Genomic DNA, 71,351 nt, shown 5'->3' on the forward strand with positions numbered 1-71,351 from the left:
TTACCACCCTTACCAGACTTATAAATTCTAGAAACACAGTTCACATGGGGGGGGGGGGGGAGAGGAATAATTTAAGATTACTCTATTTCCTTCTAAGAGGAATGTTTGAACGAATTTTACAGGTAGTTAATTCTTGTTCACATTGGGCACACATCAAATCTAGCATTATGGGAGTTTTATTTATTTGGAAGTGAACTTTTAACTATCAATACAAATGCCAAAATACTACACAAAACATCCACAGGAACTTTTTTTCATCGTTTTTTGAATTGTTCACAAACATTTCCTACATAATCCAACATACAACAGAGAAATGGTACATCTTTTTCCTTCAATTTGCATACAATGGAAAAAAACAAGAATATATATATATATTACAAAGTTTAACTAATAGACACTAGCAGGCTGACAGTTTGTCTATAGGTGAGAAATCATCTAATAAAAAATAATAAGAATTTATTTAGCATCAGTCACTTCCATAACCAAGTATTATTCTGATTAATAAAACTTGCTGCCATTAGGCTTCTGGCATATACTTATACCATTACTCAATTTGTAGTATTGCTCCCCACCTTGGTTCTCCTTTATAATTACTAACATAGAAAACTGCTGCAGAGTAGGGGCAAGCATTTGCAAACAAACAAACAAACAAAATCCCCAGAGCTTATTATAAGCATAAATGTGTATGATGGAATTTCTTCCCAAGCAATGGACTTTCAAATCAAGAAATCACCAGAATGGAATTGGCCAAGATATTATGCCTATTTCCAAGAGATACATTTATTTATATCCAACAGAGGAGCTGAAAATCAAACTTAGTGTTTAGTTTGGGGTGGGTTGAAGATCCAGCCATTTGAAAAATGACTGTCTTAAAAAAAAAAAAAAAAAAAAAATGACCACCAAAAATAGGTTCACTAAATTTATTTTAAAAATCATAAAACGTTTCTTACAAAAGAGCATTACATTCTGCACACTGCTCTGAATAGATGCCAGGGACAAATGGACTATTGTTACTTTTCCTCCCTGTCCCACCCCCCAAAATGTTACAGTGACCACAAAGCAAAGTGTTCACAATAATTACATGGGGGGAATTTTTTCTTTTAAACCACCAACAATGAACAAAAATTAAAATTCACTCACTCTGCTGCTGTTTCAAAATTTCAATGTTAGTTTTTGCACGCCCTTCCCCCCCCCACCCTGTTTTTAAGGAACTAAAACATTACATCTGGTGAACAGCAAAGATTTCACTACACCTCAAATGCAGAACACCTATGAAGCAGAGGAATGTTGGCTTTTTAAACAGAAGCAGATAAAAAAAAAAAGATGCAGGACTCCTTCAGTTCTTCACTAGTCTTAGAAAAACTTTCCAGAATACTGCTTCACACTATAAAAAAGAAAAAATATCTTGCATTAGAATCCTTCAACATCTGCATACTGCTTCACACTATAAAAGAAAAGAAAAAAAAGTACGAATTAGAATTTTTGTTCGTAACATCTTAATCAACATTAAGACAATTTCAATGCTAAATTCAAATGATAAACATGTCCATTACAATTAGAAATAAGAATTAAAACATTAGCAATTAAAAAATTAGAGCAATGTAAAATTCCAGAAAAATGATTAATAGTAAATCAGACATTAGTAGAGCAGAATTAGGAAAATGAAATTAAAAGTTGTTAATACTTGGTAGAAAAGACAAAGAAATGCCAGTAAGGTGTGAAATGCTGCATTTTACAGCACCAATCATTTGTCCTGTAGAGGCATGGCCTGTGCCATATGGCAGACTGTGATTTGTTGTCGATTTAGTTATCTAAAAACAACAAAATCACTAGTCTTCCACACAGAACTAGACCAACATCCACTGAATCTTCTATATTTTCTACAGGCTCTGTATAATTTATAACAAGTGGTTTTGGCAGCAGTTTTCACCAGAGAAATGAGAAGTTTGCTTGGTTAAGGCTTCTTCCAGCAAGATTAGTATTGAATGTCTTCATTTTTAGTAAGAAAGCAGAAGAAAATTAAAGCAAAGCTATTAGGATGTTTAGAAGTTAGGTCCCCAAAAGGTTGAGACACCATGGCTTCTAAAAGAAAAATCAATTGAGAAGAAAAGCTTTTTAAAGTTTTAGTATGGGTATGCTAACATAAAGCTAAACTCAAACTGACCTGTTCTGCAGCAAATACTGTGCATTCTGTATCTGGTCCTGTGTTCCTGTAATGGTAATGATCCGATCTTCAGACCCTTCTAGAGGTTCATCAATTTTGATCGAAGCTCCTGACTCATGACGGATTTGTTTAATCCGCTGACCACCTTTGCCAATAATAGATCCAGCCAACTGAAAGATTTTTAAAAACAAGTGTTTATGATATACTTTAAAAATAACCGCATTACTGGTATTTTCAGTGAATATCAAGTATTAACAATACATAGTCCATTCTAGGATTAAAGACCTCCAACCCATCAAGGTTTGAATTAAAATAATTCAATAATTTATGCTGCACATCCAGGTTTTCTTTAATAAGCAAATCAGGGGCTCAGAACCCTCTGCTTCAAAAATTGTACAAGAGTCAAACCAGAGAAAGACACCTCACTGAAGTCTGTAAAACACAATTTTAATCCTAACATAAAATTTTAAGACCTTTTAGTTAAGTGTCAGGGAATTTAAAGAAAATGATTCATTAAACATTCCTTGTAACATTGCAAGAATGTAAAAATTTAAAGAATACTTACATCTTTGGGAATAGTTACTTGTGTAGTAATAATAGGTCCACCAAGATCACCATATGAGCCACGACCCCCTGCATAGGAATAATCTGATTTAAATAATGAGCATTAAGTTCATTTAGAAAGCATGAAATAATGTTTTCATTTTACAAAGGAAAAAACTTACCATATCCAGAGCCACCCTAAAAACAGAAAGAAAAAATAAAAAATTACTTTGCCTTCAAAACTATTCTCTAGGTCTTTTAATATTCCTAAAGTCTTAGTTTAGGAAACTAAAGTCCTCCCACATTCTCCCTAGTACGTTTTGGAAGACAATCCTTAAGGGAAGAAAACCCTTCAGGTACATAGCACAGAAGCAAGAACATTACATGAAGGGAAGTCAACACTTACTGGCAAGTAGGGAAGCATTTGTTACTGATATGAATACAAAAACACCCGTGATACTCAACCTGTGGTTCATAAGCCATCTGCCATTCTGATGGGCTCCATGTATCTATTGCAGAGTCCCAAGTTTCATCCGCACTGAAACCAACCTGTGTCAAAGATAGAACTATTAACATAACCCGCACTGTTTTGGCCACTGAGCTACTGATTTTTCTATGTCTGATTTCTACTTTCCATCATTAAAATATTGGCAGAAATCAAATATTCTCCAAAAACAAACAAAAAAAGGGCTAAATGAAGTCTTAATATTCCAACTAACAACTGAAATGACTTAACTAGCTGTCTGCGAAATTCATTTGTAAAGCAAACATTCCAATTAATAATCATCTTCAACAAAATGTCAGCTATGTGACATTAGACTCCTAGAAGCTTTCATGTATACACTGATAAATGAAATGTTCTTACCATGCCGTCGTAGCGGTCTCCGGGTCTTCCTCTTCTGTCATAGGCCATTAGATCTCTGCAAGCATAGTACTTGTTGTAATCTCAGTTTGCTTACATGTCACACACACCTAATAAAAACCTACTCTAACTACCCATAAAGTGAAGCCTCTTATAGATCAGCAATGTGTGTCAATGGAACAAACTTACCCTCCTCTAGGTGGTGGTGGTGGAGGAAGAGGAAGATTCCGAGCTCTGCTACCACCCCGGCCACCTCGTCCAGGAGGAGGTGGTGGAGGTCCCCGACGAGGGCTCATATCGTCATAATCTCTTCTAGATGGAGGCATAGGACGCCCACCCCGGCCAGGAGGCATTCTGTCAAAACCACCTCTTCCCCGCATGGGAAATCCCACAGGGCGCCCACGGCGGTCATCAAACATCATTGTAAAACCACCATAATCGTAGGTTTCATCGTAAAAATTGGGATCATAAGGCTGTGCACGTCCTTTGATGGGAGACTAAAACAAAAATATAACAATGTTACAGACTGAAGGAAAAGAGCCTTGTTTCATATCAAGATAACAAGCCAAACATTTCAAGTCCTGTATTTCTCCTGGGAGGTACTTATGTCAGGAAACGGAATGCAGGCAAAGGTTAATAGTAGGAAGAAAAGAATTTTTAAAAATGCATTATTTTTGCTGAGTCCCAAACAAAGTTTTAGCAGCCTGCTTTTACTGTTCCATCTCAAGAGACTAGAAACGCCGTTCACACATTTCACAATGGGGTCTATAAAGAATTTTCCCCATCTCAAGGACTGGAGCTATCACTATCTTATGTAAGCATATAACTCATACTGAAGCATATCCGTTGGGAAGCTGTGCAATGTGGTACTATAGAAAAACTACAAAACTTCATTTGAAGGATCAAAGGCTATTAAAAATCCTCACCAATGATCAAATGACCACTCTCCCAAAGAATTTTTAAATTACAGTGATAACTAAACAACTAGCTAAGGACAAATAAAAACCATGTCTCAACATCGTGAAACTAAGTTAAAATAAAATATTTGTCTGTTTCATGGAATTAAAATAATAAGTATAATATTCCAAAGGTACCTCTGATATAAGATCAAGGATGATCTTGATGCACTCTACAACCCTATCAGGTTTTCCTCCAATAAGCACGACTCTGTCAGTGGAATGAGGACAGCATTCCTGGAAAAGCTTGATTGTTGTCTGTGTGTTCTGTGGTAAGTTATGAAAAAGAGAAGCATTAATCAGAAGGGAAAAAACAAAGTTTCCTGGTTCACATTCAGAAACCTGCCCCCACTCCCAACATAAAAACCCTATTAGGAACTCCAGGACTTTACCATGGTAGGTTAGGTCAAGGTCGAACTTGTCCTAACATGCCCAGGCCTTTCTGTTATATTTTAAAAGTGAACTAGATAAATATAAGTGATTAAGATTTTAGGGAAAGAACTCAAAAAGGGGGAATGAGAACACCACTGACCCAGCTCTATAGGAAACACTACTGTCTAGTAATATAGCAAACAAAACAAAACAAAAAACTGCCTTTACCTCTCGAAGTTCTTTGATTTTAGCACCTTTGACCCCAATAATTCCTCCTGCCAGACTCTGATGAATCAGCAGTCTCAACTCGCAGTCAAAGTCACTTCCTTTATAGTGTTGGTACTGCAGAGGGAGAATTATAAAATTTTAGTTCCGTATCAAGGAATCCCCAATAATACACTTATCTGCTATAAGCATGACAATATACTGTTGCAGTGAGCAACCTGAATTTATATTTCAATAACTTTACCAGTTATGTGCTTATTATCCTCAATAGCCAGGCCCAAAAAGGACATTCTGCACCACCTTAAAAAACTATTTTATTTTCAGGTCCTGCAACACCATACCCACACTGCAGCCATTTAGCATGTCGCTGTTACCACAAAATTATTAATAACATTCAAATAACACCATAATAAAAATGACTGCAAAGCACTTTGCAAATGTAGTTAATTCCCACTGCAGCATGGAGCAGGGTCAACAGTGAGTTGTAAGACCATTCACTTATCATGTTTTTAAGCCTTTTTCTATAGAGACGGGAAAAGTACACTATGTTAAAAATAAAATTGATCCTATGGGCCAGGCTCCATACTTCAGTGGGGTTCAATGGCACTATGACATACATTTAAGCATTCCACAGCATCAGATTCGAGCGGGAGCTGGCTGGTTGCAGTGGGTGATGGCAACTGCAGGCCCTGAAAGTAGAAAAATAAGAGTAATAGGTTAAGTGTCTAGTGTGATCAGGCTATTGTCGCATATATTGGTAAAGCTACTACAACATATTTCATTATCTATATCTATACCATAAAACGGAAAACTACTTATCTACTCTTAAGAATCAACACGTAACCTTTTCCTATATACCCAGTAAATACAGGATTACACAGAATTAAAACAATCCTTGAACTAGATCATAGTCCTCTCCAACACAGCCCCACAACCAATATTCTAATAATAAAAAAAACCCCCACACCCCCATAAAACAGAAAAACAAAAAAACCCCCAAACCCTCCCCTGTAACCACAGCCCATAAAATACCTGCTAAACCCATGTGCATGACCACAGAGATAGTTCAGATTTACTCTGGAGTGGCCAGGCTACATTAAAAAAACTTTTTTAAAAAAAAATATGTTTTAAAACAAATGATGGAATTGTAACCATGCACATTATGTAGTGCAAGATGTTGCTGCTACAAACTGTTACAGTCACTGTCTCTCCACCATCCCCATATTAAGCCCAATAAAACACTTCCAACCATCCCCCTCAATTGCCAAATACGTTAAGAACAAAAAGAGAGCCTACCTCTTCCAAGGTAGGGATGATTTTCTTCAGAATTTCTCCAATTGTTTCAATATCAGCACTGATACTCAATATGCTGTCAAACATCACAAATACCAGATAGTACAAAAAAGGTGGAAAAGAAAAATGAGTTTTGCGTGCATCATTAGTCATACAAACTTTTACAGAGAAGTAACATACAATTATTTAATCTCCCCATTTAAAGTAGCCTATTTATAGATTTTTCACATGCATTTTGTTTTATGCCCAATACAGACATGGTAACAGTATTAGGAGACTTGCAGAGAGACAGAGAGAATGGGCTCTTGGAAGGGCTCAGATTAAGTGGGCAATAAATTGACCAGAACTGAAGCAGAGTTGAATATTTATGTTCCCCGCCACCACTAAGTTAATTAAGGATACCCTCGCTGTTACATTGGTAAAACTGGCACACCTTCTCTTAGGCAAAAGTGGGGGAATATGCAAGTGGTGAACATTATATCTGGAGTAAGGTTATGGATACCAGTTAGAAATTAGATCACTAATGGGCTCTGCAAGAAAACAAATACAAATGCGAGACAAAACAAAGACAACACAAATGAGAAGTGAAAGAAAGTGAACCAGAGTTAGCATTTCATCAGAAAAAATTATGAACAGGCAATGTTGGGAAGCAAGGTGGGCCACAAAGACAGAGCGAGAGACTATTTTGGTAACAATCTGATTTACAATGCAGCAAATATGCAACACTTGAAGCTGTGCTCCTTCCATCGAAATAAAATTAGTGGATCGTTTGGGTGGGCAACTCACGGTAAAAGTTCAGTGACAAAAAGACTTAATGGGGAAAATAAGACAGAAACTTGAAAAACAATACACCGTCTAAAGGGGATACTATTTAATTATATAAAAGGCAGGTAATAAAATACATTTCTCTCTTTCTAATCAGGCAGTGAGGCATAAACTGTTGGGACATACCGCTCGGGGCCACTGCTGTCTGGGACTGAAACACTGGCATTGTACTGCATTGGTCATTGGCGTTCGTGGATGTTGGCATTGGGCATGGGCATTCAATCAGAAGTTGTCAAGTATGGTACCCGTTTGGCAACGAGCACATTTTTGGGCATAGCCAACCAGGGTTTTCACATGGGCGTTCAGGGGCGGATGGGCCAACGTCATGGTGGGCAACGCAGGGGTAAGTCGATCCAGTACATGGGCAACGGAGATATATGGCCAAAAAAACAAGGAGAGGGAAAAGGGGGAAAAGCAATAAATTTTAATTTAATACAAACTATACTCATACTCTCAATTAATGAAACAAGCTTAAGTTGTTCTGAAGACTAACACAATAATGGACTTCTCTATATCTGACTGTGGCTTAACATTTAAGGACCTTAAAATGATGGTACTAGCTATTTTTTTTTTTTAAACAAACGATGTTTCAGTAGCAGGCTGGCTCATGAGGGTAGACACAAAACCTGTCATGACTCAGTTTACTGAAATTCTTGAGGAAATGGGGAAATTAATAACCCAGATAATTATATAAAACATCTGGATTAAGAGGAGAGAGGTTTATAAAAGACAAAACAAAAATTCCCACACCACCAAAAACCCTAACTCTTAAAAAAGACCAGTTTGGTTTCTTGGAGGTTTAAAACGCATTCCTAGATCCTAGCAAGGCAAGTAAAATTTTAAACAAAATTTCAAGTTCAGTTTACAAGAGGAACATACAAAGATCTGCGACCAAGAGAGAAATGAAATACTATCAAATAAGTATTCAACACAAAGTTATTATTTGCCTCAACTTCAGCAAGGAAACATTAAAAGAGTGTACACTATGAGAAAAAAAAAATTTAGGAATTTGGGTGTAGCCAAGTCCTAGAAATATGCTCACTTCTGGTGATACCAACATTTAGTGTGTCTAATCACAAGAGTCAACCCACTATAAAATATGAAGACTCAAATCATTGGCATTGACAAATGGTTTCCCATGTCTACTCTATTCTTTACCCATATTTAAATCATGCAACCTCAACATTAATCTGTGTTCCATGTGCAAGCTGTTAAACAGATGGACGGATTAAAAAAAGAAAATAAAAATTTGAGTTTAATCAGCCACCTGCAATGTTTTTGATATACTGTAATCGACTCACACACAGTAAATGGTGCTATTAAGGGTTTTTACACTGTTATTTTCTAATTAAAATGTTATCTTGAAGTGAATAATTTGGTGGAAAGTTATCAGAAAGTGAAGAGGTTTAATACAGACCCTTCCCTCCCCAAACTCAATCTGGGCTTTGTTAAATCAGAATGGCAAACCTTGAAATCATCTATGTAACCGAATATTACAAATGGCTCGTATCTAGGCTATTAAATGATTTCTATGACACAAAATCTTTAAATTTCTACACACACATAAACTGAAGCTGCTCCAGTAGTAGTTTAAACTCGTTAATACTTACGTCTGTACGGAGAGCCTTAATATTCTTGCCTCCTTTTCCAATCACTGCCCCAGCATTCTGGAGGAGAGAAAAAGACAATAAGCTTACCTTCCCCTTTCCCTATATTAAATGTCTTCCTACGAGCTCAAACCGTAGCAAAAAACCAAAACAAAACAAAAAAAACCCCTAACCTAAAAACGAAAACCCCTAACCTCTCTTTTTTGGGTCATAAAGCTAAAGATCAGAAATGATAAACTCAAAAAACCATCAGGTCAAAAAAAAAAAAAAAAAAAAAAAAGGAAAGAAAGAAAAGAAAAACCAGGGAATTTGTGCTTTGGGGATTAAACATTTAAGATTGCTTTGGGATATTCAGCATGGGAAGAAGTGCATGGAGCATGAAAGTTAAGCACTGATTAAATTTATAGTTTCCTTCTGAGAAATAACTTAAAACCTATCAGTTATCTTTACAAGGTGACATGTGATGGGATCCATCAAGTAAGCAGCCAACTAGATGTTTTCCCCACAATGCAATCAAGGTATAAACTTTTATCCATCAATGCTTTAAACATTACCTACACCCTCTCTGCTACTTTGACCTGCAATGACTCACTGTATTAAGTACTTTCATTTGATCAAAACAACCTGGCCTACAAATCTGTTTTGAAAGAGCCACACAAACCTTTTTTAACTCTTCAACCTGTAAGACTTAGAATGCTTCCCAGAGGGCCAAATCAGAACTCACTTTAATTTCTACCTTAGTTAAGAACCCCTTTTAAATTTTCAAGAATAAAATTTATACCTTGCTCTGAAGCAAAATGCGTAATTCAACCATCTCATCAGTGTTTCTAGATCTTTTAAAAGCTTGTTCCTCTTCCATATCTTCTGCAGGGCGTTTACCTAGAAATTAACAGTTCAGATTTCAGAGCAAGCACCCGTTAACAAGAAAAAACACCTTTAATTAAATTACATTTTAGTTTCAACCCTTAGGTCAGAGGAAGTTAACTGTTGTTTAGAGATTTGTTGCTAAGTCAATTAGAGCATGTTCTCTTCCAATAATACTTTCTAAACACAAAACAATGTGACAAGATGCTTGCAAGGATTGAACTTATTAAAATGCAAAGAAACAATATATTTACTGTCAAGATATCTTAAGTTTAGAGTCACCAATGCAAATTAGTTATCTCTAGTTCATAAATGAAAGTAGAGAAAGCTGACAGGGATGTCAGACTAAACAGTTCCAAACAACGAAAGTAACAAAACGGAAAATCCAGAAATTGTTAAAATTAAAATGTCTTCTCACCAAATTCACCATTGGTTTCGGTGTTGGGGAAGGTTTCCTCTGGCTGTTCAGTTTCCATTTTCTTGTATTAAATAGACACACCAATCTGTTGAAAGATAAAGAGACTAGTACATTTGGTTTACTGGAAAGTAAGCTTTGTGTCTTGCTAATTAAAAAAAAAAAAAAAAAAAAAGAAAAGAAAGAAAGAAAAAAAAGGAAAATGACTCTGCTTCTAGAACGTACCAGGTATTATATATCCTTGCAGAGCAGAACTGAAGTTCTGGGCGGGACCAACTGACACCCTAGTGTTGCAGTAGCCTATAAAAACCAACATAAATTGAGTTTTGCTTTTTGGTTGCTTATTACTGAATAGTAATTTAACAGTGATGTAAATACAAACTAAACATCTCTAAAACTGGGTCTTACACTCTCAAAAGACTGCTTTAGGAAAAACAAAAAAGGAAAGGACCTATCTGATTTTTTGCAAAAAGAAAACCATGCAGTTTTTAGCCACTGGACGGAGTGCCCACCATGATAACTAATTGTTTTCTACAATACAGTACAGATCAAAGGTCTGTAAAACATACATATGCCCCAAAGCCTTCAATTTTGTCCTTAAAGGTACACATTTATAGATGTATAAAATTATACTGATTTTTAAATTGCGTGTGGGCTTCCTGCCGTTGGACTTGAAATGCCATTCTCTGAAATCTCTAGAAAGTTTACAAACATGAAGACAAATTCAAGCTATATACAACAATAAGGTCAATGTACTTAAGATTAAATCGTAAAACCTCATACAGGAGCAGACCCCAACTGCCAATCATACCCGATTATTCCAACAGAGCTAATGAAGCCCTAGAATGCTAATACTGCCACCAAAAGAATATTTTAAGTTAGAAGTCTATAACCTAACAATTATACCTTTAACGCCGGAGTAATGGGACTGCAAACAGCCTTTCACCAGCCCTTACAGGTCTAGCAGAAAGAGCAGACAAGTGGCTTTGGTAGGCAGATGACGGAGAGCTACACAGCCCAGAGCTACCTTTATGGCCCCCGTTCTTCCGTAACGTCTGTCGATAAACCTTTTAACGACTAACTGAAACGCTACCTCACCGCCCATCACTCAGCTAAACGATTCAGGTAAATAACTTGAAGACAGCGGGCTCGGCTTTTAAGGAAAACGTTGCCGCGGTTCCCCGTTCAGGTCCTTTGGTCACCATTCCTCAAATCGCTAAATATGGGAGAGCAGCGGAACGCACACATGCCTCACCCCCCCACCCCCCGCCACGGTACCAGGGCTCAGCAACAGCCGAATAACAAGAGCGGAAAAGCCGAAGGAGAGAGCAGAAGCGCCGCGCCGCTCCTCACCCGGACCCGACAGGAAATGGCGGCCCGCGTAATGGCGACTACGTGCTACTAGGCGGAGCCGAGCGCGGACCCCCCCTCCCCCACCCACCACGCGGTCCCGAGATCTCATCCCCCGCACCCTCCCCCCACCGCGGGAGAGACAAAGCAACGGAGGCAGCCTCGACCATTCCATCTGCTCCGCTCTACCTCCGCTCCCGGGCCGGGAGGCCCCAAGTGCAGCGGGACCCAAACAAAGAGAGCGGCGGCGTTCTCCGCTGCCCTCGGGTCCCGCCCGCCGGCCGCTTCTCCTTCGTACACCAGGCGTCTAGTTCTGAAGACTACAGAACTACTGATCATCCTACAGTCCCACACCTCGCAATTACCCGAAGCCTCTAGCACCACAACGCGGACTGCGGATATACGCTCAGGGAAATGGCGGAGGTGGGGGGAGGGGAAACCGGGCAACGTTCCCTGAGAATCCGCCAACCACCAAGCAGCCCCCAAACGCCTCCCTCAAGCGGCAAACTTCGTCTCTGACCCTCGCCCCCACGCGCCGTTCATCCAGCCCCACTCCTCACCCCGCGAATCCGCCGTCCCCGTGCCGCCGCGCCGCCTCAGCCGGTCACAGCTAGACAGAGAACGAGCGCAGGCCCCCGCCGCCTTCCCCCGCCTCCCCGCACTCTCCTACCCCGCCGCCGAGCCCAATTGGTTGCCCGGGGTTTAGCGGTGGCGCGAGGGCAAAGCGATTGGCCCAAGGCCGCGTCAATCAAAGCGCCGAAGGAGGCGACGCCACGCCTCGCGCCGGCGCCTCCCTTCAGATTGTGAGGCCGCTAAGGGCCTGAGAAAAGCCGGGCTTGATAGAAGTCAAGGCAGCCTTTAGGGAGGCCAAACCCATGCCTGAATCTATAGTATCCTAGCGCCAAAAACCCCAATTACCTATAGGCCGCAAGAAAGCGGGACGTAGGTAAGACGTCGAGGTTGCAGCAGCAGAGAAACAGAGGATAATGGCGTCTGCAGCTCTTTCGCCTGAAGCGCCCTCCTCCTTTCTCGTTCGCGCACTCACTAGCGGCAGAGGGGAGGGAGGGGAAAAACCTCTCGCGAGAACTGAAGGCTACCCCGTTCACGCGCACGGGGAGGGGGCGGGGAAGGGGCGTTTTCAGGGCCGAGAGAGTCCTTTAGGTTAGGTTTGGAGGAGGGGCGTCAGCGCGCGGGAAATCGGGCGGGAAGAGGCAAAAAAAAAAAAAAAAAAAGGATTAGGGCGCGCAGCGGGGCGGTTCCCGTTCTTACAGTCGCGTGGCCCAGGAACCGCTGTTGCGCGAGGGAAGGCGGGACGCCCAGGTTGGTGCTAGGTCCAAAGGAATACCCCGTTTCCTCAGTCCACAACTCGCGTCTCCCTCTCGCCCCACCTCGCTTCCCGCCGGGCCTGCGGGGCGAGCTGCGCGTCGGTGAGTGCAGCCCGGCGGGGAAACCCGCTGTTTGTAACGGGTGGCGGCGCCCATCAGGCGCGGCCCGGGTTCGGGGCGCAGCTGGCAATTTGCAGCCCGCCATCCTCCGTCGGCTCGGGCAGGATCCTGGGAAACGCGGGCCGGTCCGCTGGCCTGTGGCGGGTCCGTCTCGGAGCCTAGAGAACTGTACCCCTTGTTTCCGACCCTCAGCCGGCGCTTCCTGGAGATCCCAAGCGTCTTCACCGGCGTTCTGAGGCGACTATTCTTTTTTTTTTTTTTTTTTGTTTCCTTTTCTTCTCCCCCCTCCTCACCCCCATTTTTGTTAATGGGGCCTAGGAGAAGAGTGCCTTGTAGTGTTGTCGCTGCATTTTATCTGTGAAAAATTTTCTGAAAGTGTTGCATTCAGTCTCCTCAAATGAATGCAAATCGCACAAGTTGTAGACGTCCGCGTTCTGTTCATTCAGCTGTCTGAAGCTCCGACCGAGTGAGTCGGTATTCGGCAGTGATGAAAACAGACCCAAAACCTCGTCCTCAAATACGTTACTGCTGTAGCGCGTTCAAGTTTGTACTTGCTCTGCGTTCGGTTCCTTCAGAGGCCCTTGTGCCAAGCTTTGATGATTTCTTTTGTTAAGGCCCTTAAGGTCGCTTCGAATCGGTGACAACCCTGGGAAAGCGCCTGGCCTGGTAGTAGCCCGTATCCAGGTCCTTCCTCTTCGACCATCTAGCCTGCGCTCACACCCCCAGATACGTGTTTGAAGCATAAAGATGTTACAATTTACATAGAAAGCGAAGTCCACCATTAGCAAAACACACACACATAATATATCTTGTAATGATGAATTTGTGCTGATTCATCCTATTGTAACTTGAATAATTCGGAAAATGGATGTAACCAGCATCGTTTATTGTATGATTGCGTTCATCCATTATATTTTACTTGCCTAATTAGGAAGAAACTCTTGTTCGAGGGAACTGAAGACTTCAGGAAGCGTGAACATTTACTGCCTAGGAGAGTTAAATACTCGTAGAGCATAGCACCTGGGATTGTGGAGTTTGTAGGTGCCTTTAAGTGATAATGTAATTTTTGGCGAATGTCCCCCTCCATGAAGAGTGTATCTCATCAAGAGTCTTGTTAGGAGGTAAAGCTTAGTTTATGTTTTGGTTCTGTGTTACATGATTCAGGTCTTTATTAAATATTCAACCAAGAATTGATGCCTGTAGGTAAGGAGGAATACTTGGATCATAGAGATTTAATATGCAAGTCCGGATTTGGAACATTTAATTGCTGTTTAAAACACGAGACATTTTACTAACACTAACAGGCACATATGGGATATTGTACTACTACTGCTTTCTTTCAAGCTAGTACTTCTGGTATAGCCATCACTTTCTACCTTGATAAAGGGTAGAGAAGGAATACAAAGTAAACAGCCCTATCTAAGAACTTCCTCCTTCCAGTTTTGCATTCTTCTGACTGGACCTTAACTGATGAAAGCCGTTATGACCTTTTTTAGATGCCAGGGCTGATAGGGTGGTTTTTTCTTTTTCTTTTTCCTTTTTCCATGTGTTTCTTCCTTAACCTGTTTTAATTTACTTTTTTAGGGTTACTCTTTAAATAACAGGAAAGTCTATCTTTTCACCATATTTTTCTTCTGTTGTTTTCAGCTAAACTATCAAATTGCACTTTTGCTTATTCAAGGACTTGCCAACCTGATGAATACATTTAGTGGCTCCTGTCTTGTATAATTAATTTTATGGTCATTTTGAACTCTCAGTGAATTTAGAGCTAGTATTTACTTAACTTTAGATAAGCTAACGTAATTGAGATTGCACACTAGCCAGCTGGATGTTTCAAAATATAACTACTATTTCCTGAGTTCCAAACTATGTGTCCTACCTTGTACTGGCAGTTTAATGCTTATTATAGTTCTGTGAGTAAGTTATGGTTATCTTTGTTTTATGGATAAGAAAATTAAGATTGAGAAGTTAAAGAATGTGTCTGAAGTTACATAGCAGAGGTGGGATTCAAGCTCCTAAACCTTTTTCTGTTTTTTCCTTATAATAGGTTATGGGGGATCCATAAACAGCTCTACTGATAACTTCATTCTAATTTCAGTCATTAAATATAACTTTCCCCTCTAATTTTCAGAAAACTCTGTCTCAGAATTTTGAAGTTATTCTCAATGAGTTACGATACACTTTTTAGATAAAGCTAGTGTGAACATGGAATGATTATGATTTCAATATTTGTTAATGCTTTTAAATCTCAGCTGTTTGTTGAATGCCACATACAATGTCCAAAAGGATGGTACTTTTACCATTTGTTCAGTTTTTTAGAAATGGAATAGGTAAGGCTTATTGAAAACTAACTTACAAATCCACCATGTCTTTGTGTCTTTGTGGTGAATGATAGGATTTTCCTACTTAATTCTTTCCTGGTCGGTTCCTGCAGTCAAGAAATTTAAGTGTAGATTATCTTGTTAATTTTTGTGTGTATAAAATCAGTTTTTTAGAAAACATTTTTTTCATGATTATGAAATTAATGGGGATTAAGATGTGTGTAATTTTGTATCTGGCCTTTTTCCTAACAAAGTAAAATGTGAACATATTTTCATGTTATTAAATAGGGTTTTAGGAATTTTTTTTAAAGACCATAACCTTTCATTTCATGGATCCAATGTAATGTAATCTACCCCCGCCACCGTTGTTGAACATTTAGTTTGTTTCTCTTTTTTTTCCATACTATACATACAAGCAGTGATAAACACTTTGGGTGCATAGATCTTTGTCCTCCTTGTTTTCTTAAGATTCATTTTGGAGAGTAAAAGAAGTGATGGTACGAACATTTCTTAATGTTCAATTTAAAAAACATTTCTATATTTTTTTTCTTTTCTTGGGCAGTGATGTTCATGAGAATCGGGCTGTTCATTTTGTATGAGCAGTTGGGAAATAGTGCTCTCCAGCTCACACCTCCCCTGTAAGTTATTTCTGCCTGCAGTGACTGTGATTGCTCAATTTCTCCAGAAAGAGAGGAAGGAAAACCTTAAGAATTCTCAGGAGTAGATGCAGGTAATACAGTTTATTAAATTATTAAGGGACTTGGTTATTGAAACCCAGTCTTGAACTTCATAATAAATACAGATCTCATGTGATAATACCTTTTCCATTTAATCAAATGTTTATTTATTTTTAAAAAATATTTTATTTATTTATTTGTCAGAGAGAGAAAGAGAGAGTGCACAAGCATGGGGAATGGCAGGCAGAGGGCGAAGCAGGTTCCCTGTTGAGCAAGGAGCCCGATGTGGGACTAGATTTCAGGACCCTGGGATTATGACCAGAACTGAAGGCAGATGCTTAACCGACTGTTAGCACTGACACCACCCAGGTGTCCCTCCATTTGGTTAAATTTTAAAATAAAATTTTCTTTCTAACCTGCAGAAGAAAACCCATTTTATATATATAGAATCATCTTTTTATTCTTCTATTTGTTATAACATGCAGTTGTGGGGGGTATACTCTGCAGTATACTCTGATCAGTATAACCCTACACTTAATTTGCTTTTAAATGAAGAATTTTGTGTAACAATGTTCATTTAGTAGTCCGTTTTTTCCCCCAAAGTTCTTTTTTTTTTTAAGATTTTATTTATTTATTTGACAGAGATCACAGGTAGTCAGAGAGGCAGGCAGATAGAGAGAGAAGGAAGCAGGCTCCCTGCTGAGCAGAGAGCCTTATGCAGGGCTCAATCCCAGGACCCTGGGATCATGACCTGAGCCACCCAGATGCCCCTCCCCCAAAGTTCTTGACTGTTTTGGTAAAATATTTGAAATTAGCTATATTTGAGTGCTTGGCCCAATGTTAAGTATCTTTTATCACATTTACTTGTGTTTTAAATATGTCTTGGTTATCTTTTGGGGTTTTAGTCAGAGTTTTTTCCTTTGCCTACTTATGGTAACATCATAAAATTATACTATCTCAGTTAGCTTGAGAAGTGGAGATTTAAATCCAAGAAGATAGCACTTGGAGAGAATTACTAATTAGGACTGCCAAACATTAATAGAAACAATTTAGTTGTGCTTCACTGAGCAGTGTTTCTCAGAATTTGTCCCAACTGTCATTGGAAAGGAGTTGTTACTTGTCATGTTAACAGCAATAACAAGGAAGTGCATGTTTGAAGTAAAGGGAAAAAAAAAGGATAAATGTTTTAAAATATTTGTTTGTAATTTTTAAAAAATTTGAAATTGTTTTATGTGGTATTTTTGCAGAGTTATAGCAGAGGAAAAGTAGTAATTAACGTGGCACTGTTGTTTTGAAGCTGTTACAGATAGATGCAGTGGGTGATGTTAAGTTTTTCTTTCACTTGACATTGCAAATGAAATAATTTAGAATGCACTAGATGAGCTTATTTAAATGAGATCTGAGAAAAGTCTGTTCATTATAATAGCAGTGTAGTGCTCTTGTAGAATGACTTTTTATGATTGTCTTTTGTATGTAAGTGGGTTTTGTATGTAAATGAGGGACTGGCTATACTTCCTCTTTTCAGAGAAGTTAGCAGGATCTAGCCTAAGGCCTAGGAATGGATATTAGAAGAACTTACGTTCCTTTCCTGGGTCTGTTACTACATATGATCTTTATGTTTTAATCTTCAAACCTTAGTTTTATTATCTTAAATAGATGACAATACTTATTCTTTCATGTTACTATTTTGAGGTTTAGGTGTAATATTACAGATGTACAAGTATTTTGAAAAAAGCTAAAAATCTTACAGATAAAAAGTTTTGTTTTTATTTTCAGCAAACCCTTATCTCCATCTCTGTTTATACAGCTGTACCTGCTGGGATATAGGATGGGTATCTCTGAAACTCATCCTCGTTTATTTCATCTTCTGTCTAGCCTTGACCTTTTCAATTCACAGTTGATCTTTCTTCCTTTCTCATTTGTTCCTTTCTCCTCCTAGAAGTATCCATGGTGTTGTCTCCTAGTATTTAACAGATACAGCTAGAAAGTAACATTTGTATTTATGTGGCTGCATGTCATAATTTTAGGTATATATACTGTATCCAGAGTGATTTATAGTACAGAACATTCTGCAACAACTTAATTGTAATTGTGGCATTTACACTTGATAATTTATTTAAACAGTTTATAATTCAACTGAAAGTACGCTTTGTCCTAATTTCCGTTTACTTAATGACTGTCATTATATTCCTACCACACCTTTGCAAATTATACTAGGTCCATCTGCTAATGGATTTACATTTTAGTGAAGAATATAGGTAACTTATTGAATGAACACACCTAGGAGCCATGGATCTGGCTTAATTTTTGAGATTAAAAAAATGACAACAGGGGCGCCTGGGTGGCTCAGTGGGTTAAGCCGCTGCCTTCGGCTCAGGTCATGATCTCAGGGTCCTGGGATCAAGTCCCGCATCGGGCTCTCTGCTCAGCAGGGAGCCTGCTTCCTCCTCTCTCTCTCTGCCTGCCTCTCTGCCTACTTGTGATCTCTCTCTGTCAAATAAATAAATAAATAAATCTTTAAAAAAAATTATAAAAAAATGACAACAGATGCAGTAAAACAGCACTTTGTAATCTTAGGTTATGAAGTACAATTGACCCTTGAACAGAGCTGGGGTTAGGGATGCTGACCCCACGTTGTTGAAAATCCCCTTATAACTTTTGACTCATGTAACTAATAATAGCTTACTATTTATCAGAAGCTTTGCTGATAACATAAGTAGGCAATTAGCACATATTTTGTGTTACATGTACTACATACTGTATTTTTTTTTTTTTTTTTTTTTTTTACATTTTCTTTATCTGAGATGGAGAGAGAGAGCATGAGGAGAGGTGTAGGTGAGGTGGAGAAGAGGGAGCGGGAGAAGCAGGCACCTCACTGAGTAGGGAGCCTGTCATGGGGCCAGATCCCAGGACCCTGAGATCTTGACCTTAGCCAAAAGCAGACACTTAACTGACAGAGCCACCCAGGCTCCCATATATATTGTATTCTTACAATAAAGGAAGACGGTAAAAATACTAAGAAAATCATAAGAGAAGTACATTTACAGTACTATAATTATTGAAAAAAATCTGCATAAAAGTGGGCCTGTGCAGTTCAAACCTGTGTTTAGGAGTCAACTGTACAGATCTTTTAGTCTTGAGGATAAAATGTCACTAAACTATGGCTTCTTGGAATTTTGCTTGGAAGTTTTAACATGCTTTTAATTAATTTCATATTTGATGTTATTTTTGTTTTAGGTCTATCTTTTAACCATACAGCTGGGTTTGGTTTATTCATTTTGAGAGTATCTCTTAACAGGTGAGTTAATCTATATTCATTATGATTGCTGATCTATTTAGACATGTTTCTACCATTTTATTGTTTCTATTTATAGTAGTTGGCCGTTGCTTTGTGCCTTCTTTTGGGTTGTTTTCTTTATTTGTTTTCCTTAGCTAGTTTGGAAATTATGATATATCTGTTCTTTTGATGTTAACCTTCAGTTTTTTTATTGAGATAAAATTTATATACAGTAACATTCATGGTTTTCTTGGTGTATAGCTCTTTGTGTTTTAGCAAACACAGCTGTGTCACTATTACCACCACCATCATGATATAGAAGAGTTTCATCATCCCCTCCTCCCCAATTTCCTTATGCCCCTGTAGTCAGTCCCTCTTATATTGGCAACCATTGAACTGTTTTTCATTGCTAATTTTGCTTTTTCTAGAATGTCATGTAAATGGAATTTTGCAGTCTTTGTCTTGTCTGGCCTCTTTCACTTCAAATACTACAATTGACATTTGTCTTAGTCTAGTTCAAGCTGCCGTAACAAAATACCATAAGTTGGGTGGCTTAGAAACAACAGAAATTTACTTCATAGAGGCTGGTAAGTCCAAGATCAGGATGTCAGCAGTTTCAGTGTTTGGTGAGGAGGACCTACTTCTGTGTTCGTGGATGGCCATCTTTTCACTGTAATCTCCCAAGGTGAAAGGGGCAAGGTAGCTCTGAGTTGGTGGTGATGATGGTGGTGGGGTTTCTTATAAAAGCCATAATCTCTTTCATCAGAGTTCCCACCTCATCATCTAAGCATATCCCAAAAGTCCTACTCCTAACACCATCATATTGGGCATTAGGATTTCAACATAGGAATTTTGGGAGAGTTATATTCTAGTAGCATTCACCCAGGTTTTTGTTTCTGTTAGTAGTTCATTCATTTTTATTACTAAATGCTGTTCCATTATAATGTAGTACCATAATTTATTTAACCATTCACCAGTTGAAGGACATCTGGCTTGTTTTTGGCGATTATGAGTAAAGCTACTATAAGCATTCATAGAAAAGGTTTTTAATTAGTGTAGGTTTTCATTTCTCTGGAGTAATTGCTTGTTAATGCAATTGTTGGGTTGTTAAATTTATATTTTTCTTTCTAAGAAACTGTGTATCTGTTTTCCAAAGTGGCTGTGCCATTTTGTATTCCTACCAGCAATGTATGAAAATTCTGATATTTGGTGTTCTCAGCTATTTTTTATTTTAGCTATGCTAATAGATGTGTAGTGCCACACTGTGATTTTAATTATGCATTTCCTTAAGGTCTGATAATATTGAGCATCTTTTAATGTATTTATTTGCCATCTGCATATCTTATTTGGTGAAGTGCCTATTCAGATGTTTTATTCATGTTATAATAAGTTTGTTTTCTTATTGAATTTTAAGTATAGATTCTTTGTGTATTCTGGATAGAAGTCTTTTGTCAATTTCTCTCAGTCTGTGGTATGTCTGTGTGTGCGCATGCGCGTCTTTATATTCTTTATAGTGTCTTTAACAGTGCAGAATTTAAAAACTTGTTTAAGTCCAGTTTATTTCTTTCTTTTTGATTATAGTTTTTTTTAAAAGATTTTATTTATTTATTTATTTGACAGAGAGAGAGAGAGAGAGAGAGACATCACAAGTAGGCGGAGAGTCAGGCAGAGAGAGAGAGAGAGAGGAGGAAGCAGGCTCCCCGCAGAGCAGAGAGCCCGATGCGGGGCTTGATCCCAGAACCCTGGGATCATGACCTGAGCTGAAGCAGAGGCTCAACCCACTGAGCCACCCAGGCGCTCCTTGATTATAGTTTTGATGTTGTTCCTAGGAAAACTTTTAAGAAACCAAGGTTACAAAGATTTTTCTCTTAACTTTTCTTACAGCTTTAATATACTGGCAGTTTTCACATTTAGGTCTATGATTCATTTAGAGTTAATTTTTATAAAAGGTATGAGGTATTGGTTCAGGTTCATGTTTTGCAAAAGAATGTCCAGTTGTTTCAGCACCGTTTGTTCAAGACTGTCCTGTTTCCATTGAATTGCAACTTTGTATAAGTTGAATCTGCAACTTTGTAGAAAATCAGTTGGTTATATTATGTGTGGGTCTATTTCTAAGCTGTCTTCTCTTTCCATTGATTTACATGATAATCCTTTTATTTTATTTTTTTAAAGATATGATTTATTTGACAGACAGAGATCACAAGTAGGCAGAGAGACAGGCGGTGGGGGGGGGGGGAAGCAGGTTCCCTGCTGAGTAGAGAGCCCAATGTGGAGCTCGATCCCAGGACCCTAAGACCATGACCCGAGCTGAAGGCAGAGGCTTTAACCCACTGAGCTACCCAGGCACCCCTTATATGTTAATCCTTTTGCCAATACCTCATTCTCCTGATTGTGAAATTTTATTTTTATTTTATTTTATTTTTAAAAAATATTTTATTTATTTGACAGAGGGAGAGATCGCAAGTAGGTAGAGAGGCAGGTAGAGTGATGGGAGAAGCAGGCTCCCGGCTGAGCAGAGAGCCCTATCCCAGGACCCTGAGATCATAACCTGAGCCAAAGAGGCTTAACCCACTGAGCCACTCAGGTGCCCTTGATTGTGAAATTTTATACCAAGTCTTTTTTTTTTTTTTTAAAGATTTTATTTATTTATTTGACAGAGAGAGATCACAAGTAGGCAGAGAGGCAGGCAGAGAGAGAGGAGGAAGCAGGCTCCCCGCTGAGCTGAGAGCCCGATGCGGGACTCGATCCCAGGACCCTGAGATCATGACCCGAGCCGAAGGCAGCGGCCCAACCCATTGAGCCACCCAGGCGCCCTATACCAAGTCTTGAAGTCAGATAGTGTGAGTCCTTTAACTTTGTATTTTGCTTTCGAAATTACTGTGACTATTCCAGTTCCTTTGCCTTTCCTTATAAATTTTATTGTTACTTTATAATTTTTTCCTTATAAATTATTTTTAATCAGCTTGTCATTTTTTATGAGAAACAGATTGCTGGGATTTTGAATGGAATTGCATTAAATCTATATATCAGCTGGGGAGAACTGAAACCTTAAGAGTCTTCAACACAGCAGGTCTCTTTTTTTTTTTTTCCCCTCTTCATTTGTTTCAGTCATCTTTGATTGCTGAGTCTGACTTTTTTTTTTTTTAACGATTTTTATTTATTTATTTGATAGACAGAGATCACAAGTAGGCAGAGAGGCAGGCAGAGAGAGAGGAAGGGAAGCAGGCTCCCTGCTGAGCAGAGAGCCTGATGCGGGGTTCGATCCCAGGACCCTGGGATCATGACCTGAGCCGAAGGCAGAGGCTTAACCCACTGAGCCACCCAGGCGCCCCTCTGAGTCTGACTCTTAACCAACTGAGCCACCCAGGTACCCTTTAATGTTTGTTTTACAAGAGCACCTTTATTTTCCTTACTGGATTATTTACACATTTTTTTACTCTTCACCACCAATAATTCTGAGGACCTGCAGAAGCCTTTGGAATAAACATGTAGTTTTTTCTACTAAATATGGTTGACTGCAAAATTCTAGAGAATAAGTTGAAATTCATCAACCAATTTGCCTGAGGTACACCAACTTGGGATGCTTCTCTTTAAGAGCGAGCCACTGAAAAATGAAGTAATCGGAGACGTAAAACAGAATCTTTCTGGATAGGGATAAATGTTCTACTTTTCATGCTTTCAACATAGATAGTGATTACTTTCTTTATTCCTACTATCCCAAAGAGAAGGGCAGATATGCAGGTAGGAGCACATGTTCCTGGTTCATTACACAACACCAAATCCAGCTTCATTCTGTGAGTCAGCAGAAAGGAGAGCCACATGGAGTACAGGGTGGCAAGCACTATGGAGAGCAAGGACTGCTGAACCTTCTGGCTTCTGGGAATGCAGTGAATGTAGTACTGGGGTCTCTGTCAGCTCGATTTAGTTCAAAAGAATTTATTTTATGGGCACTCATTTCATCAGTATCAGCAATGATAATGTCTAGGAGAGTAAGCAATGGACAGGTTCTCAAGCAGCCTCAGGATCTCAGTGGTGTGCCCACGGGACCCAGCCAACACCAAGAGACTGAGAGACTGATGGGAGTACCAGGACCCAAGAAGCACCAGGAGCACTACCCACAGCTGCAGTGCCAGCAGCACGGCCACCGCAGCTCCTGCTGCTGCTAGGAGGAGGACGCTAGCCCTGCAAAGAAACAAAGCATGTGTACTATCCCCACCCCAGAAACCATCATAGTTCAAGAAGTACAGGCACTGCAGAGATGGAGATGCAGACTCGCAGTGTTTGTCTTTTGTGATTAGCTTGTTTCACTGAGCATAATGTCCTTCAAGTTCTTGCATGTTATAGCATATCATGTGATCCCCCCCTTTATTAGGCCAATTAATATTCCTTCCTACTTATGTACCACATTTTCTTTATCTTTTCATCTGTTGTTGAACAACTAGGTTGCTTCTCTATCTTGTCAATTGTAAATAATGCCACAATGAATATGGGTTTGTAAATACCTCTTGGAGATTCCATTTTCAATTCTTTGGGGTATATACCTAGAACTTGGTTTGCTGGATCATATAGTAGTTCTATTTTTCATTTTTTTGAGGTACCTCCGTACTGTTTTCCGTAGCTGCTGCATCATTTTATAATCCCACCAACAGTGGGTAGGTGTTCCAATTTCTTGACACCTCACCAATACTTGTTATTTTCTTTGGTTTTGGTTTTGCCCATTGTAAGGGGTCTGAAGTGGTATCTCATTATAGGTTTTTTTTGTTTTTGTTTTTGTTTTTAAAGGTTTTATTTATTTATTTGACAGAGAGAGAGAGAGAGATCACAAGTAGGCAGAGAGGCAGGCAGAGAGAGGGGGGAAGCAGGCTTCCTGCTGAGCAGAGAGCCTGATGCGGGGCTCAATCCAAGGACCCTGAGATCATGACCTGAGCCGAAGGCAGAGGCTTAACCCCCTGAGACACCCAGGTGCCCCCTCATTGCATTTTTTTTTAAATATTTAATTTATTTATTTGACAGAGAGAAATCACAAGTAGACGTAGAGGCAGGCAGAGAGAGAGAGAGGGAAGCAGGCTCCCTCCTTAGCAGAGAGCCCGATGTGGGACTTGATCCCAGGACCCTGAGATCATGATCTGACCTGAAGGCAGCAAGCGGCTTAACCCACTGAGCCACCCAGACGCCCCCGTCATTGCAGTTTTGATTTGCATTTGTCATGATGATGATGGTGGGCATCTTTTCTTTTTTTCTTTTTCTTAAAGATTTTATTTGTTTATTTAACAGAGATCACAAGTAAGCAGAGAGGCAGGCAGTGGGGTGGGGCGGAAGCAGGCTCCCTGCCATGCAGAGAGCCCCATGTAGGGCTCAATCCCAGGACTCTGGGATCATGACCTGAGGTGAACGCAGAGGCTTTAACCTGCTGAGCCACCCAGGCACCCCAGTGGTGGGCATCTTTTCATATGCTTATTTGCCATTGGTATATCTTTAGAAAAACATGTGGTTTTTGCCCATTAAAATTTCTTTTATTATTGAGTTGAGTTCGTATATTCTGAATATTAATCCCTTATCAGATAATGGTTTGCAAATGTTTCTCCCATATTCTAGGTTGCTTTTTCACTCTTTTGTTTCCTTTGCTGTCTTTCGTTTTTTACTATCATTTTTAAATTTCTAAGAGTTGTTTTTTATCCTATAAGTATTTCTTGTTATAGAATCCTTTTCTTACTACACAGATATTATTTTTTTACGATAATAATGATAGCTTTTTTGAAGTTCTTGTCTTTCTCCGTAGTTGCTTCATTGCATTTTTTTTGTTGTTGTTGTTTGCTTGCTGTGTCTTATTGTTAGAAGCTTTTCTCATGTATCTTGTTATAGTAAAGAGAGGGGAAATAGAACTAGAAAGCTGGTTGAAACTCTGAGTCTCTGTCTGCAGTCTCAAATGGGCAGTTTAATTGGAGAAACTCTTGGGTTAATAATATCTTTAGGTCTTTTCTGTTAAGGTAGTAAGATTTCTCAGAGAAAGATTTTCTAGTCTTCTTTCTGGGAGAGTATAGGCCTAGTTGTTGGTATTTCGGGGTGCTTTATAGGGGAAGAGAATAGTATTTGTTCAGCATTTAGGAATTAGGAATTTATATGTTCCCCCTATTATCAGTATGTTATCTCCATTTCAGCTGTACTCTGATATCCTTCAGTCCAGAGATTTTTTTTGCCTTCTCTAGAAGCAGTCTCTCGTGATCAATCTTTATGTGGTCAGTTTTCATCACAATGGGCCAGGGACCTTTCCTATCTTTGAAATTTTATATTGTTTTTTGTATATAATCAAAAAACCATATATCTGTATTCTTATTTTTTTCACTCTGAAAATTCAGGAGTTCTGTAATTATAATGACCTTCTTAGCCCCTCCTTTAAAATGTTATTCATGTAAAACTCACAACTATAACTTCTTTAAATTGTAACCATTTGTTAAATTAATATTGTGATCACTTGTTTAGGGTCACAAAGTTTATTAAGTGTGAGACAGTTATACTCTGAACTCCACTAGATTATATACTGGCCCTCCTGTTTTGTTTTGTTTGTTTTGTTTTATTTTTGTGCATAATAGTCTTAACTTTTAAATGATTATCAGTATACCCAGTAATAACATGTAATAACATGTAACCAGTTCTTGAATTCTGTCATCTAGTAATTTTTATTAAGAGGAACTTAAAGCAGCCCAAACAATTATACTAGTATGTATGTATGTATGTATGTATGCATTTTAGAGAGAGAGAGAGAGAGAGCGCATGCATGTGTGCAAGGGCAGAGGGGAGAGGGAGAGAGAGAATCCCAAGCAGGCGCTACACACACATTATGGAGCCCAAGGGGGGCTCAGTCCCGTGACCACAAGATCACCACCTGAGCCAAAATCAAGAGTCAGGTCCTCAACTGACTGAGCCACCCAGATGCCCTTATTGTTCTAACCCACAGCCAGAAAAGACTATTTTAAGGCTGTCTGCTGCTTAACACAGTTTACAAATATTTATTTACTACTTTCTCATAGATAAAGCCACAGAGCCTCAAGAAAGCTTTAGGGGGAATAAAAACCCATTTAATCCCTTTTCTTTTTTCAGAACATTTATTTTATATCTAATAAATAAAAAGTCACTCTTGATATATATGTTGTTGAGTTAAAAGATGGGGAACCCATTAAATTTCTAAGAAATACAAGGTAAAAAAATGAAATCTTTAGGTAGGTTCTTTTTTTTTTGGTGTTATTAAAAAATTGAGGTATAATTGATATATAGCATTCTAATAGTTTCATTGGTTCAACATAGTGATTTGATATTTGTATACATTGTGGAATGATGACCACAAGAAGTCTAGTTAAGGGCGCCTGGGTGGCTCAGTGGGTTAAGCCGCTGCCTTCGGCTCAGGTCGTGATCTCGGGGTCGTGGGATCGAGTCCCGCATCGGGCTCTCTGCTCGGAAGGGAGCCTGCTTCCTCCTCTCTCTCTCTGTCTGCCTCTCTTCCTACTTGTGATCTCTGTCAAATAAATAAATAAAAAATCTTAAAAAAAAAAAAAGAAGTCTAGTTAACATTCATCACCATATATAGTCACAGAATTTTTTTTCTTGTGATAACTTTTAAGATTTGCTCTTGTAGCAGTTTTCAAGTAAGAAGTACAGTATTATTAGCTATAGACTGCATGTACATGAGGATAAGTTTTTTTTTTTTTTTAAGATTTTATTTGTTTATTTGACAAGAGTGAGAGATCACAGGTAGGCAGAGAGGCAGGCAGAGAGAGAAGGGGAAGCAGGCTCCCTGCTGAGCAAAGAGCCCAATGTGGGGCTCGATCCTAGGACCCTGAGACAATGACCTGACAGGCTTAACCCACTGAGCCACCCAGGTACCCCTAGGATAAGTTTTAAGTTCAGACAAAGAAGGTAGATTTGTTATTCTCCAAAAAGTGAAAGGACCTACTGTATAATACAGAAATAATTTACTGCCTTTTCACAAGAATATAATTCAAGCTTTACTAAAATTTCATATTCCATGAAGGCATCTAAAATTCTAAGCCTTGGAACAGGCACTTCTTTCTTCTTCCCGTGTCCACTTATGTGGTACTTTTTATGGATTTCTGGTTGATGTCTCAAAGTCCAAGAGGTTATCTAGGACTTAATCCCTGTTTACTGGAATTAGGTTTGAAGGATGGTCATTATCTCTTGAGTCTCCTCCATTTCAGTACTGCCCCTGCCATGGGATCTCAGGGCTGCAGTTTCATCAAGCTTGGACACTTTTTTCTCTTTGTAGATTGTACTATTCTATTTCTGCTTGAGCTGCTTTGGCCTGCTTCAGCTTCCATTTCTTTTTGCATGTGGACCTTGGACACTTTCTGGGTACCCACTTCTTAGTCTACAGAAGCTGCTGTAAACCCTGTGACTGACTGGCCATGGTGGTGGGGTTGCTGAGGCTAGCTGGATCACCCCCTCGGGTCACCTGACCCAGCTGCCCAATATACGTGCCTGTGCTAGTATCTTGTGGGCCATCCTCTCTCCTATCCTTTTAAACTTTGACCAGTAATCCTATGAGGTTAAGCATATATAGACAAGGAAACACACTTAAGAGGGACTGTATAAATTTCTCATGGTCCCTTGCTTCTGTTTAGCTCACTCCAGACCTCAAGTTTTTATTATTTTACCTCCACTCTGCCCTGATTGATAATAGGAACTCCCAAAACCATACCACCAAACTCTTAACACTCATGCAAGTAGACCAGTGAGTCTTTCTGCAGCTTTGCATTGTAACCCTTACCGCTTCTTGTCCCAGGGCCATTTCTGAACAGTAGAGGTAACAGTGACTCCACTGAACAACCAGTTTCAAATCCTGTCATCAAATCTATGTTCCTGTTCCAAATGGTAAGTTTTCTTGTGGTCATATTAAAACTTTTATGTATTTTAACTTTAGATATTTTCATCTGTGGGAGGAAAAATTAAACTTATGAACACAGGGTTAATTAGTATTTAGTGTTTTGAGACCACTTTTATATGGAGGGAATCAGAAGTATAGGACTGTTGAGATTTATTTAGCCAAACAAAAAAGATACTGTACATCAGCTCAGATTCTATTGTTATTTGTTATATTTTTATCATAGGCCATGTATTTATTTATTTATTAAAGATTTTATTTATTTGACAGAGAGAGATCACAAGTAGGCAGAGAGGTAGGCAGAGTGAGGAGGAAGCAGGCACCCTGCCAAGCAGAGAGCTCAATGCGGGACTCCATCCCAGGACCCTGAGGTCGTGACCTGAGCTGAAGGCAGAGGCTTAACCCACTGAGCCACCCAGGTGCCCAGGGCCACATATTTAAGTGCTAGACAGACAAACACAGTTGTAAAAGTTTTAATAGAATATGAATTATGATATGAAGAGAATCTTATTGACTACTTTTTTTGGACTAACTTTTAAGTGACTTAATCTGATTATTAATTAAACAATAACTGTCATATACCGACTGTCTTTCATAGGTTTGACATTAAGCTTCACAAATGTTAATCATATAATCTTGAAAATAACCCTTGAATGTATATTAGTGGTATTGACACTTTACAGTTGAAAAAACTGGGTTAGAGAGGTTAAGAAATTTATATTAGGTCACAGAGCTTGTAATTTGACAGAGTTCGCTTTCAAACCTGAATATATCTGTCTCAAACCTTTTGCTTTTCTCATTGTATCTGATGACTTGTGGTATTTGAATTTTGGCCATGTAGAAAGTCAAAGAATTTTAAGGTGCTAAAGAGAGAAAAATCTAATGGGTGTGGTTATGCCTGTGGATTGTAGAAAATTGTAGAAACTATATTTAAATGTACTGAACTATTATAATTTGTTTTTTTTTGTTGTTGTTTTCAGGTAATACATGCATATTATTTCTTTTATTTTAAAAGAAATGAGTGTAACTAATATTGCATTAAGAGTTGAAACCTGGCTTTTAGCTACATGGCATGTTAAAGTACCTCTAATGTGGCTGGAAGCTTGTATTAACTGGATCCAAGAAGAAAATGGTAATGTTAATTTGAGTCAGGCACAAATGAATAAACAAGTGTTTGAGCAATGGCTTCTTACTGATTTGAGAGATTTGGAACATCCTCTTTTACCTGATGGCATTTTAGAAGTTCCAAAAGGAGAACTGAATGGATTTTTTGCTCTGCAGATTAATTCATTGGTTGATGTCAGTCAACCTGCGTATTCCCAGATACAGAAGTTGAGAGGAAAGAATACAACAAATGAGTTAATTACAGCTGAAACACAAGTAACCCCAAAACCTTGGGAAGCAAAGCCTTCACGAATGTTGATGCTGCAGCTAACTGATGGAATTGTACAAATGCAGGGAATGGAATATCAGTCTATTCCAGCTCTTCATAGTGATCTTCCCCCAGGTACAAAAATTTTGATTTATGGAAACATTTCTTTCCGTCTTGGTGTTCTCTTACTGAAACCAGAAAATGTAAAGGTGTTGGGAGGGGAAGTAGATGCTCTCTTAGAGGAATATGCCCAAGAGAAAGTACTTGCAAGATTAATTGGGGAACCTGATCCTATAGTTTCAGTAATACCAAATAATTCTAATCAGAGCATCCCTGGAATTACAGATGTTCTAGATTCTGCATTAGGACCTTCTGATGAAGAACTCTTGGCAAGTCTTGATGAAAATGTTGAACTTATAGCAAATAGTGACACCTCCTTAGAAAGAAGATGTTTCAATACAGGTAGTTCCTCAAATACTATTCCCACAAAGCAGTCAAGTTTTGAACCACAACAAATTATTTCTCCAAAACCAAAGGAGGAAGCACCAAATCAATCTATGTATTTCAGTGATGGGGAATTAGATGACTTTTCACTGGAGGAGGCTTTGCTTTTAGAAGAAACTGTCCAGAAAGAACAAATAAAGCCTAAAGAATTGCAGCCATTGACTTTGAACAGAACCCCAGATGAAAGTATAGAGAGATTTTCACATAAACCTAATGCTAAGGATAATTTTTCTTTGATATGCAAAAATGGAAACAATATTTGGAATGAGAACAATTTATCTGAACAAATGACTAATGAAGGCAAATCTTGTCCATCTGCCGGAGACCAAGACAGTAGTATTTTTTCAGTTCATAATGTACCCCTTCCCCATGACTTTACAAATAAAGACTCAGAGACTGATAATAAAACAGAACAAACCTTCAGTAGTGCCGATGGACATTCCTTAAATAATAAAATGTCAATATCAAATGGAGAGCTGGTAAATTATTTACCAAAAAGGAGTTCACACATTTCTAATGAAAATGATCACCATTTACAGACTTGTTCTTTAAGATCATCAGAGAACAGCACCAACCTTTCTATTGCCATGGATTTATATTCTCCACCCTTTATCTATTTGTCTGTTTTAATGGCCAGCAAACCAAAGGAAGTTACAATAGTGAAGGTCAAAGCATTTATTGTAACTTTAACTGGAAATCTTTCAAGTTCTGGTGGCATTTGGAGTATAACAGCAAAGATTTCCGATGGCACTGCATATCTAGATGTAGACTTTGTGGATGAAATACTTACTAGTTTGATAGGGTTTTCAGTACCAGAAATGAAACAGTTAAAAAAGGATCCTCTTCAGTACCAAAAGTTCCTGGATGGTTTGCAGAAGTGTCAGAGAGATTTAATAGATTTGTGCTGTCTAATGACTATTTCATTTAATCCCTCCTTGTCTAAAGCGATGGTACTGGCATTACAAGATGTTGAAATGGAGCACCTTGAGAACCTGAAGAAGCGACTGAATAAATAATTTACCAAAATTGTATTAGAAAACAATTAACCAAGAAAATATTTAGAATTAAATTTAACCTTTTATGTTTGAAACTTTTTTGTAAAAAGGAAAAAGGAAGTCTTATACCTTATTTTGGTTTAATTTTAAACTGTTTAACTATGTTTGTATATTTAGGTTTTTCTAATAAAATTTTTTATTGTAACGGTTGGACGAAAGAATTTGGTGACCCATTGTTATCGAGAATTTTGTTTTCTGCTTGTCATTCCACATAAGACGATTGCTAAAGTATTGTGTTGGTGTTTACTGATGAGTCATATTGTTGGAAGTTAGCAATTATAAATAGGTAGTTGTACTTCTCATATGTTGAGTTACTCAGAAGGATTTTTTTTTATATTATTATACTTAGGAAAAAATCTAAATCCAGTGGATCAGAATGTCAGGCTTTCAGATGCAAAAATCTTTTGGTTTTTATTTTACTGATAGTAAATATTTGGTATACTTTTTTAAAAAATTTTTTATTTTTTATAAACATATATTTTTATCCCCAGGGGTACAGGTCTGTGAATCGCCAGGTTTACACACTTCACAGCACTCATCAAAGCACATACCCTCCCCAATGTTGTTTGGTATACTTAAGGCACATATAATGTCATCCTGGTATGTTTCAGAGATTATATTGAATGGTTTAATTATTTTCAAGGATAGTTTATTTCAAATAGCATATTGAAAACTTGAATATAAGATTCAGTAAATACTTTTTTTTGGATCAATAAAGAAGTTTTGTTCATATCTTAGGTATTATGTCCCCCTTCCCCCCTTCTAAAACAGATTTTATTTATTTATGACAGCACAAACAGGGGGAGCAACAGGCATAAGGAGAGGGAGGAGCAGGCTCCCTGCTGAGCAGGAAGCCTGATGGGGGCTCAGTCCCAGCCCTGGTATCATGACCTGAGCTGAAGGCAGATACTTACTTGACTGAGACATCCAGGTGACCCTATCCCCTTCTGAATTAGTTCTACATGTAGACCTACCTTTAGTTTTGTTGGGAGTACTGATTTTTTTTTTTAATGGAGACTGTTTACCACTTTTCCGCTTTGCTGTTAAAAAGTCACATTTGAAAGGTAAAGTTACTTTTATTAATCTTTTGCCTTTAGAAATTTAGAGTGTCTTAATTTTTTTTTTAAAAGATTTTATTTATTTATTTGACAGAGATCACAAGTAGGCAGAGAGGCAGGCAGAGACAGAGAGAGAGGGAAGCAGGCTCCCTGCTGAGCAGAGAGCCCGATGTGGAGCTCCATCCCAGGACCCTGGGATCATGACCTGAGCTGAAGGCAGAGGCTTTCACTGAGCCACCCAGGCACCCCATTTTTTTTTTTTAAAGTAACTTCTACAGCCAATGTGGGGCTTGGACTCCTGACCCATGAGATCAGGAGTTGTATGCTCTATGGACTGAGCCAGACACGTGCCCTAAAGTATCTTAAGTTTTTAAACCATTACATAAATACTTAAGTAAGAGAAGACATGGTGTTTTCTTTGAGTTAAAGTAACAACAGGAAAATATCTGGATGAGAAATACATATTTACAATTATAGATGTAAAAAATATTTTAAAAATCTTTGCCATTGTGTTTGAAGGATGATGATCAGAATTCAAGATACAACACAGATTTTACTTCTGTATACTTGCATAATTCTTTTACTACAAGAGATCTAGGTGAGATGGCATTATCTTTTGTGATCTTTTAAATGTTCTTTACCTCTGTGACTAGTGCTTGAAAGCTGGGATTGGACCTTATTTTCTCTTCATATTCAGTCACTGAAGACTGGGTATATCCTTCTATATTGGTGCCGTGATTCTGGCTCTGGTCCTCTTTGGCCTCGATTATTCCAGTAGGTTTACTTATTGATCTGTGACTTATTTTGTCCTGAAACTTTTGCCCATAATTCTGCCTGAATGGTCTTTCTAGAATGAATTTATTGTTTTCTCTTTGTTAAATTTTTTTTTTAAAGATTTTATTTATTTACTTGACAGAGAGAGATCACAAGTAGGCATAGAGGCAGGCAGAGAGAGAGAGAGGAGGAAGCAGGCTCCCTGCTGAGCAGAGAGCCCGATGCGGGACTTGATCTCAGGACCCTGAGATCATGACCTGAGCCGAAGGCAGCGGCTTAACCCACTGAGCCACCCAGGCGCCCTCTCTTTGTTAATCTTTAAATTAACCTCCTCCTTCCCCCTACTTACAAAGTGAAGTACAAACTCTTCATCTAGTGTGTAAGGTCTTTTGTGATCTGGCTCTTGCCTTATTTTTCGGCTTCATCTTGCTCCGTTACTCTGCACCTACCTAGTCTGTCCTGAAATTTTAGTTATATCAATTCGAAATTCCCCAAACACGGGGGAATATATCTTATGTTTTCATACTGAAGCTCATAGTGATCCCCCTCCCTCCCAGATTCATTCATACGGATTTCGAGCTCAATGTAAGCTTTAGTTGCCCATTAAAATATTTCCCTGTTTACTTTCATGCTGTTTTATACATTGTACAGAATAATATTATGTATGTTTTGCTGTACTTATTTGCTTCTCTCATTCTGTTAAATTTTTGAACAAAATTCAGTAGGAAGGGGCACCTGGGTGGCTCAGTGGGTTAAGCCACTGCCTTCGGCTCAGGTCATGATCTCAGGGTCCTGAGATCAAGTCCCGCATCGGGCTCTCTGCTCAGCAGGGAGCCTGCTTCCTCCTCTCTCTCTGCCTGCCTTTCCATCTACTTGTGATTTCTCTCTGCCAAATAAATAAATAGAATCTTAAAAAAATTAAACAAAAAAATTCAGTAGGAAATTAGGAATTTAAAAATTTAAAAAATGCTAAAATTAAGAATTTAGTGAATGAGTTTAACATCAGGTGAACTATAGCTGTAGGAATAGTGAATTGAGTTTGGTCGAAGAAAAAAATTCAGTATGATAGAGAATCCAAAGGATGGAAAAGAACCAGAAAAGAATATAACAGAGAGATGGGCTATTAATGTAACTGTAGTCCCAGAAAGAGAAGAAAGAATATTTGTGGAGTTACTGCTTAAGAAATAGCTAAAATTTATGAAAATCATCAAGCTGCAGGTTTTGGAAGTCCCACAAACCTCAAACAAAATATATTCAGAAAATCATACTTACGCAAATATTACTATTATTGAAAACTAGAAAAAGAAAAAAGTCTAGAGCAGTGAAAGGAAGAAAGCATGTTTCAAAAGACTAAATATTTGGCAGCTAACTGCTCAGTAAAAAACAATGGCAATCAGAAGACAATGGAATGGGCTCTTCAAAGTGATGGAATAAAATAACTGCTAATTTAGAATTCTTAACAAAGAGTTGGAAAGGTAAAATTAAGAAATGTCACACAAAAATAATTTTTTCCCAAAAAACTACACAAGAATGAAGTCATTAAGCAGAAGGCAAATGATAACTAGGTAGAAGCTTGGAGATGTGAGAAGAAATGAACAACAGGATAAATACAGGGATTTAAGTTAATAGTGATTTTGAAACAAAAATTTTTAAAAAGTCGAGGACTAAAGTACATGAAAGCAATTGCATGTAAGTTGAGAGGGGGATAAATGGGAAAGTGTTTTAAGGCCTTTATGCCTAAGGAAAGGTTAAGCTGTCACTTTATATTAAACTTGAATATTCAGAGTTGTATGTTGTAATATTTAGGGGGTTACCACACTAAAAGATTTGTAAAAGTGTATTACTATATACTAATGGTGTAAAATGGAACAACAGGAAAAAAAAGGTATTCAACCTAAAAGAAAGGACAGAAAAAAGGGAAAAGTGACAGGGAAAACAATTGGCAAGGTGGTACATTTTAAATTCAAATGGATCAGAAATTGCAGTAAGTGTAAATAGGGTAAGATCCTCCAATAAAAGACATTTTCAGATAGTGATACAATGCAGTTATATACAAGAGAGACAAAATGTAAGGATACAGAAAGGTAAAAAGTGAAAGGACGTAGAAAGATACATAAACAGTAAGTGAAAGATACTGAATGTGGCTATATTAATAACATCAGTTTGAGGCAAAAAAAAAAACTAGTAGTAAAGAGAGACAGTTGATAATGAGAAAAGGTCTAATTCACCAGTAACGTTTAGTAATTTTAAATTTTATAGAAGTCGGTAGCTTCTCAATTTATAAGAAAACAAGGAGAAATAGGGAAATGCACAATCATAGACAATTACAGTAAAAAAAATAGTTGGTAGAGTTATAGAAAATACAATAGATCTAACCACTATGTAGAGGCTACTATACTTGGGGCGCCTGGGTGGCTCAGTGGGTTAAGCCACTGCCTTCGGCTCGGATCATGATCTCGGGGTCCTGGGATCGAGTTCCGCGTCGGGCTCTCTGCTCAGCAGGGAGCCTGCTTCCTTCTCTCTCTCTCTCTCTCTCTCTCTCTCTCTGCCTCCTTGTGATCTCTCTGTCAAATAAATAAATAAATAAAATCTTTAAAAAAAAATAGAGGTTACTGTACTCAATCAATATATAATACATGTTTTTCTCATGTACATGTTGGATATTTCAAAAGTTGGCCACATGCTTAATAGAAAGCAAATCTAAAGTGTCAAAAAATTATTAACCATACAGAGTATATTCTGTGACCATAAATAAATGGTAGGGGAGGGGTTGCCTGGATCCATCAGTAGAGCATGGGATTCACTATCTCAGGGTTGTAAGTTTAAGTTCCATGTTGGGCATAAAGCTTACTTTAAGAAAAAAAAAAAAAAAAGGGAAATAAGCTAGGAAAAAAAGTTTTTAAAAAAACCCTCATGTTTAGAAACTACAAAACATACTCCAAAGTAACTTTGGGTTAAGGAAGAAATCACAGTGGAAGTTAGAAAAAATTTTATTATGAAAATAGGACATCAAATGTTGCGAGGAATAGATGAAGCTGTGGTAGAGGGGACTTAATATTTTAATTTATTAGAAAAGAATAAGGCTAAAAATGAATTTATCTCAAGTTATAAAAACTAAGACAAAAAAATAAAGAGCTTAATTTATTGGAATAGAAAGCAAACATGATAGGATTAACAAAGAATTGCTTCTTTGAGAAAACAAATCTCCAGTAAGACAAATGAAGAAGAAAGTGTGCAGGCACAAATACTACAAATGAAATGGAGACCTTATGCATTTGTTAAAAATCTTTCAAGAAGGTATTATGAATAACTTCATGCTAATGCATTTGAAGTTTTAGATGAAGTGGGGTGCCTAGGTGGCTCATTTGGTTAATCATCTGTCTTCTGCTCAGGTCATGATCTGGAGATGTGGGATTGAGCCCTGCATGGGACTCCCTGCTCAGTGTGGAGCCTGCTTTTCCCTCTCCCTCTGTCTTCTGCTCTCCTTGCTTGTGCTGTCTGTCAAATAAACAAAATCTTAAAAAAAATTTTTTTTCTTAGGTGAAGTGGTCAAATACCTGAAGAAATGCAGCAATAAGAAGAAAAAAATCCTGGGGTACCTGTCTGGCTCAGTCAGAAGAGCATGTGACTCTTGATCTAGAGTTGTGAGTTTGAGCCTCCAGGTTGGGTGTAGGGATTACTTAAGGGAAAAAAAGGGGGAAGATGAAGGGGAAGAGAATAGAAATCTGAATAGTTCCATATTTGTTAAAATAGTTGCATCTATTTGATGAGCAGAAATAATAGTCTTTTTAATAAATGCGGTTGGGACAACTGCATTGCCACATGCCAAAGAACGAACTTGAACCCCTACCTCACACTTTATCCAAAAATTTACTCAAAATGGATCAAATACCTAAGTGTAAGAGCTATAACCATAAAACTCTGGAAGAAAACAGTTGTAAGTAGTCTTTGTGACCCTGGGTGAGGCAGTCATTTCCTAGATATGTCATGTGAAGTACAAGCAACCAAATAAAAAATAGATAAATTGGATTTTATCAAAATTTTAAAAAGTTGTGCTTCAAAAGACAAGAAAGTGAAAAGACAGCCTTCAGAATGGGAGACTGAAAGAATGGAGCAATGGGAGCAAGTCACATATATGTAAGAAACTAGTATCTGGAGTATATAAACAAGTCTTCAACTCAACAGTAAAAAGACAATGTAAAAACAGGCAAAATAACTGAGTAGATAAAGATATCTTTCCAAAGGAGATATACAAATCGCCAATAAATACATGAGATGATGCTCAACATCATTAATCATTAGGGAAATACAAGTGAAACCACAATATGATACTATTTCATACCCACTAGGATGACTGTAATTGAAAAGACAGACAATGGCAGTTGTTGGCAAGGGTGTAGGGAAATTGGAACCCTCGTGTTAACTGATGGGACTGTAAAATGGTACAGCCACTTTGGCAAACAGTCTGGCAGTTCCTTAAAAAGTTAAACATAGTTACCATATGACTTGGCAATTCCATTCATATCCAAGAAATTGAAAGCATATGTGTTCACGCACATGTTTGTACAGGAACATAACATTAGTCATAATAACCCCCAAATCGAAACATCCCAAATGTCTATCAACTGATGAATGGATAAACAAAATGTGTGTGTGTGTGTGTGTGTGTATTATATACATATGCATCACATATGTATGTAAAACATATAATGGAATGTTGTTCATCCATAACAAGGAATAAAGTTCTGATACATTCAACAATGTGGATGAATCTTGAAAAACCTTATTCTGAGTGAAAGAAGCAACGCAAAAGACCACATAGTTTATGGTCCCACTTACATGAAATAATCCGTAATAGTTAAATCCATAGAGACCGAAAGTAACTGGTGGTTAGCAGGGGTAGGAAGGAAGATGATTGGTGAGTAACTGCTAATGGATATAGAGTTTCTTTTTGGGATGATTTAACTGTTCTAGACTTAGTGGTGATTGTATAATTTAATAAATATACCAAGTGCCACACAATTTTACATTTTAAAAGGGTGAATTTTATAGTATGTGAAAATATCTAAAAAAGTAATCAAATCTGTTATTTAAAATCTTCCCACTAATTCCAGGCCTTGATGGCATCCCCACTGAATTCTTAAAATGTACGAAGTCTACATAAATTCTTCTGGAGATTAGACAGCGAGAGAACATTTCCTAACTTTACCAGGCTGACATAACTTTGAACATACATTGGAGATTAAAAGAAAGAATTACAGGGGTGCCTGGGTGGCTCAGTTGATTAAGCCTCTTTCTTTGGCTCAGGTCATGATCTCAGGGTCCTAGGATCGAGTCCCACATCAAAGGGCTCTCTGCTCAGCAAGGAGCCTGCTTCTGCTGTTCCTCTCTCTCTGCCTGGCTCTCTGCCTACTTGTGATCTCTGTCAAATGAATAAAATCTTAAAAAAAAATTAAAAGAATTACAGACCAACCCTTTCATGAATATAATTTCAAAATACAAGTTTAACCTAAATACAACACTAGTAAATTAAATACAAAAATATGAAAATGTGAATACATGACAAAGTGGGGTTTTTGTCAGGAAGGCAGGGATAGTTTAACCAATCAATGTAATTCACATCAAAAGAAAAAAGCTGTGTATGGTCATACCAATAGGTACAGAAAAAGCATTTCGTAAAATTTATTTGTAATAAAAACTCACCAAACTAATAAAGGATAATTTATTCTAATTAAGAGTGTCTACATAAAACCTGCAGCGGACATCAGACTTGAGATTGGGAATAAGATCAGGATGTCTGCTATTACTCTTTCTATTCAATACTTTTCTGAAGGTCCTAGCCATAGGGAATGGCAAGAAAAAACAAAAAACAAACAAGCATTGTTGAGGAAGAAAAAAACCTCCTTATTTGTAAATGACAAGAGTGTGTATGTAGAAAATTAAAATCTATAAACTATTAGAAGTATTAGGTGTACTTGGCAAGGTTCCTATATATAGAATAATATAGAAAGAGTTGTGTTTAAAAAAGTGGTGCATCTGGGTGGCTTAGTCCTAAAGTGTCTTCCTTCGGCTCAGGTCATGATCACAGGGTCCTGGGATCAAGCCCCAACAGAGTAAGGCTCCCTGCTTAGCAGGGAGTCTGGTTCTTCCTCTATCCCTCTCCCTGCTCATGCTTGCTTGCTCTCTCTATCACAAATAAATCTTTAAAAAATTTTTTTAGGAAAGTTGTGTTTTTATATACCAACAAAAATGAAAAGAGAAACTACTATTTATAGCCTCATTAAAAAAAATCAAGCTTTGGAATAGGTATAGTGAAAGATATTCAAGGCTTATACACGAAAAACTACCAAACACTGAAAAGCACTAACAATCTGAATAAATTCAGTTATGCACTGAATACTCAATTGGAATACTTAATATTTTAAAGATGTCAGTTCTCCCCAAATTGATGTATAGATTCAAAGCAATATCAAATTCTCAGCAGGAGGTTTTAGTGTATATCAAACTGATTCTAAAATTTATATGGAAATGTAAACTCATGTTACCTTCAAATTGTTTAGCAGGCACTTCAGTTATAATAAATGTACATAATCAGAATAGCACCATCAAAATCAGGAAATACTGTTATTGCCATTTAACTCTCAGACTTCTTTCCAGTTTTTTTTTTTTTTAAGATTTTTTTTTTTTTTTTCATTTATTAGAGCAAAGTGAGCAAGAACATGAGCAGGGTGGGAGGCTGGGGAGAGGCAGAGCAAGAGGAAGAAGCAGGCTCCTTGCTCAACCGGGATTGTTGCAGGGCTCAATCCCAGGACTCTGGGATCATGATCCTAGTGGAAGGCAGACACTTAACCGACTGAGTCACCCAGGTGCTCCAGACATCATTCCAGTTTTGCTAGATGTTTCAATAATGGGATTTTTGTTTTTTGAGGTGTTTTTTTTTTTTTTTTTTTGTAGCATATAGATCCTTCCCTAGTTAAGCCTCAAATGCAACAAGCCCTGACCAGCATCTTGATTGCAGTCTTATGACTCTAAGCATAGAACACAGCTAATCTGTGCTTTACTCTTCACCCATAGAGATGGTGGGATAATAAATGTGTTTTTTTAAGTCACTAAGTTTAAGTGTTAATTTGTTACAGAATAGAAAATTAATACTTATCTCTTTCTAATTGATTTTAGTGTTGTTTTTAAAGTTTATTTATTTTAGTAATCTCTACACCCAACATGGGGGTCGAATTTACAACCCCAAGATCAAGAGTCACATGCTTTTCCAATTTAGCCAGCCAGGCACCCAGATTTTAATTGGGTCATTACTTCCTGTCTTGGTCCCTCTAGCCCCAAGGTTAAAGCTTCTTGCTTTCTTTGCTCATCTCTGGGTTGCCTCACGATTCCCTCAGGCTTGTCAGCATTTTTAACTCCTTTGTAACAAAGTTTTCCGTATTTGAGTTTTTCTGATGAATTACCTGCCTTGAATTTTGTTTTCTTGATCAGTTTTGACTAATACCTGTGGTTAGAATTGCTATTCTCTTGGGGTGCCTGGGTGGTCAGTCAGTTGAGCACCCAACTCTTGATTTTTGGCTTAGGTCATGATTTCAGAGTTGTGAGATCAAGCCCTGTTTTGGGCTCTGTGCTGGGTGTGGAGCTTGCTTAAGATTTTCTCTCTCTCCCTCTGCCACCCCTATCTATACCCCCACCCCTGTTTGTGCTCTCACTCTCTCCCTCTCTCTCTCTCTCAAAAAAAAAAAAAAAATTGCTATTCTCTTACCACAATTAAAAGTTTAAACGTGGGGAAGGGAGGGAGGAATAGTATTATCTGCATATCTCTAGTAGTGGTTTGATAATAGGCAATATTCTTTTAAGTTTTACCTCTAGAACACAGCTCTAATATATTTACTGTTCTCCACGTTTGAATCATTCTAATTCTAAGCCATCATTATCTCTTGATCAGAGATGCTCAGGTAATGGTCTTCTAACAGATGTTCTCTTCACCTTGTCCCTTGCTAGTCTGTTCTTTCTCAGCCAGTACAATGATGCCAAGTAATGTGGAAGGGTTTGGAGAGAGGTATAGAATTTTAAATATTCTGTGTTGGATATGCTTCATTTAATTCAGTTACTGGTACAGACCTGTCTTTATATAATAGATTAAAATTCTTTTTGACTATGTTGACGAATGGTGCGTTTTAATTATTTAATGAGTATGAACTATAATATCAGTTTATTTCCAAGATCAGTTGTAGCTCAGAGAAGAAATTAAAGTAGAATACAGACTGAACTATATCCTAAAGGGATAACAGAACTAGTAAGAACAACCTGTGATTCTATTCTCCAGTGTTGATTACCTTAAGTCATTTTCAATTAGCTCTTTCTAGGACTTATTTTTTACATCAACATATTTACATATGTTGCTGATATAAATCTTTATAAACTCAGAGATACAAGAAATCTTACACTTACTACTTTCTGTGAAAAGATAATTTTTTAAAAAGTAAATTCAGGCTCCTTCACATATAAAATTGGACACTTTATAGATTATTTAACTCAAGCAATGAAGGAACCAGGCAGATGGTATAACTGGTTGAGAGGAAAAGTTAGAAAAAAAGCACAGATTTATATGTAGTTAAAGAATGGCGGAATTAAGGTACAAATGGAAGCAACACTGATCTTCCCACAGTGCAGGAGGAGGGGGAATGCATCTGAACTTCTGTCAGGGAGGACAGAATTTGGCAGGTCTGTACACAAGAATTATTTTGCATTGCTATCAGTTATCTACAACTTACAGGCTTGTAAAATAGCTTCTACAAAATGATCATTATCATAACAAGGAGGGGTGTTCTCCAAACAAGTCAATTTTCTATTGTTGCACACATTTCTCCTATATCTTTAATTTGATTTTAAGCCCCTGTCCTTGAGCTGGTAGAAGATTCAAACACAGATAATAGTTGGATTTCCATTCCTTTAATTAATGTGGCATTTCCAGATGGCTTTAGAAAGAGCTGAATGCTTGGTGAGACCCTCCTGGGCCCTTATACTGTTTACTGCTGATATATTTATGGTAAATCCAAATGATTCCTTTTGTGCTCTGTGAGTTACATCCGGGTTTGCCAAGGATAGAAGCTCCAGCAATAGCTTAGGACATATCAATGGTGCAGGAAGATGAAGGAGAATGTAGTGTTTTTTGTTTTCACCAGAATTTTTTTTTTAAAGATTATTTATTTATTTATTTGACAGAGAGAAATCACAAGTAGATGGAGAGGCAGGCAGAGAGAGAGAGAGGGAAGCAGGCTCCCTGCTGAGCAGAGAGCCCGATGCGGGACTCGATCCCAGGACCCTGAGATCATGACCTGAGCCGAAGGCAGCGGCTTAACCCACTGAGCCACCCAGGCGCCCTTCACCAGAATTTTTAAAGTCTTGCTTTTTTTCAGCTTCCCCACAGATTGGCCATTAGGCTGTTTGATCCTGTACTCTGGTTTCTTTAGGTGTTTGAGCCCACTGTCAAGTCCAACTTTCCTAGGTGGTCCAAGCAGTCATTCTTCTTGAGTCCTATCACCTCTTAGGGGAGGAAGGGGCACATTGTCTCATTATCTGGGGTTCCCTAGCCCACCACCTGCTTTCCAGTCTCCGGGGATTCTCCTCCTCCCCTTTCCAATTTCTCGTTGCTCTCCTCTACTTCCCTCTAACCTAATTCTCTGAATGATTCCAGGTACACACTTAACAAAAACTAGGAAGGGAAGCTGAAGCAAGAGAAAGCTTTCCTGGTTACTCAGGGGATCTAAAAGGGGAAAAATGCAGAAAAAAAAATAAAATTATTATTTCATTTTTAAAATTCTTTAACAAGAGTATCTTTCTACCATATATCCTCATTTATTCACTCAAACATTTAGCATTTATTGAACATTTCCTGTATTAGCTGCTGGAATTATAATGAATGCTTCATCTAGGGATCTTACAGTCTGGGAGATAGTCAAAGGAGTAATCAAAGTGACAATGCAATATTTTAAAATAGACACACAGTAAGATCATTGTAAGGAAATTTAGCTGTTTAAGAGTTAAAAGTATAATTACAAACATGACAAGTCAGTTTATACCACAGAATCTCTGCTATCTGGGTAGGTTATAAATAAGTTCAAACCTAATTCCTAAGACCAATTTGTCATTTTTTAAAAAAAAATTTTATTTATTTATTTGACAGACAGAGATCACATGTAGGCAGAGAGGCAGGCAGAGAGAGAGGAGGAAGCAGGCTCCCTGCTGAGTAGAGAGCCTGATGTGGGCCTCGATCCCAGGACCCTGAGATCATGACCTGAGCCAAAGGCAGAGGCTTAGCCCACTGAGCCACCCAGGTGCCCCCAATTTGTCATTTTTTTTTAAGAGACAACTCAAGTTCTAGTTTTGTATTAATATAATTTTGGACAAAACTCCCACTTGTTGCAGGTATGAATCTTACTCCACAAACGTGAGTGTGTGAGATATCACATTTTTGTGTGTTGTTGAAATCAAATTAAATTTTGACTGTGAACCTAGCAAAGTCAACTACATGAGTGTGTGACTACCCAGCAGGGCTCCCTCCACACTTGGTTCAGTGCTCTGCTGTTGCTGTCTTGAAATTCGTGATAATTTTATCTTTGGACTTGTGCTTTGTAACTGAATCCAACAGGACTGCAGAGTGTGTGCTGGAACAGAGGGGATAGGCACAATACACGTATCTGATGCTGTTCCTTGCTGCCCTATTGGCACATAGCATTTGTGTGCATTGAGGTGCCCATGAATTCCATTGGACACACAATGCATGAGTCAGCAAGTCTCAAAGGAGTACAAAGAGTGTTTGGTCTCGCTGAGTCAGAGGTGAGGTGGGGTGGCTGACAGTTTTAGAGCCCATGCTTTCTTTTTGAACCAGGACTTCCTTGGCAGAAAGAAGACATAGTAAACACAAATAACCTAGGAATGCTATCATCCTTTCTTACTTGTGTCACTTCCCTAAAACCACTTACCCCGAGAAAGATGGTACAGAAGGAGAAGGAAAGATAGGGCAACCGTAGTTCTTTTTTCTATCAGTTCTTCCTTATTCAGCAGTAAACTGAGGGTAAAGTATTGATAGAATGTATGCATATTGAACGAAATAAAAACCATTTGCAGTGTTTCCACTGTTCTGGTAAGAATAAAGTACATATACATCAATGAGCTACAAAATAAGGACTCAGTAATTTTGGTGATTCCACAGATGAGTTGCATGTTCTTATATTTGCATTTAAAACTGTCCTTGAGGACACCTGTGTTGCTCAACTGGTTAAGCGTCAACCTTCGGCTCAGGTCATGATCCTGGGGTCCTGGGATGGGGCCCCACATGGGGCCTGTTGCCCAGTGAGAAATCGATTCTCCCTTTGCCTCTGCTGCTTCCCCCTGCTCCTGTCATTCCCTCTCCACCCTGCTTGTGCTCTCTCTCTCTCTAATAAATAAAATCTTTACTAAAAAATGTAAGAGAAGTTGAGAGAAAGGAAACAGCTTTGTATTTTAGTACCATTGACAGTATTTAAAAGTATGACCAGCACTTTTTCTCCTGCATTTTCATTTCTTACTGAGCCCCAGTGAAAGGTCCTGAGAGGTCTTACTTTGAGCAGAATATTTGGAAGAGTTGATTAACAGAATATACTCTATTGTTCCAACGTAGAGGTAGGTAGGATTTGAAGATTTTGTGCCGCACTGTATGTATGAAGAATACATACAAGAAAATTTGCCCAGGCTGTAAGCTCCTTGCTGAATACCCGGCACTGTGCTGAATGCTTTACAAAGATTATTACATTAAAAGCTTTTCAGAACATTACCAATCCTTTTACTAAGGTAGTATATAAACATATTTAACAAAATTACATAGTATAGAAAGACCCATAATGAAAAGCAACAATCCTATTTTCATTCTTCTCCACCCCCACTCCCTTCAATTTCCTCACTCCTAAACTCTGTTTTTAGTATATCTGTTGATTTTTCCCTACTCTGTAAATAATATGAGATTTTCCACCATTTAGACAGATATTCCAACTCTGATGAAGTTTTAACTTATTTGAGTTCCCAATCTCCCCCTCTGTATAACTGTTATCTATCACTATTAGTTTCTCAGTTGGTTATTGTCGGGGAGGAAAAACTTCTCCCCTCCTAGGTAATGTGGTTGGGGCTCAGAATTAAACTGACATTAGACAGATTAACAGGAGAAAACCATACAAATTTTGTTTAATATTTTTAATGTGTACCCAGGAATCTTCTAAAGGAAAATGAAGACCTGAAGAAGCTGTTAGGCCGCAAAGCTTATATACCTTTTAAAAAAAAAATTTATTTTTTATTTTCAGCATAACAGTATTCATTATTTTTGCACACACCCAGTGCTCCATGCAATCCATGCCCTCTATAATACCCACCACCTGATACCCCGACCTCCCACCCCCCCCTCAAAACGCTCAGATTATTTTTCAGAGTCCATGGTCTCTCATGGTTCGCCTCCCCTTCCAATTTCCCTCAACTCCCTTCTCCTCTCCATCTCCCCATGTCCTCCATGCTATTTGTTATGCTCCACAAATAAGTGAAACCATATGATAATTGACTCTCTCTGCTTGACTTATTTCACTCAGCATAATCTCTTCCAGTCCCGTCCATGTTGCTACAAAAGTTGGGTATTCGTCCTTTCTGATGGAGGCATAATACTCCATAGTGTATATGGACCACATTTTCCTTACCCATTCGTCCGTTGAAGGGCATCTTGGTTCTTTTCCACAGTTTGGCGACCGTGGCCATTGCTGCTATAAACATTGGGGTACAGATGGCCCTTCTTTGCACTACATCTGTATCTTTGGGGTAAATACCCAGGAGTGCAATGGCAGGGTCATAGGGAAGTTCTATTTTTAATTTCTTGAGGAATCTCCACACTGTTCTCCAAAGAGGCTGCACCAACTTGCATTCCCACCAACAGTGTAAGAGGGTTCCCCTTTCTCCACATCCTCTCCAACACATGTTGTTTCCTGTCTTGCTAATTTTGGCCATTCTAACTGGTGTAAGGTGGTATCTCAATGTGGTTTTAATTTGAATCTCCCTGATGGCTAGTGATGATGAACGTTTTTTCATGTGTCTGATAGCCATTTGTATGTCTTCATTGGAGAAGTGTCTGTCCATATCTTCTGCCCATTTTTTGATATGATTGTCTGTTTTGTATGTGTTGAGTTTGAGGAGTTCTTTATAGATCCTGGATATCAACCTTTTGTCTGTACTGTCATTTGCAAATATCTTCTCCCATTCCGTGGGTTGCCTCTTTGTTTTCTTGACTGTTTCCTTGGCTGTGCAGAAGCTTTTGATTTTGATGAAGTCCCAAAAGTTCATTTTCGCTTTTGTTTCCTTTGCCTTTGGAGACATATCTTGAAAGATATGTCTGTGGCTGATATCGAAGAGATTACTGTCTATGTTCTCCTCTAGGATTCTGATGGGTTCCTTATATACCTTTTAAAACAAAAAACAATAATTTGTGGGTTAGGGACAAGATAGGGGATTAGGCTAGGAGCTAGGAAATTGTGGAACAGTGACTAGGAAATACATCTGGGAAACTAGTGGGAGATAAAGGTCATTTTAGTAGGTTTGTTTGTACAGGTCCATTTTGGTGTCGACTCTCGTGGTGACAACAAACTTCTCTTCCTGGAACAGGGAGGGCACTTCTCTTGTGGGAAATTTCAAGACCTGCTTTTAAGTAGAAAAGGGGAGTTAGGGAGTCTTTCCTGTATCTGTGGTTTCTCACAAACCTTCAGGTCAAAATAATCAATATGCCAAATGGCGTATTTTGGGGTAGCATGTTCTGAATTCCTTCATTATCTTTTAAAACATGAAATGATGGACTTACTCCTTGATTTCTTCTTTCAACTATAGACCATTTCTTCTAACTCCTCATTACACAGTAGGTTCATTTGTACTTACAACTTTCCCTTCCATTTCGTATTTCCCCATTCCACCTCTCAGCTTTGGGCAGTTATACCTCTACTTACCATTATGAGACTGATAGCATTTGTATTCTGTTGATTAATCAGATTTATGATATCTGTTTTTGTCCAGAAACTTACTATAAAACTTAAAAATCAGTAAGCAGGGGCACCTGAGTGGGTCAGTGGGTTAAGCCTCTGCCTTTGGCTCAGGTCCTGATCCCAGGGTCCTGGGATCAAGCCTTGCATTGGGCTCTCAGCTCAGCAGGGAGCCTGCTCCCCCCAACCCCATCCCATCTCTGCCTGTCTCTCTGCCTGCTTGTGATCTCTCTCTCTGTCAAATTAAAAAAAAAAAATCTTAAAAAAATCATTAAGCAGTAGTCACATTATTATAGCTATGTAAGTATGGTATATCATTGCATGGGTATATGTACTATATTGGAATTGCCACTCTTTTTATAGAGTTGGGGAGTTTAATTGTCTTTCCATTTTTAGGGAAGTTTTTCACCTTTATCTCATTATTACATTCTTTCAACTTATTAGGGACAGTATCAAATCTTTTGAATATTCCCTTTTCCTAAATACCTCTTTTTTTTTAAAAATAGGCATTTATTAAGTTAAAGATTTTATTTAGTTGTCAGAGAGAGAGAGAGAGGAAGAGTGTGCACAAGCAGGGGGAGGGGCAGAGGGAGAGGGAGAAGCAGGCCCCCTGCTGAGCAGGGAGCAGATAAGGAGCTCAATTTCAGGACCCTGGGATCATGACCTGGGCTGAAGGCAGCTGCTTAACCAACTGAGCCACCTAGGCATCCCAATATTAGACATTTACATTCACAGAAAAATTGAAAAGATAGCACAGTGTTAAACATCCTATGCTTAGTTTTCCTATTAATCTCCTATTAATCTCTATTATTAGGATGGTACATTTGTTACAATTAATGAACCAACACTGCTACATTTTTCCTAACTATGAGTCCATATTTTATTCAGATTTTTTAGCTTTACTAAATGTCTTTTGCTCCTCCAGGATGCCACTTTATGTTTAGTTGTCATGTCTCCTTAGGCTTTTCTTGGCTGTAACAGTTTCTACCACTTTCCTTGTTTTTGATAACATTGACAGTTCTGAAGAGTGCTGGTCAAGTGTTTTGTCAGATACTCTTCCAGTGGAGTTTTTGTAATGTTTTTTTCCTGATTATACTGAGCCTAGAGGAGTTGGGGAAAAAGACCACAGAGACAAAGTGTCATTTTCATCACACCATATTAAGGATGCCTACTACCAGCATGATTCATCCCTGCTCACATTCACCTTGATCATCTGGTGGAGATAGTGTTTGTCAATTTCTCCACTATAGAAGTATTCTTTCTCTCTCCCCACAACGTCCTATACTGTATGCTTTGGAAAGAAGTCCACTATGTGTAACCTACATGTAAGAAGTGGGGATTTATGATCTCTTTCTTTCTTTTTTTTTTTAATATTTTATTTATTTATTTGACAGAGAGAGATCACAAGTAGGCAGAGAGGCAGGCAGAGAGAGAGGAAGGGAAGCAGGCTCTCCGCTGAGCAGAGAACCCGATGCGGGACTCGATCCCAGGACCCTGAGATCATGACCTGAGCTGAAGGCAGCGGCTTAACCCACTGAGCCACCCAGGCGCCCCATGATCTCTTTCTTGAGAGCAGAGTATCTGTATAAATTATTCAGAATTCTTCTGAATGGAGATTTATCTCTTCTCTCTCATTAATTTATTCAACCATATCAGTACAAACTTATGGATATTCCTTTTATACCGTGGGTTATAATTCAGTATTACTTTATTTTGTTGTTCAAATTGTTCCAGATTTGGCTATTGGGAGCTCTTTCTCTTAGCTCCTGTGTCCCTTTGACAAATCCCAACTTTAAAAAAAAAATACTTCTGTACTTTCTGATACTATGAGCTGCTCTAAACTCATATAGTTCCTGCTATAGACCTAGGATCAACCATTTCTCAAAAAGCTCTGTTTCTTTTTATTAGAGAGTGGTATTAGGAGCAAAAATTGAGACACTGGGTGTTAGGTACCTCTTTTCAGTGTCATTGCTTGAATCTATTCAGTATTTTCTAAGCCTGCCTCTCAGCTTTCATCCTAGATTATCTCCCATTTATCTCCTGACTTGGATCTATTCTTTCCGAGATCTGATTTTATATGCTCTAATGTTCGTGGGAGTACATCCTCAAGTAGCTTTCTAAAAAATGAGGTATTTGGGGCGCCTGGGTGGCTCAGTGGATTAAGCCGCTGCCTTCGGCTCAGGTCATGATCTCAGGGTCCTGGGATCGAGTCCTGCATTGGGCTCTCTGCTCGGCAGGGAGCCTGCTTCCCTCTCTCTCTCTGCCTGCCTCTCCATCTCCTTGTGATTTCTCTCTGTCAAATAAATAAATAAAATCTTAAAAAAAATTAAAAAATGAGGTATTTGAGGTAAATTTTCTAAGTCTGGCATATTTTAAAACTTCATATTCTATCTACACTTATTCTTTTTTCTTCTTCCAAATTTTTATTTAAATTGTAGTTAGTTAACATATAGTGAAATACTGATTTCAGGAATAGAATTTAGTGAGTGTTCACTTACATATAACACCCAGCGCTCCTGATCACAAGTGCCTTCCTTAATACCCATTGCCCATTTAACTCATTCCCACCCAATTCCCTCCATCAACCCTCAGTTCTCTGTCATTAAGGGTCTCTTATGGTTTCCCCCCTCTCTCTCTCCTTCTCTTTTTTTCCTCTTCCCACATGTTCATCTGTTTTATTTCCTAAATTCCACATATGAGTGAAATCATATGGTATTTGTCTTTTTCTGACTGACTTATTTCACTTAGCATGATATATACTCTAGCTCCCTTCACGTCACTGCAAATGGCAAGATTTCATTCTTTTTGATGGCTGAGTGGTAGTCCATTCCATATATATACATATAAATATGTACACACACACACACACACACACACACACACATACATACCACATCTTCTTTATCCATTTATTAGTCAATGGACTCTTTCCATAGTTTGGCTATTTCTATAATTTGGCTCTTGTCAAAAATGCCACTATAAACATTGGGGTACTTGTACTCTTTGACTCTATATTTTTTATCCTTTGGGAAAATACCTAGTAGTGCAACTGCTGGATTGTAAGGTAGTTCTATTTTTAACTTTTTGAGGGACCACTATACCATTTTCCAGAGTGGCTGCCTCAGTTTGCATTCCCACCAACGGTGTAAGAGAGTTCCCCTTTCTCTGCATCCTCACCAACACCTCTTGTTTCCTGGTGTTGTTAATTTTAGCCATTCTGACTAGCGTGAGGTTGTAGCTTATTGGGGTTTTGATTTGTATTTCCTGGATGATGAGTGATGCTGAACGTCTTTTCATGTCTGTTAGCCATCTGCATGTCTTTTTTGGAAAAGTGTCTATTCATATCTTCCCCTTCCTTCCTGCCTGCTTTCCTTCCTTCCTTCCAAGATTTTACTTATTTAGTTGTCAGAGAGAGAAAGATAGCACAAGCAGGGGGAGTGGCAGACAGAGGGAGAAGCAGGTTCCCTGCTGAGGGCGCTTCTGCCCATTTCTTAACTGGAGTATATGTATTTTGGGTGTTGAGTTTGATAAGTTCTTTATAGATTTTAGATACTAACCCTTTACCAGATAAGTAATTAGCAAATATCTTCTCCCATTCTTTAGGCTGCCTTCTAGTTTTATTGATTATTTCCTTTACATTACAGATTTTCCTTAAGTCTAGCAATCCTTGTATCCACTTACTTTTTTAAGAATGAGGCAGTACAAAGATTGACTTTGAACTTTGTATACCTGGGTGGACTTCTAGGACAACAGTGCCCAGTTCAGCTGCCCTAGTTCTTCTTAGGTGGTCCGATAAATTTCTTCATAGAAAACAGCTTTTTAATTTATTATTATTATTATTATTTGCCTAGAAGATAATCACCTGCCTGATAAATATTTTGCTCTCTGGATTTTGAGAGGAGAGTAGGTGCTTTCTATATGCTGGCTTTACGTAATACCCCTGCTTTCAGACCCCACTCTTTCTCCTGTGTCCTTCCTAACTAGAATTTCCTAGTTCTAAACATTTTGGGTTTCTCTAGATAAAGTTGACGCTCTCTTTCATGATCATTTTTTTCTGGTCAAAATATATTCTAAGTAGTGGTTCCTCCTGCTCTCTTCATCAGTTATTAATCCTCTATCCTCTTTCCCTTTCCTAGAAATTTGTTAAAATCACTTGTTTGCTGGTGGGTTTCCTTCCTTTCTCTTCAATGTTCTGGATTTTTACCCCAAACATAAATCTTACTGTTATTTAAATAAGGTCTTAGGAGAGACTAATAAAAAGCATACAGCTCATCATCTTGGAGAGGAACAAATAATCTCATTTAAATCTTAGAACAACCCTATGCCTCTATTTTACAGTTTTAGAAACACTGGCACAAGCAAATAACCTATTTAACAATGGAGTGGGGATTAAATCCCAGGAAATCCACTCCAAAGCTTCCTGCTCTTGTTTTCTCTTTAAATTCACTACAGTGAAATCCTAAGGCATTTAGGAACATCCTAGGAGATAACAGAAATATTGTATTTTGGACTATTTCATTTAAAAGACCCAGAAGATATCTGGTTAAGTACATGGCTGCTAATTAACTAGTTTGGCAGATGATTCTGAAATGTATCAGGTTATCTCTGGTCTGGATTATTCCACTTTGCATCGTCTTATTCAATCATTAATTACTATGTATTATTTGACTTATTTAGGATCTGTTTTATCTGTTTTGGTTTTTTTTTTTAAGATTTTATTTATTTATTTGTCAGGGATAGAGGGAGAGAGAGCGAGCGAGCACAGGCAGACAGAGAGGCAGGCAGAGGCAGAGGGAGAAGCAGGCTCCCTGCTGAGCAAGGAACCCGATGTGGGACTCAATCCCAGGACACTGGGATCATGACCTGAGCCGAAGGCAGCTGCTTAACCAACTGAGCCACCCAGGCGTCCCTGTTTTGGGTTTTTTAAAAAAAGACTATTTATTTATTTATTTATTTATTTTAGAGAGAGTGAGAGAGAGAGCTTGAGTGGGGGAAGGAGCAGAGGGGAAAGACAGGGAGGGGGAAAGAATCTCGCACTGAGCACAAGCCCATCGCTTGGCTTGATCTCAAGACCATCGCTGGGCTTGATCTCAAGACCATGAGATCATGACCTGAGCTGAAACTAAGAATTGGAGGCTTAATCAACTGAACCACCCCGGTGCCACTAAAAATGTTTTTTCAGAGAAGTGCAATGAAAAAGAACAATATCATTTGGAGAAATAAACAGTAATAGGAAAGTGAGGTGATTTAATGTGGCATCGTAAAATGTTTGTTCTTTCATCCTTTTCCCTCAAAGGGTTATTCTTTTTTTTTTTTTTTTTCTTAAATTTGACAGAGAGAGCAGGTGTTGGGGGTGGCAGAGGGAGAAGGAGAAACAGGTTCCCTGCTGAGCTGGGAGCCCTAGGTGGGGCTCAATCCCAGGACCTTGGGATGATGACCTGAACCAAAGGAAAGCCCATTAACCTACTGAGCCACCCAGACATCCCCTGAAGAATTATTCTTAAGGGACTTCTATAAATGGAATGAATAAGATGGCCATGCTGATAGCTGGTTAACACTTTCCAGCAAATACTTCTTTCTAAACTCTTAGCTGAGACCTGTATGTTTGAATATTGTAATCTATATATTAAAAACCAGAAACCTGATTTTGAATATTCAGCATATATCCTGTCAACTGACCATTGAGTAAAGTCCTTGATTTTCTGTCCAGTTTTGCCATTGAGAATGAACAAGTCATATTCCTCAGAACCTCAGTTTCCTCATTTCTACAGTGAAGAGGCCAGACCAGATCATCTTTAAGTCCTTATCCTTCCAACAAGTTTTGGTTCTATCATCCAGCCCTTCCTATTTTATTTTCAATAGTTCTTAATATGTTTTTGATCATTATTTTATAGGTATCTGATTTACATATGGTTAAATACACAAATTTTAAATATATTCCTTGATGACAACCCAGCTTTCTTGAGATATAACTAACATATGATGAAATTCACCTGTTAATGTGTACAGTTCAATGGTTTCTATTCTGTTTGTAACTTTTACCATAATCAAATTTAGAAAAACTCAATCTCCACAAAAAAGAAAACTTGTACCCATTAGCAGCCACTCCCGGTTCTCTTCCTCCCTCCTTCCCTCTCAGTCCTTGACAACCTCTAATCTATTTTCTATCTTTATGTATTTGTTTATTCTGGATCTTTTATATAAATGAAATCTCATAAAATGTAGTTTTTTGTGACTACCACTGCTATGGTACATGTGACTCTTGATCTTGAGTGACTGGCTTTTTTCATTTAGTGTAATGTTTTTAAGGTACAGACATGTTATAGAAAGTACCCAAGGGTGCCTGGGTGGCTCATTCAGTTAAGTATCTGACTCTTGGTTTTGGCCCAGGTCATGATCTCATGGTTGTGGGACTGAGTTCTGAGTTCGGTTCTGAGCTGAGTTGGGTTCTGGGAGTCTGCTTGAAGGTTCTCTCCATCTGCTCCTGTCCCCACTTCCATGTGTATGTTCTCTTTCTCCCTCAAATAAATAAATAAATCTTCAAAAAAAAAAAAAAGTACTGTTACATTGTTCTTTTTTGTTGCCAAATAGTGTTCCATTTTATGTGTATATTACGTTTTTACTTTACCCATTCATTAGTTGATGGGAATTTAGGCTGATTCCACTTTTAAGTTATGAATCATGCTGCCATGAACACTTATGTGGACATATATTTTTCTTGATTAGATACCTATGATTGCAGGGTCATATGGTAGATTTGCTTAACATTTTGAGGCCTTGCCAAATTATTTTCCAAAGTGGTTTTAACATTTTACATTTCCATCAGCAATGTTTAAAGGTTTCCATTTCTCTACATCTTTGCTAACATTTTTTTGTATTTTGGTTATAGCTTTCCTATTATGTGTGAAGTGGCATCTCATTGTTTGATGATTTTTTAAAAGATTTCTTTCTTTATTTGAGAGAGAGTGAGAGAGCACGCACAGCTGGACGGGAAAAAGGGAGAGAGGAACCCCAGCAGACTCTGCATCTAGCGGGGAACTCAACACAGGGCTCGACCTCATGCCCCTGAAATCACAACCTGAGCTGAAACCAAGAGTGAGACACTCAACCAACTGTGCCACCCTGCTGCTGTTCAGTGATTTTTTACACATCTATACCTTTGTGACCTCCACCCAGATAAAGATATCTGACATTTTCATTGTCCCTGAAAGTGTTTTTGCACCTTTTTTCAGTAAACAGCAGTTGTCTGTCCCTAAGTAACCACGCTTTTGACTTCTACTGCCATAGATTAGTTTTGGCTGTTCTTGAACTTAATAGAAATGGAGTCAAACAGTATATACAACTTATGCATCAAAGTACATGAATGTTCATAGCAGCATTATTCATAATAGTTAAAAAGTAGAGGAAACAAATGTCTATTAACTGATGAATAGATAGATGACATATAGTAGATCTGTAGAATGGAATACTCTTTGTCCATAAAAAGGAAAGAAGTACTCACACACACTTTTGTATATGACTGCTTTTTACCAATGTAATGGTTTTGAGATGTATCCATGTGTGTGTCAACAGTGGATACTATTCCAGTGGATATTGGAGCAGCATTCCTTTTTATTGCTGAGCAGTATTCTGCTGCAAGTAGACCCTTCACAGATCTTGACAAAAACGACACTCAAGAAGCATCTATGATTGTTTATAAAATCTCTTAGCAATCTAGGAACAGAAGGAATTTACCCAAAGTGATGAAAAGGATGTGCCAGAGGACTTTGGTAAGCATTAACACTGACTAGTAAAAACTTGAAAAGAATTCTCATTTATGTCAGGGTTGGGCCTTAGTTTGAATTACATTCATGGCTGTAAGAAACCAAACTCAAAATTTCAGTGACTTAACAAAATAGAATTTTATTTCTTGCTAATAGAACAGTACAATGTGGATATTCCTTATTAGCAGGGTGCTGTTCTGGAGCTCATTCAGAGACCCAGGCTTTTTTTTTTTTTTTTCTTCATTTTTTTAGGTTTTATTTATTACCAGAGAGAGAGAGGGAGAGAGAGAGAGAGAACGAGCAGAAAAAGGGGATGGCAGAAGGAGAAGATAGGGACTCAATCCCTGGACCCTGGAATCATGACCTGAAGGCAGATGCTTAACCAACTGTGCCACTGAGATGCCCCTTCACAATTATTCTTTTATTTTTTTTTTATTTTCAGCATAACAGTATTCATTATTTTTGCACCACACCCAGTGCTCCATGCAATCTGTGCCCTCTATAATACTCACCACCTGGTACCCCGACCTCCCACCCCCCTCCCCTTCAAAACCCTCAGATTGTTTTTCAGAGTCCATGGTCTCTCATGGTTCAACTCCCCTTCCAATTTCCCCCAACTTCCTTCTCCTCTCCAACTCCCCATGTCCTCCATGCTATTTGTTATGCTCCACAAATAAGTGAAACCATATGATAATTGACTCTCTCTGCTTGACTTATTTCACTCAGCATAATCTCTTCCAGTCCCGTCCATGTTGCTACAAAAGTTGGGTATTCGTCCTTTCTGATGGAGGCATAATACTCCATAGTGTATATGGACCACATCTTCCTTATCCATTTGTCCGTTGAAGGGCATCTTGGTTCTTTCCACAGTTTGGCGACCGTGGCCATTGCTGCTATAAACATTGGGGTACAGATGGCCCTTCTTTGCACTACATCTGTATCTTTGGGGTAAATACCCAGGAGTGCAATGGCAGGGTCATAGGGAAGTTCTATTTTTAATTTCTTGAGGAATCTCCACACTGTTCTCCAAAGAGGCTGCACCAACTTGCATTCCCACCAACAGTGTAAGAGGGTTCCCCTTTCTCCACATCCTCTCCAACACATGTTGTTTCCTGTCATGCTAATTTTGGCCATTCTAACTGGTGTAAGGTGGTATCTCAATGTGGTTTTAATTTGAATCTCCCTGATGGCTAGTGATGATGAACGTTTTTTCATGTGTCTGATAGCCATTTGTATGTCTTCATTGGAGAAGTGTCTGTCCATATCTTCTGCCCATTTTTTGATATGATTGTCTGTTTTGTATGTGTTGAGTTTGAGGAGTTCTTTATAGATCCTGGATATCAACCTTTTGTCTGTACTGTCATTTGCAAATATCTTCTCCCATTCCGTGGGTTGCCTCTTTGTTTTCTTGACTGTTTCCTTGGCTGTGCAGAAGCTTTTGATTTTGATGAAGTCCCAAAAGTTCATTTTCGCTTTTGTTTCCTTTGCCTTTGGAGACATATCTTGAAAGAAGTTGCTGTGGCTGATATCGAAGAGATTACTGTCTATGTTCTCCTCTAGGATTCTGATGGATTCCTGTCTCACATTGAGGTCTTTTTCCATATTGGGACTCTGCTAGCCTTTAAGACACCAGAGTTCTCTGCAACTGGCCACCACAGCAAGAAAGAGTGGTGAAAGCATTCCTCTTTTTAACTAACTTTGCCTAGAAGTGACACAAATCATTTCTGTTTACAACTGCAATTAGAACCCATGGACTTTTGAATTTAAATTATCAACTAAATTTAAATTTAAATTATAAACTAAAATCATGAGTACATTTAACACTAGCTCAACCAATAGTTCCTTACTGAAGCTGTCTTGTAGAATAGTGAACCAGGTATAGTTTTGCTGAATTTCGAAGAAGAAAATAGAATACTTCAGTTCATGAGTTGGAAGGCCAAGCCCAAGACTGAGAAGCACAATTTAACATTATAGTCAGAAGATATCCCATATTGTAGTAGCAACATTAAAACTGTGACTATAGCTTCTAAAAGCCTCACAGTTTTTAGACAAGCCCTAAACCCTGATATAATTTAGTATGAGTTGTTACATTCATCCTCACTTTACATTTCTTCCCTATTCTTAATGATTAGCTATATCCATGGTTCCCAAATTGTTTGCTGAAATATGCCAGGCATTCCGTTGAACTAATGTTGAGAATATTTTACATTTTCAAGATGGACACAATTTATCTGTGGGGATTCCACACAAACTATGATATTAAGTTCTGAGCCTAACAATAGTAAACAGTAATTGTTGGGTATTTCTTTTAGCCTGTGATGATTAGTTATGTTGAGCATCTTTTCTTGTGCCTGTTGGCCATTTGTACATCTTCTTCAGAGAAATGTCTATTCAACTCCTTTGTTGATTTTAATTTGGGTTTCGTTGTCATTGTTGAATTGCTGGAGTTCTTTATATATCCTGGATATTAATCTCTTATTAGATATGTGATTTCTAAGTACTTTCTCCCTTTTTGTGGGTTGCCTTTTCACTTTATTGGTTGTGTCCTTTGATGCCCTGAAGTTTTTAATTTTGATGTAGTCCCATTTATTTTTTTCTTTTGTTGCCCGTGTTTCTGGTGTCATATCTAAGAAATCATTCTTGAACTCCAATAATGTTTTCTTTTAAGATGTTACATTTAGGTCTTTGATCTAAATTTTTCCATATGGTATGTATGTATGGTATATGAGGGTCCAACTTCATTTTTTTGCCTGTGAATATCTGTTTTCTTTCTTTTAAGATTTTATTTATTTATTTTAGAGAGAGAGAGAGAGAGCACAAGTGGGAGGGAAAGGTATAGGGGGAGGGAAAGAGACAAACAAACTCTGTGCTGAGCTCAGAGCACCAGGTGGGGCTCACTCCCAGGACCCTGAGATCAGGACCTGAGCAGAGGCCAAGAGATAGACTCTTCACCAACTGAGCCACTGAGGCACCCCACCTGGTTTTCTCAACACCATTTATTGGAACAGTGCTGAATGGTCTTTGGCACTCTGGTCAAAAATCATTTGACTATGTATGCAAGGGGTTGTTTCTTTTTTTTTTTTTAAGATTTTATTTATTTATTTGACAGAGAGAAATCACAAGTGGGCAGAGAGGCAGAGAGAGAGAGAGGAAGAAGCAGGCTCCCCGCTGAGCAGAGAGAGCCCGATGCGGGACTCGATCCCAGGACCCCGAGATCATGACCTGAGCCGAAGGCAGCGGCTTAACCCACTGAGCCACCCAGGTGCCCCTGCAAGGGGTTGTTTCTGAGCTGTTTATTCTGTGCCATTGTTCTACATGTCTATCTTTATGACCATACCACTCTGTTTTGGTTACTGCAGCTTGGTAATAAATTTTGAAATCAGGAACTGTGAAACCTCTGATTTTGTTATTCTTTTTCAAGATTGTTTTGGCTATTTGGGGTCTTTTGAAATTCCAAATGAATTTTAGGATGGATTTTTCTCTTTCCACAAAAACGCCATTGGGATTTTAATAGAACAGTTCCTGGAATATTATAAATGTTAACTGCAATTATTACTGTCATTGTTACTATTATTAAGTTTAAAACTAATCTGGTGACCTGGAATTCCTATATACAGAACTTGAGGAAAAAATTACTGAAACAAACAAATAAATAAAATATATGACTTAAGCTCTTGTAAACTTTTTAAAAACTTAATTTTATTGAAGAATAATGTATGGTATATGTACATTATTATGTACAGAATATGTACAGTAAGTTGCATTCTTTTAAAGGATAATTTGTTGAGTTTATATAGTTATATATACCTGTGAAAACACCACATAATTAAGATACTAAACATTTACCTCATCACCCTTCCCCTTAAATTTCCTCATGCCTCTGTGTGGTCTATCCCTCCTGCTCCTGGCTTCAGGTAATCACTGGTCTGTTTTACGTCACTATATAGTAGTGTGCATTCTCTTGCATTTTATGTAAATGGCATCATATAATTTAGTGTTCTCTTTTTTGTGTCTGGCTTCTTTTACTCAGCATAATAGTTTGGAGGTTTATCCATGTTCTTTATCCAGACATATATTGAGATTTCATTAATTTTTGTTGTGAACATTTGAAGAGTATTCTTCTTGCCTTTTTTATACCTATACTGTTTTAAATAAAAGTTATACTATATGTAGTATATTTTGCCTTTATCACTTAACATGGGACTTTTTGTTTTAGTAAGTATAGAGTTACACCATCATTTTAGACAGCTATATAGTATTCTGTTGCATCAATGCACAATACACTGAAACTGGCCATTTAGCTTTAGGTGGATTCCACTTTTGCTTTTTATGATTAATAGTACAGTGGACATTATTGTTCTAGTATCATTACACATTTCTCTAGTTATTTCTTTATGATAAACTCCAAGGAAAATTGCTGGCTCTTAAAAAAAACTAAGTTTTAAAGACTTTTGATACTTGTTGCCAAATCACCTTCTAGCTCTTTTTTGTTTGTTTGTTTGTTTTACCAACTTTGTTTCTTAGGCATGTTATTTACACTGTTTGAACACCAGTTTCGTCATCCATTAGATGGAGATAATGTGAAATATATTATTTTAAAACAGCTATTACTGGAAAAAAAAAAGTTTTTCCAGTTCATGTTCCTACCTGGAGTGTTTAAGAGTTTGTGGCTTCTCAACCTCTATGAGAGGTTATGCTTACATAAGTTACTCCCATTAATGAAAGTCTTTGCTGATCAATCTGATCAAAAGAAAAAATACATCTTTCCTGAACTGTCTTTCATGATTATGGTCTTAAATAGTTTTCAAACACTGGCATGAACGATAGGACACCAAGTTTTTAGAGCATACTCTAAGAATTAGAAGTGAAAGGTGATTATGAGAGGTAAATTCAATAAATTTGGTATATCTTTCTTTTTGTATCTGAGAATTCATGCTGTTGGTATTCATTGTAACTTTGAAATTCAGGGCATCAGAGTCAGTGTCTTTAAAAGATACAACACAAATCAAGTTTAAAGATGTATTTTGCCATTTTTATTTTTCCACAATGGCCTGGCTCTTTATGGAACCTGGATGCTAATGAAGTGAAGCTGAGTTGCAGAAGCCAGATTTATTTAATCTGTGTGTGTGTGTGTGCATCTGTGCTCGTGTGCGCAGAGCTAAGATGTTTTCATTAGGTTATATTTCCAGGAAATACACATTGTCAGATGGCCCCTGGTAATTTTACATTATCAGCGTCACTAAATGTAATCAAGCTATTTACTCAAGAGCTTTTAAACATTTTAACACTTAACTATGAATGGAGGTAGGGGAAGTAGGAGTAGAAGGTGGAAAGAGAATGGGAAAGAAGTGTATCGAGTGTTTCTGTTTTGGCTTTATTCTTGGAGTTCAAAGACTTTCTGAAGGGAGAACGAGTTCCTGACTCCTCTCTTCCTGTGATGGAATAGAAATGGGTACCATTTCCATGTTGGGGCACCAAGAAGGAAGCTCCGGGCTATCTTCATCTTACCCCACCATCATGTATGTGACAAAAACAAAACAAAACAAAACAAAACAAAACAAAACAAAAACAAAAAGCAATCCTTCTCTCTCCTCCGCCATTCTGCAGACTTAAGAAGTTGTTCTATTAAAATGCCTTTACATCTTAATGTGAGTGACAGTAATAAGGCATTCAATTTTCAACTCCTTAATAAAGTTGTTTACTGACTGGTGACCCAGTACTGATAAATATTCTTTTTTTTTTTTAAAGATTTTATTTATTTACTTGACAGAGAGAAATCACAAGTAGATGGAGAGGCAGGCAGAGAGAGAGAGAGGGAAGCAGGCTCCTCGCTGAGCAGAGAGCCCGATGTGGGCCTCGATCCCAGGACCCTGAGATCATGACCTGAGCCGAAGGCAGCGGCTTAACCCACTGAGCCACCCAGGCGCCCGATAAATATTCTTTTGAAAGAGGAAAAGTCTGATTCAGTGTCACAGGGGAGAGAGAACTTTGAGCTTTGAAGTGGTAGTATTAGAGCATGTGTCCTTGGCAATTCTCTAATGTCTTTGATCCCCAGTTTTCCCATATATATTACATATATATGTTTATTTATGAATTTTACTTAAGAAAGAGATGCATTGCACACAGTTTATAAATTATAATAAAATAAAAATACTCTTAAAAATACTTAAAAATACTTTTAAAAAAGATTTTATTTATTTATTAGAGAGAGAGAGGTTTAAGAAAAGATTGTATTTATTCATTGGAGAGAGAGAGGTTGGGGGTGGTGCAGAGGGAGAGGGAGAAGCAGACCCTCCACTGAGCAGGGATCCTGATATCAGGCTCCATCCCAGGACCCTGGTAACATAACCTGAGCCAAAGGCAGATGCTTAACTGACTGAGCCACCCAGGTGCCCCAGAAAATACTCTTTATTTAAATTCCTTATAGCCAACTGATTCTCACAAGATGCTGATTTTTGTTAAATGCATGCATCCATAACCAACCTATGGTTGCAACTCAACCATGATTTGACAATTTTTGTGCTATTTGTAATCTAACAGCTACAGATAGATATGACACACTTTTAAGTCTAGTCTGTGTTTTTAACATTTTATGCAACACTTCTAAATTCTAGACAGACAACAAACACAATAAGGACAGACCTGATTTGCCAGTTTCCATGGTCTAAATATTTTCATTGTGGTTCATTTAAGCTACTGACATGATGGCACTGAATATGGAATTGGGAAGGGATATAAAAGAGTACACTATATTGTTTTTAGCAAACAGATAAAATAGATATAAATAACTTCCCAAAGCATAGATAATAGTAAAAATAATTAGGAATTGAAGAGTTTTGGATCTTTTTATTTTTATTTTTAAATATAATTTATTTTAAATTTTATTTATTTATTTGACAGACAGAGATCACAAGTAGGCAGAGAGAGAGAGTGAGAGAGGGAAGCAGGCTCCCTGCCGAGCAGAGAGCCCGACGTGGGACTCGATCCCAGGACCCTGAGATCATGACCTGAGCCGAAGGCAGTGGCTCAACCCACTGAGCCACCCAGGCGCCCCTATTTTTAAATATAATTTAACTGTAAATTTATATAAATTAACTTTTTAAAAGATACTATTTATTTTAGAGAGAGAGGGAGAAGGGGGTAAGAGTACAGGAGCAGGAAATGGGGCAGAGGGAAGGAGAGAGAATCTCAAGCAGACTCCTCGCTGAGCTCAGAGCCTGACATGGGGCTCGATCTCATGACTCTGAGATCATGACCTTGGTTGAAACCAAGAGTTGGTCCTTTAAACAACTAAGCCACCCAGGCGTCCCTATATAAATTAATTTTTAATAATGGTATGTTAAATAACTGGCTTATAATATTCCTGAAAGTTACAATGAGCTCTTGTGAGCTGGTAGGAGTTGGCCATAGCAAACCACTGACTCCTTCCCAGAGGCCTCCATGTTCTTGCTCCAGTCTAGACTGGTTGATTTCTAGGATTACTGCAGGGTTATCATTTCAGGATTTCCCTTTTTAATATTCCTCTTATTTTCCTTTTTGCTTTATTATTTCCTCATCTTGCTGGAGAACACCTGCAAGTAACTTGCAAAGAAGTTACCTTTACATATGAAGTGGTTAAATTTTCTGAGTCCTTGCATGCTTGCTGACATCCTTATTTTCTTCTCATATATATATATATATTTTTTTTTTTTTTTAATTATTTTATTTGTTTATTTATTTGATAGACAGACATCACAGGTAGGCAGAGAGTCAGGCACAGAGAGAGGAGGAAGCAGGCTCTCTGCTCAGCAGGGGCTCGATCCCAGGAGCCTGGGATCAGGACCTGAGCCTAAGGCAGAGGCTATAACCCACTGAGCCACCCAGGCGCCCCTATTTTCTCCCCTTATATTTAATTGAAAGTTTCAGTTGAAAATAATTTTCCCTCAAAAATTTGAAGGGCTTGCCCTGTTGACTTTTAGAAGGTTGGGCTGCTGTTAAGCAAGTGGGTGCATACTTTCTCGCACTCTGGAAGATTTTAGGATCTTTTCTTCATCTTGGCGTTCTGAAATTACATAGAGATGTGTGTAGGCCTATGTCTTTTTTCATTTATTTTGTAAGATACTTGGTGGGGCTTTTCAAAATGAAGATCAATGTCCCTCTTTTTACATAGGATCTTTGATAATCTTCTCTCCTCTGTTTTTCTCTTTTTTTCCCAGAGCCTTATTAATCAATCAACCAAATGTGAGGCTTCTCAGATTGACTCTCTCTCTCTCTTTTACACGTCTCATATTTGTTCTATATTGTCTTTTGTTCTTGATCCTGGGAGATTTTCCTCAACGTACCTTCTCTCTTTTTTTTTTTTTTTTTTAAAGATTTTATTTATTTATCAGAGGGGGGGGGGGGAGAGAGTGAGCACAGGCAGGCAGAATGGCAGGCAGAAGCAGAGGGAGAAGCAGGCTCCCTGCCGAGCAAGGAGCCTGATGTGGGACTCGATCCCAGGACGCTGGGATCATGACCTGAGCTGAAGGCAGCTGCTTAACCAACTGAGCCACCCAGGCGTCCCCTCAACGTACCTTCTAACTCGCTACTAAATTTCAGTGTAGTTTCATTTCCAAAGTGATTTCTTACTTATAAATTGTTTTCTTCTCACAGCATCTTTTTCTTTTCTTTTCTTGTCTTTCCTTTTCTCTTCTTTTTTCCTTTTCTTTTCTTAGCATCCTTTTATTTTATGGGCCCAATATTTTCTGAAATCTCTCTAAGAATATGATTATAACTCTAAAAGCTTTTTTCATCCTTGAAAAAAGGAGGAAAAACTGATTGAAAAAGAAATCACTTGTCTTTATATTTCCCAAGGCCAATTTTTCTTCTTTATTTTGATTTTTTCTTCACATTTCTAAACTTGTGATTTTTTCCTCACATTTCTAAACTTGATAGTATATTGATTTCTACTTTGTGTAATTAATAAAATAATATAATTGGACTAGTGACAAAATATGTATATTTAAGGATATTCACACAGTTTTATTTTTAGTAATAATGATAGCCAGTATATATTGAACACTTTTTATGTGCCAGGCATATGTTTATGAGCTCTAGAGCGCATATATTTGTGCATTCTACATTTTTATTTATTTATTTATTTATTGCACTCTACATTTTTAACCTCAATTGTCACAACAAACATTTGAAGTGGATATTATTATATTCCCATTTTTTAGATGAGGAAACAGATCCAGTGAGGTTAAGCAACTTGCCCTTGATTGCACAATTAGTAGGTGGCAAGATTCTGACTCAGGCTGGGATTCAGAATGAGTGTGTGGGGTTTTTTTGTTTTGTTTTTATTTTTATTTATTTATTTACTTTTTTAAAAAAAAGTTTTTATTTATTTGACAGAGAGAGATCACAAGTAGGAAGAGAGGCAGGCAGAGAGAGAAGAGGAAGCAGGCTTCCCGCCGAGCAAAGAGCCTGATGCTGGCCTTGATCCCAGGACCCTGAGACCATGACCGGAGCCGAAGGCAGAGGCTTTAACCCACTGAGCTACCCAGGCGCCCCTCGTTTTTTTTTTTTTTTTTTTTTTAAGTAGGCTCTATTCCTACTATGGAGCCCAGTGCAGGGTTTGAACTCACAACCCTGAGATCAAGACCTGAGCTGAGATCAAGAGTCAGAAGCTGACTGAGTCACCCAGGTGCTTAACCATGTTAAGTGTTCTTAACCACGAATAATGCTTCTTTGCCTCTTGCCTCTCATATTTAATATTCTCTCATAATGATAATAATATTAACCCCACTTCTCCCTATGCTTTTTTATGTTTTTGTGTTTTTTCTTTTTCTTAATCAAACCTATTAAGTGTTATTAATTATTTTCTTTAAAAGACAAACTTTTGTTTTTATTTTTTTGATCTGCTCTATCATAGACTTTTATTTTCCATAAGTTCAACATTTATGTTTATTTAGTTCTTTATCTTTTATATTTTAGATTTGTCTTACTGGTTTCTAGCTTTTAAAATTATGCAACAAGTTCACTTAGTTTTAGGCTTTTTTATTTTCTTATAACCGTACCTTGAGTGTTCTGTTTTGCTGTACTCCATATGAGATATTATATTCTATGTTCTGTATAGTTTTCTCATTGTTGTTCATTTCAAAATTATTTTTATTCAAATTCTTTATATTCATATTTTTAATTTTTAAAAAGATTTATTTATTTATCTGACAGAGAGAGAGAGCACAAGCAGGCAGGGAGAGGCAGAGTGAGATGGAGAAGCAGTCTCTTCCCTAAGCAGGGAGCCCAATGCAGGTCTTGATACCAGATCCCAGGACCCTGGGATCATGACCTGAGCCAAACCCAGGTGCCCCATATTCATACTTGAAAAAAAAAAAATTATTTATTTATTTGAGAGACAGCAAGAGCAAGAGTGGGAGCAGAGAAGAGGGAGAGAATCTTAAGTAGATTCCATGCTGAGTGTAGAGCCCGATGTGGGGCTTGATCTCAGGACCCTGAGATCATGACCTGAGCTGAAATCAAGAGTCAGATACTTAACTTACTGAGCCACCTGGCCACTCCATTCATATTCATACTTCTAAAGTTACATATTTTGTATAATAATTTCTTAGATAGATCAATTAAAAGTCCTCAGCTATGATTGGGATTTGTCTATTCCCTTATATTTTTGTTGATTAGGTTTTTTTTTTTTTAAGATTTTATTTATTTATTTGCTAGAGAGAGATACAGTGAGAGAGGGAACACAGTAGGGGGAGTGGGAGAGGGAGAAGCAGGCTTCCTGCTGGGCAGGGAGCCCGATGCAGGGCTCAATCCCAGGACCCTGGGATTATGACCTGAGCCGAAGGCAGACGCTTGACGACTGAGCCACCCAGGCGCCCCACATTTTTTTTTTTTTAAAGATTTTATTTATTTATTTGACAGACAGAGATCACAAGTAGGCAGAGAGGCAGGCAGAGAGAGGAAGGGAAGCAGGCTCCCTGCTGAGCAGAGAGTCCGATGTGGGGCTCGATCCCATGACCCTGGGATCATGACCTGAGCCAAAGGCAGAGGCTTTAACCCACTGAGCCACCCAGGCTCCCCACGTTTTTAGTTTTTAAAAGTTACATTACTAAGTACAAAAAGATTGGTGACATAATTTCTTCTTCGAATTTTCAAATGATTATGTAGTAGCCCTTTATTATTAAGTTTGATGTTTTTTGCTTTGAGTGTTATTTTGTCTAACTTTAATAGTGCTGTATCTGCTTTCTCTAATCCTTTTAAAATATTTACTTTGAAATATTTTTAGACTTGCAGATAAGTTGTAAAAGAATTAAAAAAATTTCCTCACAGTTGACCCTTGAGCAATATGGGTTTGAATGGCATGGGTTCACTTATATGTAAATTTTTTTATGTATACATATATATATATATATAGTACAGTACACTAATGTATTTTCTTCTATAATTTTCTTATAATATTTTCTTTTGTGTCACCTACTCTATTGTAAGAATACAGTATATAATACATGCAATGTACAAAACACATAATGCATTAATCAACTACTTATGTTATTGGTAAGGCTTCTGGTCAACATAGGCTATTAGTATCTGAGTCTTCGGGGAGTCAAAAGTTACACACAGATTTTCAAGTGCACAAGGGTTCAGTGCCCCAGCCCTTGAGTTGTTCAAAGGTCAACTGTATACTCTTTACCCAGAATCCCCAAATGTTAATTATCATTTTACCATTGCTTTATCCTTGCATGTGTGGGGTAAAGACAAATACTTTTTCCCCCTGAAATTTGGAAGAGTATGTTGTGGACATGATGCCCTTTTATGCCTAAATAATTCTTTATTTATTTCTTAAAAAACAAGGACAAAAAGTACAATTATCAAAATAAGGAAATTAATATTGGTATAAAAATTATTCTCTAATCTGTAGATTTTATTGAGGTTTCACCAATGTTTTCATTAATATTATTTAGCAAAGAAAATAACCTTTTCTCTGATAAAGGATCTGGTCCAAGTTTACCTGCTGTAGTTAGCTGTCATTTCCATTACTTTTTTCTTTTTTCTTTTTTTTTAAGATTTTATTTATTTATTTGACAGAGAGCGAGTCAGCGAGAGAGGGAATACAAGCAGGGGGAGTGGGCAGAGGTAGAAGCCGGCTTCCTGCAGAGCAGGGAGCCTGATGCAGGGCTCTATCCCAGGACCCTGGGATCATGACCTGAGCCCAGGGCAGCCGCTTAAAGACTGAGCCACCCAGGCAACCCTACTTTTCGTCTTTTTACATGATTTTGTTTTAGATGTGTCTCCCGTGAGTAGAATAGAGCTGGATTAATTTTTTTAACTCACCCTAAAATCCTTGAATTTTATTATGATAATGTAACCCATTCACATTATTGCTGTTACTAAATGATTTGTATTTTCCCTGACATCATTTATATTTTCTGCTTATTTAATGTTATCTTATTGTTTCTTTCCTTCTTTGTTTCTCTTTTCTATCTCTTCTGAGTTAATATGTTTTCTTTGTTCAATTTTTTTTTTTTTAGTTATTTGAAGATTGAGTATTCTTGTTCTATTCTTATAATGGTTACCCTTAATTCTTTAACATATATACTTAAATTTTTATTTTTTTTCTTGGAACCCAGGATTTATAATTATCTACATTTCCCCCTTAACAAGATAATGGTTCTAGCAAGCCCTGTCTTACTTTTTCCATCCTTTTCTGCTATCTCTGATATTGAATTCACTTAAGATTTTTATTTCCAGATTGTCATTTAAGAAACAATTAATAAATCATTAAGTTTATACTTTTTAATACTTAACTGGTTTTTTGCTCACCCTTGTTTCATATATCCGTGTTTGTATTCTTCATTTTGTTAGACTTGGCCTCCAAGTAATTCATTCTGTAATAATCTGATGTTGTTAGCTTTTCTAAGTTCCTGAATATGTGAAAATGGTTCTCACCACCACCCCCATTCATACTGAATGCTAATTTTGTTGGGTATATAATTCTAGATTAAAAATTTCCTTGAGATGGGGCACCTGGGTGGCTCAGCGGGTTGGGCCACTGCCTTCGGCTCAGGTCATGAGCTCCGAGTCCTCGGATTGAGCCCCGCATCGGGCTCTCTGCTCAGCGGGGAGCCTGCTTCCTCCTCTCTCTCTGCCTGCCTCTCTGCCTGCTTGTGATCTCTCTCAATAAATCTCTCTCAAATAAATAAATAAAATCTTTAAAAAAAATTTCCTTGAGAAGTCTGTCTTCTAGCATCCAGATGGCTAATGAGAAGTCTTACTTCAATCTGATTTTTGCTCCTTTGTAAGCGAAGTGTTTTTTCACTCTTTTACTTGGTGTTCTACAGTTTCACCATGGTGAGTTTGAATATGGGTCTTAAAAAAGTCATCTTTTGGGCACTTGTCAATTTCAGTTTGAAGACTTGTACCTTCCTTCAGCAGTTGGAAATAGTTTGAACCACCAGGAACTTCCTATTACTTAGAATATCATTATATGTAGTCTCCTAACTAACCTCTTTCATCTATTTATGTTCTCCACAAAACAGCTAAAGTGCCTTTGAAAAAAAATCTTTATTATGGAAAATTTCAAGCACATAAAAGTGGAGAGAATGGCATGATCAATCTCCATGATCCCATTATCCAGTTGCAACAGTTATCAACCCAAAACAGTTTTATTTCACCTTTATCTTCCTTTCTTACCCATCTGATTATTGTGAAGCAAATCCCAGATATCACATCATTTCATATGTATATATTTCTCTGTTTTGAAAAATATAACCAGAATGCCATTAATACATTTAAAAATGATATAGTCAGATATCCAGCTAGTAATTAAATTTTTCTACTTGCCCCATTTAAAAAAAATATATTCAAATCAGTGTCCAACTAAGATCCATACATACAAATGGTCAATATGTTCCTTTGTTCTGCTTTAATCCATATGACTTGATCCTCTCCTCCCCCATATTTTTTTAAGTTTGTTGACTGAATAAATCAGGGTATTTATTATATAGAGTGTTTTATAGAATAGGTTTGTGATTCATGATGATTTCTTAGATCCATTAATTCATTAGGGGTTGCAAAAATGATATTTCATTTCTATAATTCCTCCTTTTTTATTAGCTAGAATACTTCTGTAAAAGAAACTTTTTTGTACTCATTAACTATTTAGTTACACTGAGATACAAATTCTATAGGAAAGACAGGATAAATGCTTGGTTTTTTTCTCTTTTATTTTTCTATCAGTTTCAAAATAATGAACTGTCTTCCTAACATCCTTCAGTGACTGGTGAGCTATTTTTCATTTTTAAATTATTTTTTGTTATCATTATAAACTTAATGGATTTGAATGTGTGATGTATTCCAATCCACAGTAGTTATTCTTATTGAAATGCAAATTGTTCCATCTTTGACCAGCACCCTTCTTTTTAGAATGGCTCCTGAACCATTTATTTATTGATGAAATCTGTGTGTGTGTGTGTGTGTGTTTTAAAGATTTGTATATTTATTTTGGAGAGAGAGGGGGCTTGAACAGGGAGGGGGCGGAGGAAGAGGGAGAGGGACAGAAGCATATATTGTCTGCTGAGCAGAGAACCTGATGCAGGGCTTGATCCTAGGACCCTGAGATCATGACCTGAGCTGAAATCAAGAGTCAGTCACTTAACAGATTGAGCCACCCATTTGTCCCCAGGGTGGTTCTTATGCACTTTTGATATGACTCTGGTAGACTTTGACAGCTTTGGTAACAAGATATTCCAGGCTCATCTTGTATCTTCATTGTCTTAGACCTGGAATAACCATTACTATCAGAAGCCCTTGCTTCTTTTAGTGGAAAATGGTATCTAGTGACCATCATCTGGGCACCAGGAGCACTCTGCTATAGAGTTTATTAATTTTTCAAGTATTGTCAAGTTCAAGACCAGGAAAATTTAATACCTTTTTTTGTAAGATAAAATACATTATGAGTGGTGGTGAGCGCTGAGTGTTGTATGAGACTGATGAATCACAGATCTGTACTCATGAAGCAAATAATATATTACATGTTAATAATAAAAAAATACATCAGCATGTTTGCAGTTTAAATTTAGGACACAGGCTTTTCATTAATCTCTTGTGTTTTACTACTGTATATATTTTCTCCATGCCTCAAAAATCCCAGTTCCCATTGGCATCTCACCAACATAATAATTCAGTTGCTTTATTCCACAACATACACACAAGAGTCTCAATGTAACAATACCAAAACAACCACTGACAAAATAATTACTGAGAACTGTTTAAGACTTTAAATTTTGCTTAATTCTGTTTTCTTTCCAGTATATTGTACTAATGATCTATAGTTAAAATACATTTTATTTTATTTTATTTTATTTTATTTTATTGGTTAAAATACATTTTAAAGCACTTGCAAATGTTCTTTCCTGTGTGGTCATGCCACAAACTCAGTACGTAGATAAATTTATTTTATTTTGCTTTCAATTTTTAGAGATTTGTTTTTAAATTAAATTTTATTTTATAGTTATGAAATACATTTACATAATATCAAGGTTAAATTAATAAAAATAAGATGTATTTAAAAAGTCTTCTTTTCTTTTTTTTTAATAGTTTTTTTTCTTTTTAAGATTTTATTTATTTATTTATTTATTTGACACAGAGAGAGAGAGAGAGAGATCACAAGTAGGCAGAGTGGCAGGAAAGAGAGAAGGGGGAAGCCGACTCCCTGCTGAACAGAGAGCCGGATGTGGGGCTTGATCCCAGGACCCTGGGATCATGACCTGAGTCAAAAGCAGAGGCTTAACCCACTGAGCCACCCTGGTGCTCCAAAAAAGTCTTAGATTCTAAACTTGTTTCTTCCATCACCCTGTTCTCTCCCTCCCCATGTAGATAACCATTTTTAAAAATGTATCCTTCCATTAAAAAATAAATATGTATTATATATACTTAGCTTTGAAATAATATGTATACTGACACATATACATATATATGCATGTATGTGTGCAAATACAGATAAGATTTCTAGGTTCATCTATTAGATAAGTGGTAGCATATATATGCATACCTTGATCTTCTAGAAAGGTCAGTATAGTTATGTTACTCACTCCTTGTTCTAGAACTGTTCAATAAGTTTTCATTGTTCTTAGGGTTAAAAAAAATCTTCAAATGGTCTTCATGGCCTGGCATCTGTTTACTTGACTACTTCATTTTAAACCAAGCAACTCTCTTTACTCTGTGTACTGTAGCCACTTGAGGTTTCTTTCAGCTCCTTGAACATTCTCTGTTCTTTTTTGCATTAAGAAGCTTTCACATGATGTTCTCTCTATTTGGAAGGTTTTTTTCCCCTCTCCCATCCAATTTAGATAATTTCTACTTATTCTTCAAATTTAAATTTAAAAGTCACTACTTCAGAGAAACTTTGTCTGCCTCATCAGATTAGAAATAGGTCCTCACTGTTATAAATTTTCTTAATATTTCATAGTTTCCCACAGTATTTATCATAATTACAATTTAAAAATATTAATGAAAATTCAAACTTAGAAAAAGGTTGAGAGAATAGTATAATGGATCCCTGCGTTTATATCACTGAATTTTAACAATTGACTCAATTTCAGGCTTGTACAAACTATATACCATCCTCTGATTATTTTGAAGGAAATCTTAGACACCATAAAATTTAATTACTAAAATTTTGGCCTTATAATTATCATCTGATAACTAACTGTGAGCTC

The 71,351-nt window shown here is 37.7% G+C and overlaps 2 protein-coding genes and 1 pseudogene across 29 annotated transcripts; 1 reads left to right on the plus strand and 2 right to left on the minus strand.

The window, feature by feature from the left end:
• Positions 1 to 906: 906 nt before the first annotated feature.
• Positions 907 to 12,559, minus strand: HNRNPK (heterogeneous nuclear ribonucleoprotein K). 17 transcript variants are annotated; one of them, XM_082695256.1, is made up of 17 exons: positions 12,395 to 12,533; positions 10,352 to 10,426; positions 10,130 to 10,214; positions 9,629 to 9,726; positions 8,851 to 8,907; positions 7,367 to 7,410; positions 6,419 to 6,491; positions 5,740 to 5,811; positions 5,126 to 5,239; positions 4,664 to 4,792; positions 3,759 to 4,066; positions 3,573 to 3,627; positions 3,173 to 3,256; positions 2,890 to 2,905; positions 2,730 to 2,812; positions 2,165 to 2,334; positions 907 to 1,384 (listed from the first exon to the last, which is right to left on the minus strand). In XM_082695256.1, the coding sequence occupies exons 3-17, from the start codon at positions 10,185 to 10,187 to the stop codon at positions 1,354 to 1,356; spliced, it is 1,392 nt and encodes a 463-aa protein (XP_082551382.1). In that variant the 5' UTR covers positions 10,188 to 10,214; positions 10,352 to 10,426; positions 12,395 to 12,533; the 3' UTR covers positions 907 to 1,353. The 17 variants fall into 17 exon arrangements, 14 of the variants coding, with proteins under 14 accessions (XP_082551382.1, XP_082551376.1, XP_082551378.1 ...); XM_082695250.1 differs by having other exon boundaries at positions 907 to 1,444; XM_082695252.1 differs by lacking the exon at positions 12,395 to 12,533 and adding an exon at positions 12,037 to 12,145 and having other exon boundaries at positions 907 to 1,444.
• Positions 12,560 to 12,709: 150 nt separating this feature from the next.
• On the plus strand, positions 12,710 to 31,170 carry RMI1 (RecQ mediated genome instability 1). Of its 11 annotated transcripts, none has more exons than XM_082695234.1 (6): positions 12,788 to 12,903; positions 15,805 to 15,972; positions 19,157 to 19,217; positions 21,854 to 22,036; positions 27,991 to 28,079; positions 29,371 to 31,170. In XM_082695234.1, the coding sequence occupies exons 5-6, from the start codon at positions 28,062 to 28,064 to the stop codon at positions 30,979 to 30,981; spliced, it is 1,629 nt and encodes a 542-aa protein (XP_082551360.1). In that variant the 5' UTR covers positions 12,788 to 12,903; positions 15,805 to 15,972; positions 19,157 to 19,217; positions 21,854 to 22,036; positions 27,991 to 28,061; the 3' UTR covers positions 30,982 to 31,170. The 11 variants fall into 11 exon arrangements, with proteins under 11 accessions (XP_082551355.1, XP_082551351.1, XP_082551357.1 ...); XM_082695232.1 differs by lacking the exon at positions 21,854 to 22,036 and having other exon boundaries at positions 29,070 to 29,596; positions 29,807 to 31,170; XM_082695226.1 differs by lacking the exon at positions 21,854 to 22,036 and having other exon boundaries at positions 29,371 to 29,596; positions 29,807 to 31,170.
• LOC309846301 (UDP-N-acetylglucosamine transferase subunit ALG14 pseudogene) lies at positions 22,046 to 27,996 on the minus strand (annotated as a pseudogene). The gene is made up of 2 exons: positions 27,976 to 27,996; positions 22,046 to 23,494 (listed from the first exon to the last, which is right to left on the minus strand). The product of its transcript is annotated as a UDP-N-acetylglucosamine transferase subunit ALG14 pseudogene (transcript).
• Positions 31,171 to 71,351: the final 40,181 nt, after the last annotated feature.

Source organism: Mustela nivalis (assembly GCF_964662115.1).
Source record: "Mustela nivalis genome assembly, chromosome: 13".
Lineage (NCBI taxonomy): Eukaryota > Metazoa > Chordata > Mammalia > Carnivora > Mustelidae > Mustela > Mustela nivalis.

What these genes read in the sequence shown, in the direction of transcription:
- HNRNPK (XM_082695254.1), bottom strand. Translation starts at nt 10,187, where the DNA reads ATGGAAACTGAACAGCCAGAGGAAACCTTCCCCAACACCGAAACCAAT. An exon ending in TCCTTGATCTTATATCAGAG is followed by an intron (nt 4,067 to 4,663) that starts GTACCTTTGGAA and finishes TTTTTGTTTTAG; the next exon opens with TCTCCCATCAAAGGACGTGC. An exon ending in CCACCACCACCTAGAGGAGG is followed by an intron (nt 3,628 to 3,758) that starts GTAAGTTTGTTC and finishes CTATGCTTGCAG; the next exon opens with AGATCTAATGGCCTATGACA.
- RMI1 (XM_082695229.1), top strand. Translation starts at nt 29,077, where the DNA reads ATGCATATTATTTCTTTTATTTTAAAAGAAATGAGTGTAACTAATATT.